The following is a 72089-nucleotide window of genomic DNA, read 5'->3' as shown; positions in this document are numbered from 1 at the left end:
ACGTATATAAATCGAACAGTTGAAGACACTTCGTGCAATTTTAGTTCGTTCGCGACGGTAATCAGTTGCTACGTGACACCTCGGGGCCTGAAAGGCTAAACATGCCAGAGATTGAAGACTTATACGTTTTTTTTGTCTACTATGATGCGGCTGTAGTTACATACAACACGCGCCTCGGCCAGGTGTTGGTGAAAAGTTAGGTTGCTTTTATCGAACGTCGAATAACGTCGCGCACACATCACCAGCCACAGCATGTCGAATCATGCGATGGAGTAGCCTCCCCTGCTGCCATTCCGTTAACAGTGAATGAGCTTACACCGAAATATTTGTTTTGCCGATTGAAAATTTGTTATAGCAACATAGCTCAGAGTAGAAGCAAAGTGATCTTTCTTAAATGTAGTGCTGACTGATACTACGTTGAGGACAATGGACTTTCTTCGAAAACACGGCATCGCTGGTCTGCACAACCGATTGATGCGGATCGGGCGTAGCGCCAAGTTCAGCACGGTTCCAGATGAGATTATATTGGAAGTTGAAGCTCTGGATCCAGAGGTACGGAAACTTCTTATGAACACAGCTGAATTCAATTACGTATATGAAATACCGCTGTTTGAAGCTGTCAAAGCGGCCAAGGAAGAGATCGCAATGCGGTTTCTTCATTGGGGAACAGTACCAACCTTGCAGTTATATGAAGCTCTTTTCGCTTGTTATCCAGGCGAATCTAAGGATATTTATGGACAAATGCTACAAAGAACGCCTCAGGACGTTGTTAAAGATGTGTTCTGGTTGGCGTGCGAGAAAAACGAACCGCACGTAGGTGCTTTGGCCTTATCCATGTTAGCTTGTCCATTTGAGAACTATCTTGAAACGATGACATCGTGCAGTGAGATGATCTCGATCATTCATCAGTACGCACCATTAGTCGAAGGCGTACAAAACGAACGAGTTGCCGGTCTTTTCCTAGTGGCACTCTGCGATCAGGAACCCGTTATACCGGCTCTGCTAGACACGGTTAATGCGACGCTCGGAGAAAAGTCACGAATATTCATCATACTTGGGGCCGCTAACGTTATAGGCGAAAAAATCGAGCAGGGTAGACTTTTATGGAAAATGGCCATCCGATCATTTTGGGGTAAGCAAATACCCGAATACCCAACTTCTACGGAAGTCGGCATGCTAGAGGGCGTAGATGAATTTCGAAACGTCGACGAGCCGGAACAGATGGAAGAGACGGACGCTCTGCTTCAGGCACTGATGGCAATCGAACGTAGTTTCGGCCGTGGCTTGCTTCTCTTGTCCGCTCTACTAGCTCGGCCGTACACAGAAAAACTTTGCGTGTACGCAATGCAATTGATGATACGAACAAACAAGTTAACAAACGAGAATATCAATCGTCTTGACGACAACCTCACCAAATTGGGAGTGTACAGAAATGGCAAACTATCAACTGTGGTCGACCTTCTCGATTGCTGTCTTGACGCCATCCACCACATTACAATGGGCTGCACTGGGGAGACCCAGCGACAGGACGACGTCGTGCAGCACCAGCACCAACTTCCACAACAAAGTCAACATCAGTCTCAGCAGATTCACAGGTTCGACGATCAACTGATGATGGACGCCTGTTTTCAAGCACGCGGACTGTTATATCGGGTGGAACGGCAAAACCCGCTTTTTGGCCTACTGTTGACAGAGTTTATCGCAAAACTGTTGCTATCGTTAGAATGGATTAATATAAACATTAATGACAACCGACTGAAATTTGTGCTACAGAGGATTACACGATCGTGCAGAAAGATTAACGACGGCCCGTATCTTTTTATTCGTTTAGGCGGTCTCCGTAATCAGGAGCCAGGAAGGTTAAATATCATGCAGATACTGAAATTCTTTGAAGCAATTTGAAGTCATTTGATGTCGGCAACTGCGTACTAATTTACACAGACCCACCAGGTCAGGACACAGATTCACTTTACGTCCAAGGTTATAATATCATTAGTACGGGTACAGTGACAGCTGTCCTTTTAGAAAGATGTTCAATGTGTTAGCTTGTACTAAACGTTAAAACAAACCTAGTGAGTTTTTTTAGGCAATAAACAAAACAAACACCACGCATCAGGGTTGAAATTGACGGCGCTGTGCGGAATCGAACAGTTATACATTTCTATGTGAAACAGAGCTTTGTTATTTTTCCATTTGCTATATATATATATATATATGTGAATGAGCGACTAGCAGTAACAGGGTCCTTCTGTGTTTTTTGTAAATGACATTTATTTTGCAACATAAGGCAAATGTTCCTGATGGCGTCGGGCCACTTTCTATGTACCGCCTTTTTATTTGTGCTACCCGAAGGTGCAGAAAGAAATAATTTTATAGTAGCTAAGGTCACAATGAGTAGCGGCAGTCGTGATAGCATTAGATATTAAGCAACAAATTTAAAATCGATTCTTGTCTAAATAGCATATCCTTTGTTGAACTACCCCCATGCATTTGGGGACTAATCGTTCGCAAACTTTGCGATACAAGCAATCATGCCCTTTAGAGACAGCTTCAATGTAAAACGGTGCCTCTGAAGTGACACCATACATGAACAGATATAAGATTCAAGATCCTTCGTATGTATAGAAATTTATCCGTACTTTGGAATCCGTCCATGGAAGGGCCTAAAAATGATCATTATATGCGCTACTTAGGATTGGAAGCTGGTAATGATTACAATGGCATTTAGATAGTTGCTGAAATTACTAAACTAAGATTTAATCGAGTAATGAACGTAAGTATAAGGAACGTGCCATCGCCACAGGACATACGTGCGAATCTGGTATTTAAGGCAGCGAGAAATGGCCGCCTTAATGATTTTCTTCGAATACACGTTTTTACCACGTATCTTTCCTGCGATACATTTTTTCAGAGATCATTCGTCCATTAAACGGACGAGGTGTGATTCGATAATAGAAAGAAAAAGCAATGCGTATGATCACCGATAGACAAATTGTCGCATCTATTGTTTTAAATACATTAGTTATAATTAAAGTATATTTGTAATTGATCTAAAAGGATGAAACAAAAACTTACAGTTTGGCGCAAAGGGCTGCAAGTAACGTTCGCATCGTCCGGAGTGCTTTGCCAAGGTTATTTCGTCAGTCGCAAAGGCTAACTCAAAAAAAAACCCATATAAAATTAACAAGTGTAACGTAGGACACACTGAACGTCTCACTAGAATTCCTCTAGCCGCACCCCAGCGTATACATCTCCCGTGTATTTTGTTGTTGGTGTTTATTTCTCGTTTATTAAGTAAAATAGCGATGATAGTAGCGAGCCAATGTGATACATCGAAGATCGTAATGAGCAGTAGTGAGTTACACAGAACTCCAGGTCAACTAACGTATAGCACAGATCAATGAAAGTATTAGCCATTTTTTTCTGTCAATATATGAAGACAATGCTACATGACACACCTATCTACATAGCTTCGACCGTGTAACTGTACTCATATAGCAATTTCTGCCAATATGTCGGACGTGAAAAACGTTCAGCATTACGTTCAACTTTTGCAACTAAAAGGTAACGAGGATTGATCAAGTAAACGAACTATAAAAGTATAGGATAGATAAACAGAGGATTAAGTCGATATTATTAAGTTATCCTGCTCGTTCGCATCGATACAACTTTCGTCGAGTTGTCGGGAGGTGTCCCACTGAATATTCACGTCTGGCGCCATCGCCGTTAGACATTTTATCAGGCCGGCTTGCATAATACGAAACTGTCTGTGGTATTTCGTTTCTATCAAGATTAGAAATATTACAGTAGCGAGACAATTTGCAAACCGCCTTCACCGCATCGCTGACGGATCAGGTATCTCACCTTGCCGTTTCACATTTCCGTCAAGTAAACGTGTGACCGTCAATAGAACAATCGAAGGTTCCTATACAAACGTACTGCATAAAATTTCTGAGAACAGTCCACCGATTGATTATCTATACCGAAGGGTGCTTCGTGTCCGATAATTTTCGTATTGCTAAACGAAATGCTTGTTTAATCAAACACACTTTCGTAAATTTGCAGGCTTTTCATATAGATGATAATCTCTGTTCATAAAATGCTCGCACAGTAGCTTACCGACACGCACAAAACGGCACAACGGTTCTATCGTTTCCTCCTTCGTGCAGTGAGCTGATTGAGAGAGGTTCTAATATATTTATGATTCATACCAGCGCTAGGATAGCGGTGTACAGAATGTGTTTGTGTGAACGGTAGTGTTCACTTAGCACAAAGCGGAATTTTCCGTAATTCTATAACCTGGCTTTGATCAAACTAAAAACTATACCGGTGCGGACCACAAATATTCCGTGGCGAATAACGCGGTCTTTCTAAAACGGGATCGACTAAATCCGCTGGGTTTAGCGGCGGGCTGCACGAACGACGACAAGGTTTAGGGCTTATTCGAACAGTCGACCACTGAGGGTCCGATCAACAAAGCCGTCTAGTCCACATATTATGACCCTCTGATTCACTGGCAAAAGGTGCTGGCCGCACTCTCACTTATTCCTACCGGTGGTAGCGATTTTCTACTGGGCAGGCACATGCCGCCGGCGGCAGTCGGCTTAAAAAGCAAAAACCTTCGGACGACACAAACATTTGGTGACTCAAACCAATCCTTGTGATAAACACGAAGAGGACTACAAATTTTTTCTAACACGAAGTGCAAGCGTGCTTAGATCGTCCGACAGCATCGATAATTTACCCCGGTCATCTTTGGCATGCAACAACGTATGGGGTCGTTTTCAAAGATGTATAGACGTTTCTAACTATTTTCTTTAGTACAGAAAGCGCCAATGGATAGTTCAACTTTCATTCGCTTCGATGAATTCGTTATTTGCCGTTATAAATAACTGTTTCGCATTTTTCGTGCCGCGTCCTTCAATCGACGATTTTCGGCGCTATCTCTTTCACGCTTAGGTAACATGTTGTTTTACTTTTTAATATTGACAATATAATTAGTCTATAGCTTCTAATTATTACTTCTGCGCCGCGCATTAGATTAGGGTAGTAGTACATTTATGATATGGCGATTGTGGAGTACGTGTTCGATAGGAATGGAAACACTTAGAAGTTGATGGCATCGTCTCACGATTACTGCATTTCATATCATTTTTAGACCGTCGCTAGATACAGCTGTTCATATTCATATTTTTCTAAAGCGATCATTTTTTCTCGAAGTCCAAAAACGAAAACTTTTTTTATCTTATCTAACAGCTTTATTGTCAAGGCTATGCGTACGCCATGTCCAAGGTCGCTGATAACTCGGTCAGTTACGCATTGAAAGTAATGCACAATCCGGGACCATTTAACATAACTCTAGAAAATGACAAGACACGAGAGTTTTAGGAAACACCGACACACTCAGCTGACAAAAATAAACAATTGAACTACAGAAATTTGAGAATGGCTTTGCACATGTTGGTTCCTCTACCTAACACCAAACACCCTTTCCTGTTTGATTTGTACCACAACAAGTACGACTCAGCGCATGTTTTTTTACCGTCAGCTTTAATCTCCATTTCGATGTGCTGATACAGTAAATCTAATGGCTTTGTGACTCCGTACCTGACAGCTGTACTGGCATCCTCGTTTGTTTTTAATCCAACTTTAAGTTTATGATCGTAAAGAACAAGCAAAATAGTGCTTACAATGGAGGACCTCCGTGCTCTTGGACTGGTCAAGTTACACCGAGATCTCATGGACAATTTAAACCATGGCACACAGGATGAGTTATCAAACTCAATACGAGGTCAGATTGACGCTCTTGGATGGCTCACACAGGAACTCGTTGTAAACTGTGCGGCTGAGTTAGACGGTTCCACACCGCTGCTCGCAGCCAGCGCTCGAGGTAAATGGCGGGCTGTTGACCAGCTGCTTCAGCGGCAAGCGGTGCCGTCGATTGTAGAGTTCGTGTCAATTTTGAGGTCGAAACTACCTCATCGCCAAGTTATTGCTGAGCAGCTCCTCAGACATGCGAGACCCGCCATAATTCAACGTGTACTTTGGTTAGCGTGCCAACACAATGAAGTAGCCCTAGCCAAGGCCTGCCTTGAGCTGGGCGCATGTCCGGACTCGCAACTATGGGTTTATAACTGCGATAAGGACACGCCTGACGTCTGGATAGATACCGGGCCCCCCACGCCTCTTCTCTACGCAGCCAGCCAAGGTTACACGGAACTTTTCAAGACGCTAGAGAAATATGGCGCCGACACCGAGCTTAGCGATGATGACGACATCGGATGTCTCACTCTAGCAGCGTTCGGACGCCACATACACCTTGTGGAACACCTAACATCAGTCAAAGCAGGCACTGACCCCGTCGATAAAGCCAACGCCTACGAAATTCTTGGCGCAGCGCACGTTATCGCAGGTGACGTCGCTGCCGGTAAAAACGCCTGGAAAAAAGCGATCTGCATTCTGGAAAAAGAGGCCCATATTCACAAAAGTAGGCACGTCGCACGTATGAACTCACTCAATACCAAACTCGGCTTTCGAGAGCCGGCTGAGCTGGATCGGATGAGAGCGAAGGAGTTCCGTATTCAGGCACTGATTGTTTTTGAGAGGCATCTCTTTGGCAGTCGGCTTTTTATCGAAGGGCTACTAGCAGCACCGTATACGATTGATGTCTCGATTGAAGCTTTGTTCATCATCTTGAAATGCGACAAACTGACAGTCGAAAACTTGAGCAAAATTCAAGTTCACCTTGAAAAGTTAGGCTTCTTCAAGGCCACCGAGATAAACAAGGTAATGCTTTGCCTAGAATGGTGTATAACCGCTGTGGGCCATCTGCGAGATCTTGTACAAATATACCCAGTTAGTTGGCAAGACCTTGTTCGGTACAAGGCACTAGTGAAGTTCACCTGTCAGGTGTTGATTTGTCTCGAAGGTTACAGTAGAGACGAATTAAACCATCCGCATCTTCATCATTTGTTACGTCGTATTGTCGGTGTGTGTCATCCAATGGCGCACGTGTACTCCTTACTTCACTGTTTACTGCGGAACAGGCTTAAACAGGGCGCGTTTGATGAAAACAATATTTTCGATTTGTTAGTAAAAGCCGGCGCTGATATGGTCGTCTTTGATGCGAACCAAAACACACTTCTACACGAAGCTGTCATCGCCCATGGAAATGACCTGCCGTTCCCGAAACATCTAGTTTTAAGTTTAATTCATGCTGAAGTTCCTCTAACTGCGATTAACCGAAAAGGTGTCTCTGTTGAGAAAGCTCTTTACCGTTTTTTGGACTGCACTAGTTAGTTACGTGCATTACCGATTAGTAGCGGTAGTTTAAAGAAAGTGACGAAAAATAAAGTTCGATCTTAATACAATATTACAATGACGATTTTAGTTGACAGTTGTTACGTCTTACAATTACGAAACTTTTGGTGAAATGAATAATTAGAAAACTCGGCCCCTATGAAAAGCTAAGCCAGTACGCAGTTTCGCCATCAAGTATGTTACACATAGTTAAGTATCCCGGTAGAAGGAAGTAGGAACTATGTTTCAACCATACAAATTCGTTTCAGACCGTGCTGCTACTGCAATGCAATGATCATTCTTAAAGATGTAATAAAAATTGTAGGAAAAATAAGTGAATTTTTGTTGTTAATTTTAGTATGAGCATATGTATCGCTGTTAATCGTGTTGTTGACATGCGTCAGTCTACCGCAACAACGCCTTAGTTTTTATTTCATCAAAAAGCTACCACGTACACAGACCTTTATCTCATGGTCTCCAACACAGATAACCTGAGCGCCAAATAAAAGATTCACTGATCTTTTTGTACGAAGCACACGAAACTTCCGACATACTGTATGATGGAACGATGTGATTATAGAAATATCTCCACAGTAAGGGTAATGTTAACTTTCCACGGAAACGGTGTCACATTTACTATTGTAGAAATGTCGACCTAGAAAGGTTTCTACGACCGCATCAACAATGGCGCCATTTGTTCTCTACGCTGCTGCTATAGTATCTGTCCTATCGTCGCCTTACTGTTCACGTCGCCAAATTCGATGCGTGTTTAATCTCCGTTACGCTTTATTACCAACTCAGTTTGTATTAATGTAGGAGTAATCGAACTACTAACGAACTAAGAACATAAAAAAAAAATCTATTGAAATGCTCGGAGTTAGCCGTCTGTAACATTAGAAAGAGGAAATACATATTGCTGCGAGGATTTTCCACCTCGCGGTAGAACGATAGATCATCATCAAGCGCTACCATTGTCAGCAGTATCATGATAAAATGACTCCCACCAAAATGTAATTGGCAGACATTTTTAGCTCAGGGCTCTCGTCGCAGGGTTTGCCCGCAGGATGCCGAGGATATAAGCGGCGATGGTCTAATAGTGCCAATGATTTCAAGTTTAGTACCACCAAATCTTGGTGATTTGGTGCAATCTGCCTGTGCAACGAGTAGAGTATATTTTGATCTTAATCTACAGCCCTTACGAAGACTAAAGCTGTAGGCCACAAATAATGAGAGATATTCCGCATAGCCAACTGGTTCTCGTGGTTCAGTTAACGTCGATTGGTCGCTTGCGTCAAATTTTCTCGCATTAACATATCAGCATTCTGCTGACAGCGGCAGCTTATCCTGTGAAGCCTTAATTCATGGCTGTATTGTTGAAATTTATCCTCAGTATTCATCCTATAGAGCCTGAAATGTCCTGTTCACATCATAACTGGTCATCACTATTATTGCTTAATTATATCGCTACCTACGATTTATATAGTGAGCATCATTAGAAAGACGTAGACAAGCTAAGCAGAACTTCGTTTTTATCTGCATTACACAGCCAGTAATTGTGACAGTGTCAAAAATAACGTCGTTATTAGATGGTCATAGCCGACACTATCTCGTTAATGGATACCACAATAATTACTGTGCCCGCATCATTTTGAAAGGCCAATAATGCCATATTCCATTGAATAAAGCAACCGTTTCCATACGTTATTAATTTTTCTACCAATAAGTGAACAACTCTTGATATAACCCATCGTTGCCTGACATTTCTAAGCAGGCAAATGTTATGTCCATATAAAATCCATTTACTTCGAAATATTTTGATCAGTTGCCAGGAAGGATCCGCTAATTGTGCCACCGAGCTAGCCACAACGACCAGCTCATTCGCTGCTCAGAGAAGGTTCCATCACCCTTCGATCATTCCTCTAGTTCATAGCTAATAGTTTGGACGGTAACGTCCACCTATTTTTCGTGATGGAACGTCGCAGCTGCGCCGCTGTCGATCGTCTGCTGGATCAGCTGCGACAAAGTGGCCGGCTAGAAATTCGGCCTGTGCCGCGTCATGGCCGCCGCCCTGGCCAGGCTCGCCATAATCCGTATGAGGCAGGTGTCAAACGCTACGAAATGTCTGGGATGGGCATCTACAATGACGACAATGCGACGGAACCCCGCGAAGAACCGCCACCGCCGGCAAAACCGTCACAACCGAAGCGGTTACGAAAAACCCGACGACATCAGCTATCCGGCGATGAAGGTCGAGATGGCAGTGAAGACACGTCGGTTGAGTTGCTAGACAATGGAAGCCGTTCGCCGACCGACGATTGCTCTGATCTAGGGCTCATCTTGCCAGATCTTGGGGTCGAGACTGATCTGGGCTTTAGTACGCCAATGACGTCGTTGAATCACGATGAGCCCGAAGCACCTGACGGGTATGGCCAAAAATACATTTGTCCCTTGGAGCTTGGTTATGATACAGAAGAGGTAGCATCGAACCGAGAGCGATCGTAGTAATCATAGAATATGATGATCCCGTTCTGTCCGCCGGCCATCTCGGGCAGAGAGAGACTCACCTTTTGAATCATTAATAATGCGTAGTTATGATAGACACAACAAACGACAAATGCGGCAGACAATAAATTTAGAAGCCTTTTGTATGTTCATAGCATTATAATCGATCATACACGTGTCATTGTGTGTATAGCGATACGTGGTGAACGGGCAGTGGATTGGTGGCGTATTGAAAGACTTCCATTAGAAAACTGCAGCTTTTTTCCTGTAACCACAATAATCAATTATAGCCAAATAGGCGTTAAACTTGTACGCCAAAAGTGCCAGTGCTAATCCTAATTTCACAGGTGCTTTTTTTTTTTCATAATAACTGTTTTAATGAGCCCCAGGATCCTTCTAACTTGTGTTACTATTCTGTGGCATCATGTTGAGGGTATGAGACTCTTATGGGGATCGTTTGGACGGTTTCGCATAACGGCTCTTCGGCGGAGCTTGGTTGTATTGCAGTGTGTATCAGAGCTTGGTGAAGCTTACTCTGATCAAGCGACAATGACAAATATATTGACAGCCGTTTTTGTTTGTTTTTAGCATTTAGAACGTGTATTGTTGTATTATGACCCCCAAAAATCTATCTATCTAACCTTAACTGGATTTACAACAGTTGTTAATCACCCTTTCATTATACGTCCACGCCCTAAGTTTACCATCGAATGGAAGTGTGATCTATATAAACCGACTACACATCAGTACACGCAGTATATAGCCTCGTAATTCCAAGACCGAGTTTTGAGGTCTGGCATTGTGCTTCCAGCTACAGTACTTAGGAAGCGAGTTATTACCTACAGCATATAAACTAAAAATAACGTTTGTATTTTAAGATTAATTCAAAGTGTTCATGATTATTTCAAGCTCGTACGGTGCAGAGTCAACAGTTTTTCTTTCTTTAATCAGAATTCGAATTATTAAAAAACAGTACTTACACCATTTTGCCCTCCGTTTACAACGCGATCCCTGCTGCCTGGTAGTTTCACTCTGACCTGATTCGTCGATCAACTTCTTCAAATCTTTTATATAAAAAAATTCTTGCAAGACTATTAGTATCTCCTAAAGAATGGGTAGGCATTTTATATACAATTAAAATAAAAATTAGTAATCTTGCCGTTTTTTGTTGTTACGCACCTGCAAAGAACTGTAATAGTCTTGTGGGGCTTATATTTCGTTATCAAACAGCACTGCTAGTTTCGCCGCTGATTTTAGCAAATGCCATAAACAGTACCGAAAATAGACCTAGACATTTTACTTAGAACCTCGATAATTTTAGCAGTGAAATAACTAAACTTGATCTTCGTTAGGCCTTGCAATGAACGCCAATATTCTTCGAACCCAGAAGTACATCGTAAGTAGTTTTTCTATTTTCTAATACGTTTAACTATATTTAATGAGCTGTTTCGCTTTGCAACAAGAGGTCATTGTCATGAAGGAAGTTCTCACATAAGCTTGAGGACTTTCTATCTTAAAAAAAATTTATATCAGTGGGTTTATCTATCGCAGTATAAAATACTACAAGGAAAAGGTCAGACCAGGATTACTCGCTTAGGCTTGTTAAAATTTTATTAGATGAGGCATATCAAGTAATACTCTTTAAATTTAATGTAAGCGCTCTTGTTTGGGTTGAAAACTGAATACTTATACTAGGAATGTACTAAAGCTGCGTGCACGGTACGGACCCAGCTAAAACCACGACAGACTAAACTATTAGCAAATTGGTCCTTATTGTACTGGAATCTCACTAAGTTAGATATTAAGAACTTAGTGAGATTCGAATAATGTGTAATAAACAAAACGGCAGGTACTAACCGACTGTATGGTGAAATCGATTCGTGTCTCGTCCGTAAGGCAGCCTTCAGTTACCTTGTTCTCATCTATTTCGTCAAGGGCGGTTCCTTGATTTTGACTTCACGACGAGCGTTAGAGAGGGGGTGCCCTCATTAAAATCGCGCATGTTTGAAGTGATTCCAGTGGAGCTTGGTCTTTGGTCTCTTTAGTTTCCTATGATCCAACAAAAGGTGAATCACATATTATAGGCCAGTGTTTTAAAAACGCGTACAAAAATATCTCACTTTAATTTTTGTCTGCTCTGTTTAAACTGCAGGTCAATGTGAAATCTATCAATGGGAAACTAATGAAGGCTCTGGCAAGGTCAGAGGGAATTCAGGAGTTTAATTGCACCAGCAAATATTTACATAATTTAGTTATATTGAGCTATAAAACCTGTACCTAACAGTGCCCGTGTGAATTTTGGTATCTCAGCATAATAGTACAGTATCATTGCGTTGTCACTAGCCGCTCTGAAGAGGAGAATATTTCACAAGTCGAAATAGACCTCCACCCACCCGAATTTCTCAAAATATTCGGTATGTCCTTCACAGCACCGACTGGAGAGCCAACCCTGACTTTAAGAAGTTACTTATTGTCCCGTATAAAATTGTCAGGAATAATTTGGCTAACGCCGGTACACAAATTTTTGACCTCACCGCCTCCTTGATTTTGCCTTTTCAACCAAAGCCGTTGGAAACAGTACACCCTTAGCGATGAGTGTGTGTGTATGTATATATATATATATATAATGTATAGACTTACAAGTCCATCTGGGCAAAGGTCACGCGTATCCTGTATTGATTCTCCGGCCATTTCGCAAACTATCAAATATTACTGCTTGTCCTAGCACCGTACGATACCCACAAGACGTTCGTTAAAATTATGATGGGCAAGTTCTCTATTCTACTAACCTGTATGTCGAAAGCAGGTTAGGGGCTACAATCAATGAATTACACACAAACACTCTGAGAAATGCATAAATGGTTGTAAAGATCGAACTGCTACGAAAGTGGCGGTACAATGACACGCGCCTTGAACTTCCCTATTAAGTTCAACATCAAACCTAGGGGTTCTCTTAGTGATCTGGCTTAAGATGTACCTTACCGGTCTAGGTGATACGCTGATAAGTGCATGGAACTTTTGCTTCGGGTGAAGTTGATACCGACGAACCGCCATGTAGTGAATAAACAATAACATGTTGCGCTACTTGTTATATGAAGAAATTATTTGGCAATTGGTCGTGAAATATACGGTCCTATACGCAACAAAACCTCAAAACGATGTTCAAGTCTTTGTCCTGCGATTATTTATAGACCTCGTCAACTGCCCGAAAAAAAGTTCGGCCTTGGGCAAACGACCTTCCTGTCGCAGACGGCCACCGGTGGTCCATAGGGCGAAAGAAAGCTCATGTATGTATACATTTCACTGTTACAGTGCTTCAATCCTGAACATCGACGGCCACCTAAGCATGGGCAACCAACGGCTTCAAGATCTTTACCTTTTCTTCTACCTAATCTTCAAAAATTAGCATTTTAGGTAACAAAGAAAATTTGCAACAGGCTATATAGTAATAACATTTAGAGGCGTTCGATAAAGATGCTTCTCTAGCCAAAAAAAACGGTTTGGCATACCTTTACACAATGGACAAGGCTAAATTGAGTCACTGTGTTACCTGTCAAACAATCCAGGTAAGATACGCTCTTTTCTGCTACATACGTGGCAAGCAAAAATTATCGACACACTTGTAAACAGATCCGAGTCTCTTTCCGATCTTTTCTATAATAACTTGTTCGGTCCTTCCTGCGCCGCTTGTTGTTCGTACATGACTCTGAAGTGACCTGCAATAATTACAATCGTTATTGAGCGCTAACGCGAAGAAAATCGATCTAAAATTTCTATATATTAAATTAATTCATTTAAAGAATATTCGCACTTTGATGAATAGTGTACTATACCTGTAGCTTTGGCTTCGCCAAATACAGATGAAGCACTTCTTCAACATGAAAGATCATCCCTTCCGTACCTCCTAAGTAGCAAGAGATGTATGATCCACAGCCGTGAGTAGAGACCAGGTTTTTCGCGGCATCGATGGGCATGCCTCTGCATGAAGGTCCTGAAGCGCTCACCCACTCCTCTGTCGTAATTTTTCAAGCTTGTGTAAAGTTTCTTCGGCATCGAGTGACGAAAAATGCTCGCTCAATAGTGAACTCTTGACTTTCGCGGCGAAGTTCTTAAGTAACAAAGATCAAACGATTTTTAAGTAACAATTCTAACAACATGTTGGTCTTACGCGGTACATTTATCAGCCTATCGACATTGTTTGTTCGGCTAATTTTGTTTCTGAAACTACTAATACAGCAGGTAATTGTTCTAGCCAGGTAGACAAACCGAAAATAATCTTTCAGGTCACACAGTGGTGGCTAACTAAAGAAAACTGAGTTTTCAAAGTGCACGAAGTTTCGAATCGTGAAGAATATTTAGAAGCGCAACTCCTTGACGGGTAATCTGACAGCATCTGCATTTTAAAAAGGAGCTCCGTTCTAGGCGAGAATGAATTCAATGTATTTACTAATTATAAATGCTCAGGTTTAGTGCTCGTGCATTCGAGATCTCTCGTTGGACAGCTTTTCCTAGTAGTGTTTCATAATACAATATGTATTTCTAGCTAGAAAGTAGTATTACTAACCTGAGAGTCAGAAGAAATATTAGCGTTTTCGACATGTAGATTGAGACGTGCCCCCTGCTTCGCGAAGATGCTCATCACCTCGGCATCCGATGCTGAGAGACAACTCGTCGTTTTAGCCATAAAACAAAAAATTTAGGCCATCCTTCATTTTACAATAACGGATAACAAAATGATTTCAGATTGGATGGAAACGGTGTCGTACGCTGCGCGAGCGTTCGTGACGTCTGGTCAGGCTGACACGACGAAGCATGCCGTGGCAAAGGAGAACAAAATATTTATCCATGCGAAATGCTCTATATATAAACCATTTTTTTTACCTGTTCAATCCTTTGACACGGGAACTTCCGCCTCTAAAAGGATTGCTTTCAATAACAGTGCAATCGTCTGGCGCCATTTCTATCATATTATGATACAAGTACTAGCCCATTAATATAACAGTACATGAATTTTTTGAGCCAAGGTTAGGTAAATAACAATAATAACAAAAAGAAAAAAGAATGATAGTCGACACCATACAGCTAAATATCGTATGGAGTCGATATGCTATACGGATGTTGGAAACATAACGACATATGAACTTCTGAGTCAGCTCACGTAACGAATTATCGTAACTTGAGTATTTGGCCAAATAAACACGGCATGTTTACATAACATTGGACGACATGACGTGCCACTAAACAGTCACCAATTACCCAGAACACACTATAGCGGTAGCGCGATTTCAGCTTGTGACACCATACGAATCAAATGCTGCCACTCTTAATCCTATTTAAAAACCCTATAGTCCGAAGTGTATCACCTCTTTCTCAAATAAACGCCACCCTACTATTAAGGCATGAGGACAACCGGGGCCTTTTTGGATAGACTTGACATCATCTCTCTCGATCACTGCCGGACGATTCAGTCCACACCACGCCGCTTCTTTGTGGCTATCGTTATCGCATAGATGTTACGAATAGAAACGAATTCTAGCACAATTACAGTGGAACCTAGATCAGTTGTCATATCTGATATTATGACTGAATCATTCGAGTATGCTTAACCCAGATTATTTGTTTACAGGACGACTGAATATGCTCGTTTTACTAGTGCAGTATTTCATTGAAGTTAAGGTGCCAACTACTATATATATATGCTATCATACTTTATGCAAAATGCTTCAACTTGTGAACTTGTACACAGCTTGAAAATCTATTACAACCAGATAATTGAAAATCTTTCAATAAACCAATTCATGGAAATGCTTCCTTTAACCGGCATAAAATAATAGCTTATTTTGGGATCTGAATGAACAGCTTGGGTCCGTCTTAATGATGCCATGGTAAGATGGGGAAGGACATAACCCATCTCCTGGAGCTGTTCGACGAGTACAATAACAAGCTTTCGAGCACTTCCAGATGCGTGCATTACCACATTAAACTGAAAAAAATATGTAAAATTCGTTCTATTCAATTGAACCGATGGGAAGAAAACGATTTCCTTAATTGCACGGATCAGATAGTATCCTTCACGGATTTAGTTATTCATTTACACTTCCTGCATGAGATATTCAAGCAAAGCGGCAAACAAACAGCTTTTTTAACACGCGAAAAATCTATTATTATACCTCAACGAAGTATCTAGCAGCCTTGTTCTTTGAGGTTCGCGGAGAGACGGAAGAGTGAAGTTCATGAACCTGACGCCGAGTGGCACCAGCACTTGTTCATCCAGAATTTGGCGCTTATATCCAAGGAGGTTTTAGGGGCAAAGTCAAACAAGTTCGATACATAGAATTACTGCTTACGTGTGAAGCAGGCTCTTTGCGCGCCAGGAGTCTTTTATATATGATATAGTCGCTAAGCATGTGCGGCAGTTGGGATGCTGTGACCGTTTCGAGACTCGCTCGGCCTGATGTTAATGAAATTGTTGATCGTAGTCACCTAAACGGTACTATACTCTCGTGTCGGTGGACTCATAAATAGGCGGAACTTGCAGTGTTCCGAAACTACCTTTACGTCAGGGCCTAATGGTTCGGCGTATAATTCTGCCCTATGGTTTTTGAAGGGTACCTATGCCAATCTTTTTAATGTGCTGAAACCCCCGTTTCAAGTGTGCAATTTCTCCAAACAAAAAAAGAGCTGAAGGCCAACCTTGTTACAAATTGGCTTTTGTTTATATTCTTTAGTTTACTTATTTCGGCATGCTTAAAAAAATGTAAAAAATTGTAAGATTTGTCTGATTCGGTCATCAGTCTCCCCTCCTTGTTACACTAGCGAAAAAAAAGCACGGTTATAAGTATTCACAATTTGAACGTTTTTGTACATCTTGTTTTACAAAAAGTTCTTAAGACGTAAAAATGTCAGTCGAAACCTTTACGAGCATGTAAGCGTATCATTCGTGCCACGAATAGGTTTAACTAAACCGCAAGGACATCCAAAGTCATCCGGATCAACGTTGTGTCGATAACCTCACCGAGATAATCGTTCACAAATATGTGCCAAGCACCAGATGTAAAATTTTTAACCTTGATCTAAACGTAAATGTGTAACGTAATGGGTAAACGCGATGGCTTTGAAAGTGATCGTACGCACGTGTTCTTTGTTTTCTCCTACAAGATTGCATTATATTATTTTTTATCACTTATCGCTACTGGGTAGAAAAGTAGTTAATTTAGATTTACCCAACTCAGTATTTTTTAGACGCAAGCCTTCTCGGTTTAGGGGTATGGCCGAGTTCAGAGCGTGAGTAATCTCGATGTCCGATGTTTTGAAAAGGAAGCTAACAGGTCGACTTTCAAAGAGAAAGATTTTCCTGTCACACACAGCATATTTCACGTCCCGTAACATGTCGCGGTATTCCACCTCTTTAGTCCAAAACGTGAATGTTACAAAAATTAAGGTCGCGTGCCGTGTTATCTATCATCGTTTATTGCACTGTGGTCCAATAAATATTACCTAGATAAAATACGTTCACTTCAATGTCTACTAGCCTATTTATTTGAGACCAAAATGTATTTTTAGCACCTCCAGTATCTGCAAGCTCTGGGAGCCTAACGTTTTCCTAACGTTCACATGCTGCCCCGATTCAACTCCTTCTCTTCTGTCTGATGTGGACGAAGCGTAGATAAATATAAATACTAGAACAGAGTCAGACAAAATCAACCGTTACTCTGGCCACTTGATCATTCAATGTCGGAAAACGACCTTTTTGAGATGACCTGCGCCCCATTTCACTTTGAGCCTGAATTATCGGTGGAAAAAAAGCGTTGCATCGATAATTCCATTGCGCTTTCTATACAACCAAAAAGCTCCTTTCACATGTGCATAGCACGTTTGCAGTTCAAATCTATCCCCATAGAGAATATGACTACAGATAGCAGTAATTCATTTCTCTGTACTTATTTGCGCTTTTAAGCTCAGCTTAAATATTCGTAAGCCCTTCCGGAGTAAAAGCTCGCAGTTGTATGAAACTATCCGGATCCGCGATGGGTGATACGATGGACAATTTTATATTGAAGTTAGCCGTAATGATCATGCAGTCGGGTTGGCCCCTAACTGGATCGTAACTAAATATCAACCCAGCAGAACCAGCACAAACCATTCCCTGTACGACAACGGTCTCATCAAACACCGGTGCCAAAGGCTGACGGGTTTAGTGCAGCACGTGATATCAGATATTAAAAAAATTAGTGAAATTAAGGTACGGTAATTTTTCTGCAAGCAGTGAATCGTGGGCGCAGGCCAAGGTAATGTATAATAGAATGAAAGCTAAACTAAAATGGGTAGCTAATAAACAGAAACGTAGGGATAAGCATCCCAATATAATCAGCTGAAAGGTTGCCTAGCTTGAGTATTATGGTGCATGTAGACATGTGCGCAACCGCCAAACACACGGTTTTTGTGTTTAATTGAAGAAAGAATGGGCCTAGCACGAATTTACTGGTATAAGAGGATTGCGAAGTTCAGCAATTTACTCTGATGTTTCATATTCTTTGATCACACATTCGATGAGAAGTTGACATTTCGTTGGAATCTTCGCCGACTGTGGAGGATCGTACGGCAAAGTTTTCCAAGGAGTCGAAACAATTCAGCAGTCTTTGTTACAGCTGTAGATGTGGAAATAGACTGTAAATTAAACATGGCGCACTGTGGAAATTCCGAGTATTTTTAGTCACAAACTTAACCAACAGAGAAATTAGTAACTGCATAGGGTGCGAAGAACTTCCCACTGCTATCGTACAATTTACTAGGGTTCACTTACAACGCCTTTTCGCGGATTGCGGCTCTTCGTATATTTGTATCTGATCGCAATGCCTGTATCCTATTTTATTTAAATTTGAACCTTTTAAGATAAGTTCTATCAATGGCAGTGTATAAGGCGTTTTCAATACCATAGAGTTCAGAAATTCCGTTGGACCATATAAATAAAGATTTGATTCTTAAGGTCTTTTTTTACATATCTTCTATGTCCAGATAGGAACCAACTTTTGAATAATTCTAACCACATATTGGCACGTTGGCTGGCAAATGCTTCAGATGCGACCTTCGTAAAAACCAATGCTTTTGGCACGATGAACTACATCCGGCGATTCATATAATAATTTACTGAAAAAGCTTAACTATGCGCATAATTAACTTTTAGGTGCTTTTTATTAATTGTGTTGAAGGAAACAAAAGCGCTTCACAGCAGCGATCTGTGTGCTACCTATTGTTCCAATGCAGCCGGGACACAGAACCATAATGTCTATCTGATCACCAATCGAACACGTAAGGGTAAGGAATTTAGCGACTCATCACCTATCCGATAAGCGTTAAGGGGTGATATTGAGGTGTTTAATGTTATGAAATGAAAGAAGTAACTATATCAAATAATCGTAGCAAGTGGCTGGTTTTACGGAAACCCAAATGCATCGCCGCTCGACGCGCTGCTTTAAGCGCTACTTTTCAACGTTATTTTTTTATTCCATTATAAATGCTGATAATCCTTGGTTTGCTAAGCAAACGCTACGCGATGGAGATGCGGTTATGTATTCAACCTCTCTCGAAACTGTCGTCAGTTAAACAAGGGAAGAATTTTGTGATAATGAGCATACACATTTGCAGAGTTCGGGTTTTCAGTCGTAGGAAACATTGGCCTCACATCAGAAGGCATAGGGCTCAATCTTGTGAGATTAAGTTGTACACAAGTGCTGCGGCTCTTCGTTGAAGCAGAGGCTCAGTATTCCTGAAAAAAGAAAGCTCTCCTTATGCGAACTCCTTGAAAAGAGCTTGCCCCAAGTAATTTGTGCATACCAACACTGATCTGGCGTCGATGGAAAGTTTAGCCAAGTTCCTTTAAATTCGAGTTTACCGAAATCAAAATCAAGCGTATATTATTAGAAACTGTGACAAAACAATTGTTGTAACGCAAGCTAGGTGCAAATTCAATCTGCAAATGATAAAATTCTATGTAAAATAAATTTCTATTGCAAAAGATCAGATCTGCTGGATTTCGCATATGTATGCGCTTCGACCCTAATACAGAATGGAGCACATCGTATCCTTAATTGGGGCGTTGTGCTGAAGTTAGTGTGTCTTAAATTCAATTCATCTTCTGGAACTAAAGCAAGTTAGCTATAGAATTATTTTTGAAAGGCTCCATGTCGTGCTGATATTAGTGAGTATATGCTAATACTAGATAAATCCAAAGATTATAGGCGTACCAACAATGACGCGATCCTCTGGTCAAACAAAAATGCCTCGCGAGACCCTCCTCATAAAAGCCGATAATGTATAACAAAATTCACAGCGTTCTTTCCAGTTGCTTCGATTATATGAAATATTACATCGTTTTAAAAAGCGAATTATCATTATGTTAAATTACGTACCAGGATATTATCATCGTTTAGAGAAACAACCTAGCTGTATTGTTTAGTTAATTTATTTATTTTATTAATTAAATAAAATACATTTAATTAAACCTGCATGTTGCTTTCTATTTTGCTGAAAGCTAAAACTAGAAGGTTGTGCCGTAATTTCATAAAATTACTGAGAAAAAATCAACAGATTGGCCTATTTTAAAACGATAGTGTCATAAAGTACTCTTATTGATCGTCCTTTCTCTATGACGAACATCGATTTGAGTACAGGGAAAACATTGACTAAAAAGACTCTCTGCGTATCAGAAAATCCCGATCAGGCTCATACAATGCAAAGCGAGCTCAAAAAAAGAAACAATCATATCTACTTAAAAACATCTAAGGACCCTATTGCTACATTGATATACCGTTATTATATTGCTCAGATTAGCCTGCAATACCTGTACGGGAAAGTGTTCGTTCGGCGGCGACTCGAGTTCCCACTACCTGGAAAGATAGGCCCTATTATTTCCGAATCATGCAATCGGCTTTTTAGTTCCAGCACGAGAAGCGTTGGCTACAGGGTGGCCATACAGTTCCGGGCTAACCGTTTAAGTCGATAATGCTGCAGCGTTCTTGGGCTCAGTGCGATATCCAAAAGTAAGCAGCTAAGGGGAAAACACCGATCTTTACTGCCTCTGTAGAGATCGTTACGGTGTTGTCAGCGTAAGCTTCGCAGATAATTTTCTCATTGTTTCTTCACTCTCCGTTTCCGAACTATACCCAACCCCAATCTGCCTGTCGACAGCCTAACGTTCAAGTGTCAGCCCTGCCTACCCGACAGATCGAACTAGCCGTTTTGAGACGGCCTGTCATTTGCGTTCGCAAAATCGAAGACTGTTACTCGTTAAACATTGAGTCAAAAAGACTTCTAATTCAAGAAACAGATGACCTAAGTCAAACCGCCTGCAGTAGAGACTCCCTGCGAGATACTCCTTAGCCGTTGGAAAATCGCTTATCTTTGGCCATAGGGCATTTATGACGCGTATACTGAAGTTGGTGATACAATTTAGCCGAGCGCATAACGCTCCTCAGTGCTTTAGAACGTCGACGTTGCCAGGCGCGTACTGGAGGCTATAGACCAAGATACTTGCCTAATAGGCGATCAGCGCTCCGCCGCACGTTATTTTGTTTTGTAATAAATATATTTATTATATATAAAATAATAACTATATATTTAATAATAAAATAATAAGTGAAAATAAATAAAAACCCAGTGCCTTTCGTTGGCAGTTCAACAACGAACGAGGCAAGCAAACAACGTTGAAAATTAAGCCATGGTCAATCTCGGAGGTCTCGATTGACGCATCGCACCTGCTCGTCTGATAAAAGAGAATAACCTCGTTAAGTTGTACTCCAACTGTAGCAGCGACTGATGTAGCAATTTATTGATTCACTACCATTGCTTGAGCTCAGTGTACCTTTAAAGCTGGAAACCAACAAACAAAAAGTTTTCGTCACTGCAAATTATTGGCTGCCAACTGAAGACATGAGTGGGACTATTCGTAATGGGGGCATTTCGTAATATCAGACACAGGAACAAAATTCACGGTAAGTTAGAAATTTGAGTTAAGGATATGATTATCCTTAACTCCAAATTTATATTTAGACCATCTAGTATAGTGACGGCTCCTGCAACTTACATCGAATGAAAATGAATGGTACTGGAAATAATTTAAATTTTACTGCAACATAGTTAAAAAGAATCTTAATTAGCGTTCCCTAAATTTCCGTCCTGACTGAATCTCACGCCGGTGGAACGTTTTATATACATTTTCGCTTTTTTTTTTGGCAGACCATAGAAAATTATCAAAACAGGATATAGCAGAGCCTATGAGCCAACCAAGAAATCCAAGCTGGCAAGTATAAGACTCGAATTTAGTCCTGGAGGTCCTCCTTTACGTATTCGGCAAACTCAACAAATTTCCATAATATTCTTCCAACTTTATCGCAACGAATGATAAAATCGATTATCCACATCCTTACAATTAGTATCAGCGCCTAGTTATATTATGTGCGTGTAAAAACAAGCCATCCTTGAGACGTTCCTAGCAAAACAGAATAGGTTAGAATGCCGACTGTTCCCTAAAATAGCCTCTTGTAAACGTTCTACTCCCTTTTTTAGTGAAGTCTACCTAAATATTGTTTTACACAATGAGGAAAAGAGATAATTTGTGTATGCGATTATTTAGAAAGCTATCGAAGCTCTGCTTCATACCGACTTATCTGGTAGCAAAAGCCTTTTTATCCCTAGGATGAATTGTCGACTTGATCCAAGATAGTAGTATAGCTATTTTCTACTAGATCGCTATTAAAGTCTATTAGCAATATCCTTATAGTATAAAAAATAACGAAAAAAATACAGAACATATATTAGTTAAACTGTATAGCGGTTATCGTTGTTAGGGCACGAAGGGCCCGATTAGCGCCAATATAATCGATTGTAATAACAAAAGCGTACGCAAAAAAAACAGCGAGCTAGAGGAACGAAGACATATTTATATAGCACATAAGTGTATAAGTATGTTCTGGTAGTCACACCATGTATGATAATAAAGCTATGCGGAGAGATCGTTTTCAAAACCTCCTTGGATACTCCAATTGTAAAACGAAAACGCGTTAAATAAATCATGCATTAATATTTTAATATGGCTGATTGTGCAGTTAATCTCAGATACAAAACTTCCCATTTTTTTTCGTCAGCAAGGAATTGAATATTGCCAGGCGTATTTACGCCTTTTTAGATATTCGACTTATATATTTAATATAAGGTAACTGAAGTCACTTGTGTTCGCCTGCGTATCAACGTCCGCCCCTTGTCACAGACTTGCTCTATGTGCATAAGGCGTGACAGGTCAGCTCTGACACGTATCCCTTCGCTTCTAACGCTAGACATCATCAGCTTAACTTGAAGTCTAGAATAATCAACAAGTAAAGTTTAACTACAAGTTTCTGAATTGGCATTATATTACCAATAATTATGATAGATTATTTTAGACTAGGCTGATGAGAACACAGCACATTATTGGTTTCTTTCAGTGGGTCTTGAGCCAATAGTAAATTTTTACAGATGGATGGTTGCAACTTGTAGTGTTTGTTTTTTCGTTTCAAGGTAGTTGAAAAGTTCTTACAGGACTTATCTGATCCTTCCTGAGTTGTCAATTTAAAATAATTCCTGATACAACGTTTATAGAACGGCGAGCAAACAACGCCGGGACAACTGGAGTAAAAATACTATCGTTTAGGTATACGATTTATTGGAGACAAATATAAAAATGAACAGTAATACGGTATTGGCATCTGCACACCAACCGATCCATCAAAGCGGTTTAATTGTAGCGGTACGTCCTGCAAATTAGCTATCAATAAAAGTAATGCCGCATATAGATGAATAAGAATTTTTCGTTAATCTATCATAAGTGAATAACATCAAAAAACTCAGAGATAATTAAATGATCCCTGGGATGGGATTCAGATGGTTTAAATAAGCCATTTGAATTTTGATTAGATGATGTCCAGTTCGTACTACACTGCGGAAAAGATCGATAAGTAATACTATGTGGTAAGCTTTTTTTATATGTTCTTACAACTCAACAACTTTAGTTTTTTTTTTTTTTTTGAAAATTGTTTAATCATAAGGGGAACATATTCAATAGAGGAGCGTTTTTATAAAGGTTCATAGAGGTATCATATATTGTCAAAAGGTTATTGTCTAGAAAATTAGGCCTTGCCTAAATATCTTCACCAATGTTTTTTTTTTTTACTAATAAGCATACGTTTTTTATTAAACAATATGTTAAAGACCTTTTAAAGTGATACACTCTTGCGTAATGTCAGTCACTGCTAACTTACACGTTATATTATAAATTACCAAATAAAGTTACTAAAAAAACTCAACTCGATTCTGCCAGAAACAATAACACCGAATGTATTTTCGTTACAGCTTCATAAGGCTCTCAGGACCACTATTTTGTTTGTCTTACTATACCATTAGTAAATGGCGAGAAACGAAACGAACCATAATAATAAGTTTATCTTTTACGTGAGTTTTATATTTAAGAAAGCACACGCTCATCGATTTTAAATTAGCATATAAATTCAAAACCATGATGGCTTGCAATGTCACCAAATTTATCGAAACAGGCGTAAAGCACGATATGCAAAGGCAGGGTTACTGTAGCAGCGAAACGCAGGTGGCCCGGCCCTGAGTGTCAATTTATAATTCAAGTTCTGAAAACTGAAGCATTTTTATCATTGTTAATATCTAAGACGATAACCTGCTCTTTCAGCAGACCAGTCATTTTTGTAGCACTCTTTACATTGTTCCTGTGTGCCCCAACAGCCTTATGTAGAAGGGTACTTCCATTCTTGTCCACGGATGTTATATCGGCTCCGGCCTAGATCAAATCTAATTCGCCAGGATACGCCTGCTACGTGCACGTTCCTGACCCGCCGAAGAACTAGGAAACTGGCCGGTCTTGGCGCGCTGAGTCGGACAGCCGCGAGAGCACATATATGAACCACTCGCGCTTATGATCGTAGTCGATGGCAGAACCATCGGAAGGCAACAGGCGAATTCGGCTGAAACGTTGAACGGCGCAGGGCAGACGGGCAGTTTGCGAATTTCCCGAACACGCTTACTAAGCGCCGCTATCTTTTTTCAACCTCGTCAACTTCTTCATTCATGAACGGTATAAGCAGGGTGCTGTGCTCATCCTCCAGATAGCCCTCTGCTGTGATAACCCACTCGATAGAATTTATGATTTGAAGAGCTTCTCTATTTTGATCGAAGTTCAGCTCTTCCAAGTGTCGTCAAATGCGATTAATATTTTTGGTTGATATCTCCTTCGCGTCTATAGTAACGTCCAAAGTCTAATGCTTATCTTCGTCGCATACGGTCTCATCACTAGCGCCTCCTGGAATTCATGCCTGTGAAGAAAGTGCTTTTCCACGATCATTAGCGCTTTTTGATAAGGGTTAAGTTCATTGGCTTTTAAGGGAACCCTGTCACCTTCTAGCAAGCTTCTAATGTTACCGTTGATAGGTGGAACATCTGCATTACGAAGCCCGCGTTCTTGCTCCCAAAGTCTCTTGGCTTCGTTTAGATTTCCCTCTAGCTCTCATTAGCTCAGCGGCACGAGTTCTTGCGTCTGGCGAAGCACCCATTCCGTGCCAATTTCTCATAACCACAGAATGACGTAGTCAAGTAGAGGGTTCCAACGAGCAGACTGCATGAGCTGCTAAAGCGTCGTCAAGAGTCCTTATTAGTCCTTCGTTGCCCACGGTTGCTGCGTGTGTCATTGTATCTTGAACCTCTGACCAATACGGCGACAACTGGTAGTTTCGTTCAAGCTTTCGACGGGCCGCTTCGATTGAGATACCTATATCGAGAAAACGCTTGATCAAATTAGGTTGTCAACTATTATCACCACAAAAACGCGTATCTCGGTACTGATTTCGTTGAGTGCATAACAAGCTCAGCCAAGATTTGTACAGAGGCCGGTATTTTCATCCTGAAGAATCACTCGAGCAGATCCGGCGTTGGAACTTCCGTTGGCTTTCAACGATTTTTATATTATTAAGTACGCACTCAGCAGCAACCAGAGTTCCCTGCGAGCCGTCAGGCTTGTGCACGTTCACAAACGGCTCCTAGGTTACTATTCCCAAATCGGCGACTATTGTCTTGAATTTAATATCTAATTCTCCATGAGGGCCGCGTGGTTTCCGCTGAGGTTGTACTTCGCAAAATCCGCTATCGTAACGGGCACTTCGATAACAAGCTATTCTACGAAGTAGTAACTTAACACCGCTAACTTTTAACCGATATCACTTATCTATCTTTGACATTCACACATACCCAATATGAGTTGAAAGAGTGAATGTATGTCACGTAGCTAAAGATGCAGAAAATGCACACAGTTTCAGAGCATAGAGAAACGTATGACTCTGTAAACTAAGGTTGGGTAGGCACGGCCGAGTCCCGTCACCACGATAAATGCAATGCATAGGATAAGGCCAGTTATGTTTGTCAACGGATGTTGCAACAAATTTTCGACAAATATGACAGGGTAAATAATCACCTGCAGGGAACAACGCAACTATTGAAGGTATAACAATACCACTGCTCGCCAGGTTAAGTAGGCCAGGGTTGTCGACGATGTACAAAAGTAAATAAAATTCGAAGTGAAGAAAGAAGAAAAATACTCTACATCTTGAATACATTGTAACCGCATTCAGCTTAGCCGTACGGCAACAAACCACAGACTTTCCGTCAATACTCAACGGCCCTTCGAAGAATACGCGGAACCATCAGAAAGTGATGACACAAGCAAGCAGGTTTTGTTAAGGGAACGCGTATCTCCTAGTTTTGGCCGTTGCTTCAGGTTGTCAGAGAGAAGACAAAATCTATAGTTGTCTTTTTTTGCGAAGCAGCACCCCGACGACAGCATTTGGAAAAATATTTCGCTCCCGGTTATTTTTATACAGGGCATACATGTGTACGATAATAATATTATCTATCATTTATTTGATTTATAGACGTATGACAAAATTGCATTATGCAAGTTCGCTTTAGGATTAGTTCTGGTGGTTCTATCAATTATCCCTAATAAACTCTCAGTAGGTCGGTTCGATCCAAAAATCACTTTTATGCTTCATTTTCATAGACAACAGATAACGAGGAGGTGACAGAAATCCAAACGCACTTACCAGAAAACTAGAAAAATCGTAAATTAATCGAAGCCAGTAATTGTACAACGATCATATTTACCCAGAAATGATCATTTTAGAACGAAACCGCGTTTCTACTTATTCTACAATGCTGCAATCTGTACTTGTTTCGGGATTTAGAGACGCAGTGGCTCAATTACGACGCTTAAATCTTTGCATTCTGTTCGAAGACGTTTAGTATGGTTACTCTAAAAGGAAAATCGATGGCAGTAGGCACCTGGCCCAGATGTCAATTTGAAAAGAGGAGATCACGGTAGAACACTACTTCCTATTGCGCAAATCGACGAAACTGGACTCGACTGAGTGTGAAACGGCTTTACAGGTGGTATCTATTGTGTTCTCGCTTTTCTGACAAGTAAATCTCTCTGACAGGGTTTTAATGCAGTACCAAGTAGCAATAATGAGAACTGCCGTAGACTGAGAGTCAGTTGCGGAAGAGGGTTTAGAAGAAGACACGCAGGCTTATATCGTATTCAGTTCTCTCTCGTTATCAAGGGTTTCTGCTTATATTAGCAAAGACATCGGCTTATTAAAAAATTATTATGTTTAAAAACGTTGAGAATTCGCTGAATTCCATGATTTTAGCATTTATGTGAGAATTTTACCACTAGAAGACATTCATTAAAGCATAAACCTGTCTGACAAGTGAGTTTTGGCAAAAAGCGCCCCCAAAAGAGCCTATGTCGTAAAGCACGCACCATCAGCTATTATGCTCCAACAGCGTGGAGGTTTATTAATTATTTAATACGAGGGTTCCAATACATGAAGATAAGTGCAATAATACAAATAGATAAACGTGTCTATTCAGGTTGGTACAAACCACTGTAAAACTACCTGAACGTTTAAAACTCCATATTTATATTGGTATTGTGAAACATGGTTTTCCTTTACATATCTTTATAAGCTACTCACTTGTACCGAAGATGGCTTGTTGTCTCTAAGTATATGACAGATTACTTTCCCTTAAAAACATTTCATCTGTAAGAGCAACTCGGTATAACATAAGGGCATCGTCATTTCGCAAGTACTGGGTGTCCCAAAAAATTCATACGCAGTCTGAATAATTATAATTTTATTTTTATTTGCATAGAATCTCTTTCCGTATTTACAAATACTTAAACTATAAAAAATCAATATAAAATGCATACCTATTTTTTTCCCTACCACAGATGTTGAAAATTATTATCATTCCGCCCAAAACGCTACTGATAACGACAGACGCACAAATGTTAACAAACACTTTATTTGATATTGTGGCGCATTGGTGCCTAATGGCGGCTTTTAGCTATTTAAATATTGCAGGTTCTCTTTTTTAAATATCGTAAAATTTATTTTTAAATACCATTAAAGGGAACGACCTACTGGCTTCAGTTCTGAAAAACGTGCAAAGTGTTCTATAGGACCCTTTCGTTCAACCTATTTATCTGGAACATTCGTACAACAGTAGTACATGCTCTTACATCTCGATGACAGTATGCGGGTGTATTTCCTTTTGAAGATATAATTCGCTATCGTTACCAAAATTCTCCCGAGTGCGTGGTAAAATAAATTTTCACGGGAAATTAACTCGTCTAATTAATCTTTTGCTTGAAATGCTGCGCCACGCTGCAACTCCCAATAAATATACGATGCTGTTACGTTTGGTCCGACTCATCTTTATTGATAGGAAGTGCTACTGCTGGAATCTAAGTTTTCTATTTACCACATCTTAAAATGCGATGAACACGTGATTTTCTGATGCCAAGTTCGTAAGTTATTTGTGGTGAACGATTCTGAACTGTTCAGCTCTAACTCTTCAGTGACTGATAAAAATCATTGATGTTTTTGTTTTTTCGGGACGTTGTTTATTAAGATGCTTAACAATTCCATCTGTCTAAAATGTAGCTTTTACCCGATTAATTATAAGTCGTGTAGGTGGAGCTGCCCAAAAATGTTTATATTGTCATACTTCCCATAGCATTTTGCAATTTTTTTTGTTTAAGGTTAATCTTGGCGAGTTCCTTACCTCCAATTAATTAAATATCGAAAGGGAAAGATAACCAGAAAGTTATGACTCATTAAATACTAAACAGGTTTTTTAAACATTCTGTATGTTTGTATTAATAGCCAGTCGTCGGATTCAGTCACGTTTGACTGAACTTAACGAACAGGCTAACGTATCTGTTGATCTGGTGCAGCCTGGCCGATATCAAGTGCTGTATTATTGATTTTGCGTATTTGAAACATATTCTACTAGCTATAGTATTAACTATAGTACTAGTTTCCCTTACAATCCACACTTGTACATTCATATGCAGAGGATGTTTTTTTCTCGTATCTTTTTGACCTAGACTACGCACCCGCTTGATCCTCGTTTGGACTTGCCAGTGGAAGAAGAATGCAAACATTGTTTGTCAGTATATTTAATTATTGCTAGTTGTTGTTATTTACAGTACTGCCTTATGCTCTAATTAAGTATGCAATGCTTGAGGAATTTCAAGATTCTTCATCTAATATCCCCGTAAAATTAGAAGGCTATAGTCACCGTATCCGTAAGCAGCGGTTGTAGTTCGAAGGTAACAGTTTTGCAGACCTTTAAGGATCGAAATGTTGCTGGCGCGCCATTTAAAGCGCAAAAATTGGCAGCACTAAGAATTAACTCACAATATAGATAAAATCACGCATGACTGAAATGGAAATACAGAATCCATAGATTTCGTAACTTAATGTGAGTCAATCACATTTCCGGAATTCAAATTCATCAACCAGTGCGTATTCGTTAGTTTAAATTCGCGTACCCATGATACTCCTGTCAATTCTTTTTTTGCCAAATGGTAGTGCGAGACGCTCAGGAGATACTGATTCGAAACGTTATTAAAAAACACTAGAGTTTTGGAAGAAGCAATAACAGGAGCTAAATGTAAACTACAGGTAATGGTTCAGCCAAGATTCCATAGGATACGCGCCGTTCAGCTTAAATCACACGCATTGGCGGTAGGATAAAACAACCGAAATAAATCTAGTGTATATGATGAGGACTCCATAATTGAGCTTAAGCGTACCACTAAACAATAATTTGCAAAGATAGGATCTCTCAATACAAAAAAACTACTCCATTTGCTTGCTTGAATTCGTAGAACATCGTCCAGAACCAGTTTTGAAACAGGTAAATTGTCGATCACTGTCAGTTAAACCTGCATACTTAGCTAAGCGGTGTTTACCGTATGCAAAACATACACCCAGGAGTAACTCCGCAACTGTTTGACACAAGAAAATATGAATTGAAGTAGGCGTCTAAAATACTGTTTATCGCCCCAGCGCTCCAGCCTTTAGATAAAACGAGTGTACATTTTTTGATCTAAAGGAAAACCTTTATAATGTTATCTGGCTAAACCCACCAATGCAAGTGGTGGTATCCTCATTGTTGTAGGTTGAGTTATTTTAAATAATATCCATTTTTTTTAAATTAGGCTTACAAAATTGTTTTTCCCCAATGTAATCGCTGCCATTCACAGTTTTCTACCATGCAAACTTAATAGCTTCAGCTCATCCTTCGATGAAATTCGTGGTGATATGATCCGTGCTGTTTATCTCAAAATGTCGGCGGATTAGGCAGGACTAAATGATAATACATAGGGTTAGGTATTCCTAACCCCACCAGTTATAAATCTAATAAAAACGCATCTTGTATTCAAGACACTATACGCCAACTGGGTAGATCTCGGTGACATTCTTGGCACACGCACTTGTTCAATGATTTTATCGAAATAAAGTCTTTAAGCTTTTTACCGCTGAATTCGATCACCTCATTTGCCGATACCACTGAGACAAAGCACTCAGCGTAATTCAATGTTTTAAAATTGCATTGATGTGCTGAAAGGTCGAGCACTTATCATTGATTTGTTAGAATCTAGAAAGGCTTCGAGTTCTACGTTCAGAGCTATCTCTGAACATGGCCTTATACGCCAGACTCTTTTCAACGTAAAGCGCACCGTGCGTCTACGCCTGGGCCTTACACCGTCTACCTTACAAAGCTGTCGCTTTAATAGGCAGACACCTAACCTTTATATCTCCGAAGGAATCTACAATTAACAGAAAATCCTCGGTTCGCTAGATCCTTTGATTTTTGAGTACAAACATAAGAAACGTGTTATCACTTGCTTCCAGAAAAAGCAATACCTCCGTCAGCGAACCCTAAAAAACAGTTTGATGTCAAACATTTTAAGTCAAACCCTACCGTTATTGTTTAAGTGGATCAAGATGAAATAGACCTCGATACATGGTTCGTATCATCTTGGAAAATCACTTGACGATTCTCATTGTATTTGGCCTCAAGTAAACAGATCCCTAGGGCTACTGACACGATTGCTCCGATGTCAGTTTTATAAAAAAAAAACTATATATGTATTATCATAAATTCATAAGAGGCTAATAACGTTCAACTACTGCCCCAGTGAAACTTATGATGGGTTGTAACAAATTTCAAAACTTTTTCTGCGCTCCTTTATGTAATTAGTTTTTATTATTAATTAATAGTACGGGTACTTAATACATGTTTAATACACACTCGTCTTCTAAAAGATAGCTAACATTTTTTTTGACTTTGCTCATCGACGAAGTTCGTGCGCTAATCGATGCAAAGATAGTATGGCATATTCTTTCCTAAACAATGAAACTTAACTTCTTAAAACACACCGTAGTTTTCCGCACACCGCAATAGTCAGTGTTAACGTACATGTGTAAGCATGCCATTCTATTCTTGCTAAATACTCATCTCTTTGAGAGATGGCGAAAGAAGCAACAGAAGCAAACAGGAAGCAGACATTAAGAGCTGAATACACTGATTTGTCATACCTTACGCAATTAATTTGCAAGTGTTCACTCGGTAAACATCAGGTAAGGTCGCGTTAGGGAACCTTTATTGAACACTGAACTTTCTTCGCTCGCAACCGTCGTAACTTGTTATCAGCTTTGCTCAGACTGACCGAGCGCATCCTCTGCACACGCCGGCTGTTTGTCCATCACAGCAAGCGTCTTCTTCAAAATGTGCGTCAGTCATGGCATCGAATAGGGGAGGACACAGGGTTTTCTACTAAACTCTGTTCTCGGTGAACCCACAATTCACCTGCTGACGTGCGTTAAAGGCGTGATGTATATTTGAACTCTGCCACAAATACTTTGCCTTACTAATCTGTGACATCCACAAAAACAATCAGTACAAGTTCGTAATGATCCAAATAGACCACTATCCACATACCATTCATTTTACGAAAATCTACGCAGGTTAAATTTTCAAAAATATAAGTTGGAAACTGCAAATGCATGCTATTAATTATTATTGTCGACAATAATGAGAACAAACTGCTCAATTTTTTTTTAATAACAACCAATTCATATTTATTTTAAAGGCGTGTCTCTCGCCAAACATGTTTACATTAGTTGCTGCATATATACAAGTACGACATATTTGTATATTTCGATATTTCCTTATAAATAAATGTGAATTAATATATATATATATATATTTGGAAAGGTTTTCTATATAATGCTAAATTTGTGAAATTGACTTTCCACTGGTGGCCCCATTATACAGCAAGAAAAGTGACTCTGTGTGGATAAGTGCACTCTGTGCCGTAGAAACTGACCTTCATAGCAATCTCTAGGATGTTTTTTGAATCCGCTATTGGCTTTAATGATATTCTACCTGTTCCACTACTTATGATCAAATGTCATCATATATTTTTGTAGTTATTATTATGAAGAAGAAGAACATCTGCGACCGCTAAATATTTGCTTATTTTCTGTTTTCAAAGCTAACATCCAGGACATAGCAAGTCTTATCGGTGTATAATCTTCTATGATTTCCACATCCATGTATTTCTTGTCAATGAACATCTCAGCTACATAATACCTTGAGTTGCTTACTCGTCTAATGCACACCCTACTGTTTATCTGATTCACCCTGTTAACGAATACTATTAAAAGTTCGAATGATTCATAATGGGGTTTAAGTACTTCTAATCAGAATCATCAATTTCAATGACTTCCGGAGGATTGTGTGAGATAAGCTCTCCAACAGGCATAACATTCGTACCCAGGGCGCGCAATCTTCCAATGCTAATGTTATAGGAGGCGGCGTTGTTACCGGACACAACTGTCTCTGGCTTATCGCCTCTGATTTCGTCCTGCGAGTCATCACTCAGTTCAATTACGGCCGTCTTCTTCGAAGGTGGTTTATCATCATCGAAAACGTTCTGCGATGAACGTTTCTTAGACTTCGGGGCCGCCCGATCGTTTTTGATTCGACATGAATGGTGGCCGTTCGATTTGAGACACGGGTTAGAATCATCGTCGACCGATTCGACGAAAATGATCCCCTGCAATGGTAAACTACTTCTTCTCAAAATATGGTACCAAAATTAAGTGTAACCAAAATTTAACTATTGCTGTTTCTTCTAAAAAGTTCTTAATCATGGTCTTATGTAACAGCTAGCTTTTGCGATCGTGATGCTTTATGATACCTGCACCTAGTATTTGCGAATTTTAAGATTTGTGCATATGATCGCATGCTAAAGTAAGGACATACTACTAATTCAGGAACGTGAAAAAGCATGTTACCTACCGTAGATACGTCATCCTCATTTCCAGCAGCACTAGGACCTTTTGTTTCAATCACCGATCCCGTCTTAAGGTCAACCTCGGACAACTCACGGACCTGTGGTAGTCCTTCATTGGAATCGTTCTCTTTCATAGAGTTAACGTCTTTTTCTCGTTTCCTGTTGCCGTCAGCTCGACTGCTAGCACCACTGCTGTTAGTACTGCTATTACGCTCATCGGTTTTACTATCCGCCTTGCTGGCTTCGCTGACGGTTCTAGCTGAGCCATTTGAATACTTCTCTTCTCCCGATTGGCTTCTCTTTGATGCTGAGCGTGCTTCGATATCTTCCTTCTGACAACCCGTAGCCGCGGGCGAGATACCGCTTCTATTACTCGTAGTCGGGGAGTCATCTTTGTGACCGACATCTTCTAACGCCATTTGACCCAGTTCACGCTCATCTTCTTTGCCTTTATCATGATCACTATCTACTATAATCTCGTCCTGAGCTATTTTAGCTCCTCCGAAGTTTTCGATACCAGTCCTGTCTCTGTCGTCCTCAGACTCTTCATCGGAGTTAAGATAGGACTCGTCGACTTCGGACGAAAGGTCGTCATTCTCCTCAGCTTCATCATGCTCAGACTCATCTTGTCTAGCTCTATCGAATGACTGGAGGCTAGAAGATGGTTTTGCAGCGCCCTTTGAAAGCGATTTCCTACCCGCATTGGGCTCTCCGCTACCATAATACCATTTTGGTGAGTCTGAGCCTGCAACTATTTACCATAGGAAGAAATTGTTAGTATAAGTAGGCGTCCATAGTGTTTTAGTTAACTATTGATGTTTTTTTAGAAAACACATGGCTCGACATAATTTCTTATTTTTGGTTATTACAGGTAAATTACAATTGGAGGTGTAGATTTCCTTTTCTCGGTCGTAATCTGTTATAAAATATTGTATATGCTACAATTATTTAGGAAGCAATGTACGTTAGCTTGTTTATTAAACACTGCGAGCGGACTAACTTCAAGCCTATTAACTATGCTATCCCTCCAGTTTTTATCCATTGCCAAATCTGCCCGGAACATTGATTATTCATCTCTACGTAGCCCGAATGTAAAACACCACCACAAACGACCAAAATAGGAAGTTATTCAAACGTCAAGCAGATTTTATAGCACTCGAAAAAAATTCAAATGCTCCCCGAAAAACTCGAAGCACTTCGTGCAATACCCCTTCTTCATATTTACGACTAAAGAATTACTACCTATCACAGAAAAGATTTGACAAAAGTGCCACATCTAAGAAAGTGTCACATATATATACACATACGTTATTGAGTATTAGTTGAGTATTGAATAAGTATAATACACTAGTCAGTGAATTACTTCTTCTCAATTGCTACAGTTGGAAAATACCTTTTGGTGTTTTCGACCTTGCAGTGACACTGTCAGATGATGGTGGTAGGTCGTTCCTGCCGTCAGCGCCACTGGCCTGCCTGTCCGCGAACTCATTAATAACAGCCGCTATTCGCTCGCGACCTTCAACTTCACTTGCCCTTAGGCGCGCATTAAGTTCAGGATCATTTTCAGCCGGATCGCTTTCATCCTGAAACACCAAGATCGCGCTTAGTTAGCTATTAGAACATACACAGAAACACAAAATTATATTTGTTATAAAAGCAAAAAATGTCGATACGTTACAACAACACAGATTCATTATACTTACTATGTAGTATAAGCCCTGTTTTATGAATAAGAGAGCATTCATTATGTTTACAATCGAACAACAAATGAATGTACAACCATATAAACACCCTACAATAGGGTACAGTTGAGGTGAATGAAGTAGCTATTATACTTCTGATAAATAGAATAAAATTGAAAAACTCACCTGTTGTCCGAACTCTATTTCTAGCGATTCCATATTCAAGCGTGTTTCTATGATTCGGCGTCTCTTTATCTCTTCGACAATCTCCTTGAATACCTCCTGAGCAACTGACCTGTTGATTAACAAAATATCGTGTGATACAACAAAATTATATGATTGGATTATGTAGAATAATAGGTGATTTTTGGCTCGAACATGAAGTGAATTGGCAAAAGATACCATTCTGACAGGCACAGCATGCTATGGTGTATCAAAACCGCGCCAAGAGAAAGAAAAATGGTTTCTTATTTACATTTTTTTAATGCCATTCATTATTTTTTTTCTATATAAATAATATGGCTATCCTCAGGATATCTTCATAGCACATACAGCACACAGAACGAAGCGGATAATTCCATCCTCTATTGTTTTTACTGTCTTTTTGCTTGCATCCCTTTCGTCTTTCTACTTGCGCTACTTCATAAAGTTGATTTTTATAGTATCGCTTGACTTGTCATTCATGAAATAATATCATATAAATTTTTTTTATCACCAACGCTGTAGAAAAAGTACTTCAATGTTCACAGCCAAGTGCATTGTAGAAGTCAGCGCTTGTGTGTAATCACTAACTGACTAAGGTTCCGCTCACTATAAACTGACATCTACCTGTTATTATAAATAATACGGATTTTGTACAATCCTTTGCATTATTACATACAATATATCCTTCATAATTTTTCCACGCTCCTAAGTCCCAGAACACTGACAGAGTATCAAGCACACCCTCGTTAAATACACATGTTTATAACTTAAGGCTTTTATACAAATATATCCTGTATACAACATGATATAATATCAAAACATTGATTAAACACGGCATCATTCTCACCTTTGACGATCGTCACTCATACCAAGATTCGCTTTTTCGTTGACACGGCGAACGATAGCAAGAACATCAGTAAAATCCGGCGTGAGTTCCCTGCGGATGCACCGAGTTGCCATCTTTCCGGCGGCTCGATTCACCTCAGGACAGGTACTACAACGAACAGTGATTGGTCGTTGGCTTTCTCGCATTGTTGTCGTTGGGTTACATTCAAGCTGAAAATGAGGATTGAAACAGATACTACTTCTTAAGCTTGAATTCTTTAGGTTTTATCCAATGTGCTAGTTCGCCGGATGGGCCAGAGATGGGCCAAGAAACCCGTTCGGGTTTTCAACATACAAAGAGAGACATCGTTGTCTAAGACCGCGTGGGGGTTTCTAGTCTTAGCGTACTTACTTACAACACATATGTTATCATTTTAGGCTGACAACTGTTTATTTGTTTATCCATTGCGTATCTATTATACATACCTCTTGGATTTTGTTGTACAGAATTATAGCACGCCGTTTCAGTCTATCGAGATAGACATAATTACATTCCATTTCAACGTCCGCATCTTCCTCGTCCTCTTCGAATCCGTTTTCTTGCTCGACGTTGTTGATCTTTGCTATGATTTCAGTCAGTTTCTCGCTCAGCTTCTCAACTAGCTTTTCAGATGACTTGGCTACCTTGCGGTTTCGGTTGATCTGAATCAGTTTACGTTGTTCCTGCAATCAAACAATCAGATAGAAAAACAGATAGTAAAAAACCTGATTTAAAAATATTTTCATCAATATCATATGCACCAGAACTAGCATATAGACGCAATCTAATCACACATAATCTACCGACATACATCTAGTATGTTTGATGTTAGGCTTTGTGTATGTGCAATACTCATATCGAATAAGCGATTGCACCCAATAAATATAAGTGATGGAATTTTCTCACTAGTTAGTACATCGCGTACCTCGCTCTTTGGCGGGTTAACGACCATACTGTCAACCAATTCCTTAAAATGGAATTTTTTCTTTTTTGGATGCTTCACACAGCCTTGCTCTACGAGACGGATCTTGTTGCGAAACGCGGCGGATTCAAGATAATCGATATCTGTTTTTTCTGCGGAGAACAGCTCCCAGATTTGATCTCGCAGTTTGGTCAGATCGGTACTACTTTTCAGGCCACCGCTTGACGGTCCGGCAGAATTGCTGTAGTCTGTTAGGTCGACGTGTTTTTTGCAAAGATTCTCTAGTAGCTCGCGGGCCTGTGACAAATGATCGACTTTAGAATGTCTTCTTGCTTCATTAGCTACTACTTCTGCTTTGCGGTTATCATCGGCTGAAGACACGCCGGACCCAGGGTCTTTGAAAGCTGTATGTGAATCCGTTTGACTAGCAGAAGTGGACCCAATAGCAAGTATTTCGGATGACGACATGACGAAGTGTTTTTGAATAAATAATGGGTCTCCTGCAAATCAAAGAAAATGTTAAGACCTTTTATTAGTATTGTCCACGTTAGAACAATATAATATGATAATGAATATGAAAATATATCGTTTAGTTGAACGAGTTTCATGATTTCAGTTACATTGCAAAAAGCCCATTACTCTAACCTACGACAAGGGGTGCAATTTATTTGTAATTACTTTCTACTTCAAGTTTTAACTTATTTCATATATATGAGTGCATAAGAAAACACGTATTTTTTGTTTGTTCCTTAGTTTTATATTTAAGCTGTAAAAGCCTAATTGAATCAGTTTCTTTATCAACTACCTGGGGTGTATTGCGCATAAAGATGCACAATATATTATCAACGATTTCAATTTAGCTTAGTACGTTGCTATAGATACTCATCGCGTATAATTGTCTTATTGTCAATATGCAGCTCTTAACTAGATCGTGTGGGCGTAATGACTTGTACCCATCTAACGGCCCAAAGATAGGTCTGCTTCTGCACAAACATAAAATCTGTGATAAGATAATGTTAACTTAAATAATTTTCGCGTGTCCTGCACCTATTGTTTGAATAAATTTTTTTTCAATATATCTAACCATAAATTGATTTTGAAAACATCGAACCCAAATCCGGGCCGATCAATCGTGTTCTCGTTGATAACATTATTTAGAAATATACATATAATACATATACATACTAAAATACCCAATTCTATTATATTGTCATAAAACATAGCCATATCATTTTAATGGTATGGTTTACTGTGGTATATAATTTTATTACATTACATACTTTCAAATTTATACGTTGTAGATACATAGATAACATTGTGTAAAAAATTATATGTATAAATAAATGCTCATCTGTGGTTCACTTCTTGTCATGTTCTTTTTTATATCTTTGTAGGCAAAATGAGTAAGCCATCGATATCAATACTGGCAAACACTAAATAGGCAAACACGAATTAGATTTGAATTTTATCTTAGCAAGATTCACAGAGTTCAAACGAATCGTTTATGAATATTTGCTTTTTTATGAACTCTAAGAATAAGTGACGATACATAATATGATGTTATAAAATAATAATAACAACCCCCAACTTTGGAGAGATTAAAAAGGTATCATAGATACTAACAGCAGAAAAAAAATGATGTTACTATTTTGGATAGAATTTAAGAAAATGCCAATACTAAAACGTTTCATTTCCTTGCAGTAACGCCTCTCCGAATCAGCGAAAATTTGAAACGAAGGTTTTATAGTTTGGCTAAGAGCTCAATACCATTTTGAACACTTCCAAAACACTCAAGTTGTTCGGTTCTCGTTGTCTCTGCTAAAACTCGACTAGATGTACATACTTCGTGGAGAATCACGGGATATATATTAATAACTAATCTATTTTTGCTTATAAATAGGTAGGAATTCATTGACATAGATTACAGATATCCGACCTTGCAAGCTATCGAACTCATATTCGGATCGTGTATTATCGATTTAGCAGTGCAATTTTTGCTTTACTGTTAAAATTTCGATATTTTCATATCTGAGACAGCTTGTATATTCAGGAATTCCAGTCGCGTTGGTATACATTTATACGCTGTGTACAGATAAGATCTTTCGATATTACCATATCGCGTAATCTGGTTACCACAATCACAATAAATACATGTCGACCAATGCCATTACTGCCGACGAAGTAGAATCTTTAGATGCGATACCCTAATATAAATATACTACTATGCGTATACACACCCGCTACGTGGAATTTCCCCGTCGCTTTGATGATGATGACAATTAGGATCGAACAATAGGACTAGTACACCGCGGTAGACACCTCAGTCTATTCTCCAGTCAGACACTTTAGACATATAGTAACGTGGCACCAAAAACTTGATATGATCGTAAATCGAAATCTACAGAGTGTTAAAAAAAAACTTACGAAACAGAAACGATCACTGTAAGCTATGATAAATTCGACGAGTCAACAATGAAACCAAAACATTGCCACAGAAACTGAGCCCGTCCACTGTCTTTTTAGCGGTCAAGTGAGTCCTGCCCTCACAATCCTAATGCCGAATCGAACGTGGTCACAAGAGTATGTTGTTTATTTGGTTCAGCGAGACTGCGCATACAGCTCTGATATAGCAGACGATTTTTGCGCTGGGCGTCTCACTCGACAAGAGTTGTGTTTTGTGGCACGCTAAGCGTTACAGCCTTGTAACGTGTAACGAAAGACAAAATTGACGATTTACTTGTCTGAGAGCTCTCGAGTGCAGTACCGAACGTAAAACTTGAAACATTTACTATGTGGCTGTTTGCTCATAAGAAACTCTGCTTTTCGTAATTGACTGCACAGTTTAGCGAATTCTAATAAATAAAACACAACGAAATCGCCTATCCTCGAAGTAGTTTATCTGGAAGCGTGCGTTCTGGCTGATTCACAAAAAACCTAAATTCGTTACCTTATTAAATTTGCTATTAAGTAGCACATTAACTGGTATTTATGGTGACAGTCTTTACTCAATAGCTCCAAGTGTCGACTGGCAACTTAATACCACTTACTAATATCGCAGTTATAGCATGTAAGCAAAATTACACAAAACAGCTTAAAAACTCGCCAGTCTGTTCATATTTGTACACAGTTTATACTTGAAATTAAACGTAGCAGACCACTTTGTTTATACTGGCTGTTTATTTATCGGGATTAATTTATGGGAAGCGTTATTATGAGATCTGAACCTCTAAAACATCGGTAGCATTATACTAAGCCTTGTAAATGTTTGGATTAATTTTACGTTCCATTGCTTTATCATACCGCTTCAGATAATATCTCAGCTAAACACTAGTATTAGGTAAGATCAGATCTTATTCCTTCTTATTCAACATATTATCTATCCAGTTAATATCAAGGCATTTAAGAGATTACTGAACATCTGAACTGATATCAAGCTTTGATAAATCTTGCAAAGTTACCACTAATAACGCTTGTAATTAGTAACACGCTAAATCACATCGTGAGAATATGATTATGACAGAATCCCTAAATTGCGCCAGTACAGTTAAATGACAAACAAACGACTATAGTAACATTGTCACCGAACGAGTGAAATGTATTTTGTTTTTCCTACTGACGTGCCGATTCTCTCCTTTCATCCATTTATAACAATGAACTTATTGACACATAACAACAGATTGTCCCGATTGGCTTGCTCCTGACACAAGTGAATAGATTTTATTTTAATTGTTCTAATACGTGTCTAGTACGTTGTTTTCGTGACGAAAGTACTTAAACATATGTTCTAGTCTATGTTTACATGCCGTCATAGCTAAATCATAGGTAGTGGGATTAGACAAATATCACTACATAAAACAGCACTACAATATAATTGTACATATATGTATATACCTATCCTGTAACGCGGATATATTGATAAGGCTGACTTTTGTACATTCGATTAGGTTAACGATTGCATAACGACTAACACCTGTTGGCTGCCGGGCCCCGCACTGATTTCGACATCTAAATAATGGCGTATAATGCTACCTGATTGTTTTACTCGTAGCTGTAATATAGGTAACAGTTCCTTTCGATTACAGCCAAACCGAGTTAACGTGAGAGGCCAAATATTTCGCTACTTTTATGATGACCAGAGAACGTGTTCGTTCTTAAACTAAATCTCTTCAATTTTTCTTTGCTATTATTCTTATTTATATTTTACCTTTTTTATAACATAACCTAGATCCAAGCCTAGACATTATTTTCGCACGTTGCTGTTTAATGCTTCACAAGAATACGAGTGCCTACTCTAACAATGTACTAAGCCTGTGCTCAATTAATAGTTAATAATAGAACTACTTGATATATATTTTCTTTGAGAAAAAATTGACAATTATACACTTGAAAAGGATCACCTCACCAAAATATTATCATATTATGTACAAGCACAAGGTAACAATCATTCTACGTGCAATCAGTGCAATTGTTGAATTTAGCAAAACGAGAAAAATACATATTATTTATCAAAGGCCTTTCACAAATCTGTAATCTGCCCACAACCATAGATTGTGCCGTGAGCTTCTGTCCGAGTAACACCAGCCCGCGGTCCAGTTGCCGGTTACTTGCAAGTTCGTAATCGGTTGTTTGAAGGACCTGCGTCTCTAGTTTATCAATAGTGGCGCTCTGTTCTGGCGTCAGTGTTGGCATATTGAGATCTCCTACTAATCGAGGCCGAAGTTCTTCAAGTGTCCGTCGACATGACTCTGCGATGACAAGCGTATCATAGAATGTATTTAGTTCACCTTTTTCAAATGGTTGTTCATCAATGTTTCCGTCTATTGAGTCCTGATCTTGAGAGTTGTCCAAGGCAGGTATTCTGTCATCATCTACTGAGGCGAGCTCGACAAGGAATTGGCCAAATGCCTGAGGATTAGCTGTTGTCTTTGAACATATAGCTAGTACAGCTTCTAGGGGGGTTAGCCGACATAATAAATCCGCATTGATCGTCGCCACACCATCGATGATACGGTCTCTTATGTAGACGTCGTTGTCCAATACGAGGTTAACAAGAGCCTGGGTTAAGCATATGTGACTCGCGGCGTTTCTCACGAACACTTCCTCACCATGAGCTTTAAGCAGGTTGTAAGCGAGATCCGCGGCAACCCGTCTCATGTCCGGATCTTGATTAGGGGCTGAGTACTTGCGTAACGCGTCTATGACCCCACGCAAAAAATTACCTTTGAGACGAGGCACAAATGCGCTTACAAGCCCAAACAAGGCCACAGCTACGGAAGGGTGAGTCAATACAGAAAGTCGATCAAGCAATATGAGCACACGAGTTTCCAACCTATCAAGCTTACCCGCATTCAATGTAGCCAGCTCGTATGCCTGTCGAAAGGAAAAACATAAGTACATGGACTTCGCTTGCATTGAACTACGGATATTAGATTTTTTATTTGATCCACTAATATTAAATCAAATGATTCAAAAGGTAATTATACACGGGAGAAACCAGCTTAACGTACCATTCGCTGAACATCGGGATGTTCTTTGTCAGGGGACTGAATAACTTGATTCATAAGTTCGATGGCGGACGATACAGAACCATGTTCCAAACAAAATTCAAAGGCGGCCGCTTTTTCGCTGTCAGTACGAGCGTCAACCGGCACTCTATTCAGCCATATGAAAAATTGCAGTTGTGTCACAGAAGATGGCAATTGAGTCACTTGCGAGAAGGGTTTCTACTGGTCCTTAGAGTTATGCATTTTATGATGAGTGTGTGTGCCATGTAAATTTCTCTATTTTCATCCAAGTTACCAAAGTTTACGTTCCCGCACAACGATATGTCGATATCGTACCCTTATCGTGTCAGTAAGCATCATACTAGAAATATATAATGGTGTTTCGCAACTACTTTGCGCTAATTTGTCAAATGCGTTCTTAAAGATTTATATTAGCTTTGAACACTATATAAGACATTTTTGTACCCTGCATGATTTTACTTTAACCAAGTGACTTGGCACATTACTTACCCGCATGTTAGCTTGTACTTTATGAGGGCGGCTTGAAACTGGTCACCGCCCGGAATGATGAGGTCCGCCTTAGGAACAATTTCTAATACCTGAAAGACCATGTTGCGTAATCGTGTGTATCTTAAAAGCCAATTCAAGTCGTGTGTGCTATATGATTCTTTAAAGTGTACGCTGACGTGCGTGTCAGATCCTAACTGTGCTTGGATTCCTAAATGACATGCATTGTTTTGCACGTCAAAACTGTGGCGTTGCGCAAGGGAAAGAAAATTATACTGCCTGCAGACCAGTGACAGAAGACTGAATGCATTTCGTGCGCGTTGGATCAAACGTGTTTTGTAAAAAACGTATGTGAACAACAACATATTATAGCGAAATAAAAAAATGTATAAAATATATACCTTATCGACATTTGAGCTGCAAGATGTCAGTAAACGTATGTATTCGGCAGCTGCAAGGCCATAATGAGGGGCCGCGATCCATGCACCTTCCATCAGTGGGCCGCTCAAGGCCTGCGTCAGTTCGCTCGACATTTCCGACATTGTAAGCACCGCGCGAATCTAGCCAGTGCATACAAATTACGGAATAATCAACGAGAAATCTCAAACATCGCAAACAAATAAGTATAAATCACAAAAAATTGAGCCAGGATGTATTTGATGAATTTAATCAAAGTGCGTTAGTGTTACTTCCAGATAAGCACAAGGCCTTTTTATTATTGCAAAAATAAATTTAAAGTTTCGCCTAAAATTTACGAAAAACTTTATGAAATCTAGAAAAAATCAAATTGTACCAACCTGCAGCAGGGTTCCGTGAAGCCGGTTTTCACCAATTTTTCCTTCGCCGGCTGCCAGCATCCGCATTTTTTGTATCAGAACCTGCAGACGGGACTCAGCCGGAAGCAACGAGGCATAAGCCTTCGAGCTGGCGACACGGATGCCATGAAGCGAAGAACCCGCGCAGACATCTAGAAGAGGCATAAAGGCGCCTAACTTGGAGTCTGTTAGCGACGGTATAAGCCTTTCTAACAGGAGTAGAATGGGATACAGACCCGTGTGGCCCTCGCTAAAACATAAAGCGAACAAATGGCAATAAATATAGCAATATCAACAATGGAAACAAGGTTCTTTAATTTAATACTGTGCAGTTCTATCGGGGTTGGTTTTAACATGCATCTAAAACTTTTTACTCTACCACTGGTGCTCTGAACATTTTATTTACAGAAAAATAAAAAGCCTACTTACATATGCTTTAGAAGTTCAGCAATTCTTTCAAGAAGAAACGGTAAAAGCTCTGGGAAACGCTGAAAAAAAACATTTCCGGTAAGGCAATTTTTACGCTCGATATCTTGGCGTGATCTGTTTACTCCAAAGATTCTCGTCATTAACGACGAGAAAAGCAGAGTGCTCGCGTTGCGAACATGCCACGCGGGATGAGAGAAACCTCGCAAAGCTGAACATAGTCCGGAGCTCACGTAACCCATGACGCTTTCTCCCAACTGGGTATCTCTGGAAATCAAACAGCGAATATTCCAATATATTAACGATAACTCAGCTGCATGTAATTAGTGTCATACGTAGCTATATCTTCTTCTAAATGGATCCAATCTTATGTATGGATATCGGAAATTGCGATTTCGTTTATATGAACAATGGTAGCAGCTAAACCCAATTTAAATTAACTAATCTACAATGTAAATAATGTTTTTTGAGATGGCCACTTCTATATCTTTCAATTATAGGTTATGAGAGGTTAGCTCAGCGTTATTTCAACTGCTACAATCAATGTTACCTGTAGAGCGCCCGAAGAACGTTGAGTGCGTGGACCCGAGCTTTCTCGTCTTCGCCAGCTGCCAAGGGTAGCAGTCCTGTCATAGCACGTCTCAATCCGCCATTGGCGTTAACTTCAGGCTCCGTGACCACAATAGACTGGAATCGCAAAAACAGCTAGCTAGAAAATGATGCACACAAATAATTGACAGTAGCGACGTACTATATGAACCGGTTTGCTTTATTGATACGTGATTGTGTAAAGGCTGATGCTCAATGGCAATGAAGATTTGGTTAGCGAAGTTGGATGTTTAAAAAAGATGCGGGTAGTCTCGCATGCCCGTCTGCAACTGAACCGAGTGAAGAATTGGAAGAGTAACGACGGCCAACATTACGTTGCTTTGCGAAACGACTACTGATTATAAATATTCTGCTGCGCATTATCAGTTTGGAATACTCTACTGTAAATACGTTAAAACTTACCTGCACGATGAAGGGCAATCCTGCGCTACGTCTCGTAGCTGAAACTTCTCCACTGGCTACACGGGACATTAGCTCATCAAGCCATTCTTCAGGAAGACGCCGAAGCCGTTCGTCTGGATGTCGCCATAAAGAGTAACATAATCGCGAAAAACCCATCGATGCCTGCTCAAAAGCACCGCGATGTCGTACACGACACAACTCTAGAAAGGATACGACAAATAAATTATTACATGAATGAAGTAAACAATGCTTTTTCCCCTAAACCCTTCAAAATTATGCTTAAGGAGAGCTTTTCGATTAGTGAACATAATGGTTCAGAGCTCGGTTCAAATGTCTCACACCTTCTGTTATACCTCGTTCGGATCCAAATCTGTATTGTGAGTCATCTTTATATGTTATTTCGTTCATATTCCGTTGATATGTGCGTAAGTAGAAACATACTCTTGACACTTTTCTTACAAATATCGCTGATTTAATTCGAAACTAAGACGGTTCCAAGACCTCCCTACGGACTCCAGCTAGTGTGGAAGTATCCCTCGACGGATCAATGAAAGAAACTCGACCGAAACAAACGTTTCCAAAACGCGCTGATGGTTGAAAAGATATGTGGAAGATACACACCGCTATTTCTAAATGAGCTGAGATGCCGATTCAAATTTCCCGCTACCTTTGCCTATTTGAAGTTCATTTGCGCATTCACGTGGGGGGTAGTGAAGACGAATCGGAACTTTTTTTAATAAAGTTGCTCTGACAACCAAGAGACTCTACAAGGGCGAATAGGACTAACCAACACATAGTTACGAGTTCTACAAACATCACTTCCACTACGCCCTATATAAAATTCGTAATCTTGATTTGTCAGGTGCTACGTGTACTTATAGTGGAACGTGATTCAGTTACCATGCGTCGTCATCGGTTGCAGTGCCTTCGCAAAAAATTCTCCCTTAACGCTAAAATTTTTTTAATATTAAGTTCATACTTTCATTCATTAAGTTCATACAATCCAATTGTATGTTTGTAAAACATTATAAATATGACTTATTTCGCTGATATCTAATCACTGAAGAAAAAACTGACCGTTCATAAAATAGACTCCCATCTTTACGAATTCCTCTTCGGGTAGAATTTTTAAAGCGGTAACTTTTTCCAGGTGTGAGGCAATATCGCCAAAGCAAAGAGAGATTTCACGATGCGACCTCCAACTGCAAAGCAGCATCATCTGTGCAGCCACTGCCCATGTCTTCACCGCATCCGCATTATCTGTGGCACAAGGAAAAAAACAAATAAGGTAAGCCGGAGACAGCCTACGCTATATAAGGTAAACAAAAAATCTAATTTCTAAACTGCAGCCTACTATATCAATTACTGTTTCACTTTGTATCATTATTTTTTTTCAGTTTATTAATCTTCTACTACTTACATAATTATTTTGTGAAAAGTCACTGGTTACTAGGGCATGATAAAACAAACAATTTCCCTGCGTTGCGAGGAAAACGAAATGATATTAGATGTAATTGGTTCCACTGGAAACGCCCCGCCTTGTAGTCTTAAGTATAGCCTTTCACATGAAAAAAATAACTATTTACAGTATTTTATAGCTTTTCTTTATAAATGAGTTTGTGCACTCACGAAGTCGTTTTCCAAATCCTCTATTGAGAGCAGCCTTAAATTGCTCGACGATCTCGGGGTGTTCGTTGAAATCAACACGACCCTCAGGGCTTGGATGGGTGACCAGCGGTGATGCCACAGAAGTTATTTTATACGAAAGATCTAGAATTTCCTGGAGGATCACTCGATACTCCTCAATGTGCGCTAGATTCAGAGAACAAGAAAATGCCTCATTGAACAAAGTGCGCACACAGAGTAGAGCACTGTACATCGGAGCAGACGATGATGCCTCCAAAAGCCCTGAAAATATACCATGAATATAGCGGAACTTATGAAAGAATCATTGAAAAGTCATCTAAACCAAGTATATATGAAGTGAGTTAAACTGGTGACCAAAATGATGCCGAGGGAAGGCACTGAATAAGCTGCGTGACTATTTATGGCATCCAGCGGTTTCCATCAATCGCAATAATTAGTTTAGTCGCCTCACTTGTTTTTTATGCAGCAATTTATATACATGTATGTATCTAAATATATATGTAAATATATGAATAAACGTATCTAAATAAATCTGTGTGTGTGGGTGTGTGTGTGTGTGTGTATAATGTGTGTGATTTTTCTTATTCAATACATAATAATAATAATAATAGTGGATTTCATCAATTCATTGATATGCAAATCGTGCAAGTACAACGTTAAGAGCTCACCTTGATTCAGTGCTACTTGAACTTGATTGCGAAGTTCGGGTAGAATTGCCGCAAATAACCGCAAGAATACTTGATCTTCAGGGGAAGCAGTACTTCCTTGTATTATCTGTTCCCTACTTGTCTTGGCAAGTACGCGAAGTATGTATGAAGCTGTAACTCCGTCCGGGGGCCTTGCGGACCGCGTTAACATAACGCTATGTTCAAGCCACTCGTTAAGTACCTTTTCAGAATTCGCGAAAGGCAAAAGGTGCCGTGGTCCCGTAAGGAGAATGTGTACCACAGCTGTCTTATTTCTCTCATAAGTGTCCTGGTAAGTTAATAAAGCAAATTAATTAAATGACAATGATTAGACTTCGCAGTAGAAAACAGAACACAACAAGAGCTTTCTGATAGCCTATTGATTTAACTTAGCTTAATTATGTACATCAATTTATTAAATTTCAAGTGGCGGTGTGAGATGGACCTGACCGAGTTGTTTTTCAATTGTTTTACGTAAAAAGATTCAAAAGCTTGTGTCCGTAACCTATCACAACTAAGTATTACATTTTTTATTGGCAATCGAATTTTGGTGAAAATATGGCATAAATGATGAGTTCCAGCGGCTTTAGCAAGTCGTCAAAAGTTATGCTATATTTCAGCATATAACATTTTTTGGAACTTATATATATATATATATATAGGTCGCCGATAGTGAATAACATCTGAGTTAAGGCTATACTCAACAGCAGTGAGAGTACAATTGCACATCACTTTAAAATGGAACATCTTGTTGCCTTTGAATTAGTCGACTTTACTATAAAGCTGTGCTCAAATATGCACCATAGAGTCATAAAGTTATTTATAAATTATATATTTCCAAGGAGTCCTAAGCATAGTATTTTTTGTATATTAATGATTTTAACTCGTCCGAATTTCAAGCAAGATTAGGATTGTTTTTACGGCCTTACCTTAAGCCAGTAGAGTAGCGTATGTGCCTTCGTCTGAGTCCATTGATCGTTCCGTGCAAGTGGGGCCATTAATTCCAGCAGCATCAGGGCCGTCGAACGAGTGAAAAAGCTACAACCAGGATGAAGTTGAGAGAGGCAGAAAAGCCAAAAATGGGTGACCAGCTCCTCTCCTTGCCTATACGTAGAATAAAACGTAAAAGGGCCAAAGTTAAATGTTTATCTTGGTCTCTATATATAATCTCTAGATATATGAAATTGCGGTTGATCCAACCCTCTTGCCTCAGTACATCTTCGATGCCTTTTTCTCCATAAACTTCGTGTTTCTTTCCAGGTTTTCGCCAATATATATTACTGTCCGCGGCACGTTGTAAAAGCTTCTTAAAAGACGAAAACATTGCTTGACGGAGAGCTTGACTCTGAGTTGATATATTCAACTCAAGGAAGGTTTTGAGATGTGGGATTGCCCTCGGATCGATGGGTTCACAAGACTTAGGGCATTCCGTCAACAGTCGAAGAAGGCTATGGCGCACGCTGTAAATGTGAAATTGAATAAGACTTGTTGATTGATGAAAACCGAGCAATAAACGATAGTAAATTTTAACAGAGAAATCTGAAATTTAGCTTAAAGAGGTGGATGCATTCAGTAGAGCAATCGACTTTACTAGGACATTATAGGGCATATCTCTAAGATACATACGCGTGCGTTAACAAAAGCCCGAACAAATGTACTAGAAAACGACATTTTCACACAACATATTATCAATATAATTTTACTCCTATTCGTTAACTAAATCACTGTGTTCTTCTGAGCGACGGCCTAGTGATAAAATATATCTATAGAGAATGCGCGACATAATGAGACCTTTCATCCGTTGGCCACTGCGCATTCTCGAGGTTCCGTGGACATTCGAACAGTTTATCTGGAGAAAGTGCCTCGAGGGCCAATAGCAGGTAGCGCTGATTATTGCTACGAGAAAGAATCTCGTCAGCTAGAGCCGGTTGAAGTCGAAGAAGTCCCGGTAAAAGGTTCTTGACCGTTGCGGAACATTGGTTACTGTCGAAAATGGTGAAAAACGGTTCCACCCAAACAGCATTCCAGCTGTATGAAGGTATATATACATTAGAAAGTAGCGACGGCATTGAGGCTATTTACAGGGGCCGGGTCAAATACTTCTAAAACTATTAACTACAAGTATGGTGGTCATATCAATAGCTTTTATTCGAAAAGTGATTTGAAAAACAATTTGCATACAGCAGCTACATATAGGAGCTGCATTGGAAGTGTCTTCGTATCATCGTTTGCAATGATTGTGCCGCTGCCCATTTGCTCCTGTTTGAGCCTAGTTCCAGATATAAGGCGACCTGAATCTAACCACTTGTTCAGAAAGGTAAGACTCACCTTTGAGGATCTTCTAACAAACATTTACCGCCCACATCCCGAATAAAGTCTTCCACGTAAGGTAGCATATTTTTCTCCTGCAGGGTCTGGTACACTTCTAGTACGGCTGTTGCATTGATTATATTGTGAACCTAAAACAAATTATTTTGTAGGGTAACTACTTTAATAGCTATGTTCTTAGCTAATAGGTAAGTTTTTTCAGCAGGACAACTAAATCAACACCAAATGTATCATTTGAAGCTCGAGCTGTTTTTTTTTTTTAACGCACAATGATTCCATCGTCTATACGTAGCCATAAAGCAAGCAAGCAATAATAGCATATTCAGTAATTAAGTTGTGGGTATCGCAGTAAGTCCGAAGTAGAGTGTACTATGTTACAGTTAGTGCCTTTTGGTAATACGTAGCTAAATCTAACTCATACATGCAGAATTCAAAAAGGTTCAGTGTTGTCCGCCCGAAGAGTTGCAGTAGGATGTTTTTATTATGAACAAGTACATACCTTGATATGCTTTGCGATTATTTGTAAGGGAGCATATTTCGCTTTTCTGTAATGCGGTTCACTGAGGAGTTGAATGAATGTTCTTTTTAGCGACTCTATATGCTTCGGATCAGGATTTTTCACCATATTCTCTACGGTTACTTTGAATAACGCTTTTCCCTGATGCTGCACGGCCTGCAAGTTGCACAGTAGGACTTAGGACTTTTGAATGTGAATCAGGAAATGTAGACGTGCACGATGATGAAATGGTAAGTCGTAGTTGGTGCTTAAAATCATCCGCCCAATTTGGCCAATATAAATAATCCATTCTGCTGTATTCCACTATTGAGGTAACCGAGGTTCAGACTTACGAATCTAAGTTATAATTATGAATATGGAAATGAAGTAATCCACATTATTTAAGAGATTTGTATTGCGCCTATGAATATTTCACTGCTATTTTTATTATTTCTTAGAAATACCATAATTTTCAGCTTTGTGCAAATCAAGAGGCAGACTCTAAAGTAAACCATTCTTATGAATGATATTTGTGCCCTTTTTGAGCCTGTTGAAAATTATATGGTATAATAATTAAGAAGGTCTTAACCTCGCCTAACAACGCCTTTTTTTCAAAACGACTAAAGATATAGCTTACGTCCACGAAGTGCTCAATATTTGAAAAAGCAATTCTCAGTAAGTCCTCGAATCGCCGCTCGAACACTTCCCGTGAAGAACCCCTGCCATCTTTACAGAGCTTCTCAGTCCACTGTAAAACTGTGCGTACACAAGTCAGCGCAAATGGAGCCTCTTGTTGTAACTCTGTGTGATACAGCAAATACAGGCAAAGATGCAGCCGTTTAGGTTCAATGAAATTAAAATAGCTTATAGCGTGACTATCTATTACCGCTATTTATACACCTAATTATAAGTCATGGGATATGTTCCATATACTTGATCAACTAGATATTTCCAGCCGTTTGACACTTCAACGCGTTACAAAAATCCGCACGGTAAATGTTGGTTGACTTAGCTATTATCTACTTTGGAAATGTTGTGCAGCTGAAAAAATATTTCTTTTTTAAGCTAGACGCAGTTTGGTAGCATAAACAAGGAGCACGTTCGTCAGCATCTGTTCAGCTTTGAGCAGAAGTGTTACCTTGGCGGTTTCCAAGGCGATCCAGGTCGGAAAGCAGCTCTTCGTAAATTCTCAAGTCATTTACGTTATCAATTGGCGTAATATTGATCATTCCAGAGATGAAACACACATGTGCTAAGGGAACTGCCAGTAGCTCATCACTATGAGCAACATACACCTCACGAGGTTCGCCACTGGAATCTTCTGAAGAACTGGTGGCTCTAATCAATTCAGGAAGGCTAACTCCACAAGCTAGGCGACAGGACAACATAGTAGATTCTGTTTAAAATTCCAACACAAGCGCACATACTAGGTCACCAAATGAAAATATAGTTGCCTTTAAACGTTTGAAACGTGTTTGGGTAGGCGAGTGCTTCTGACGTTTACTAATATCTATGTTCAGAAGTACCGTAAATTATCTAGACATTCAACAGTACGCATTGTGAGAAGTTATGGTCTCATCCCAGTGTTTAGCAAAGATAATGGGTAATATTGAGCTATTTGTGTGTGAAAAATGACTTAGTAAGGAAAAATGAAATGACAATAGGGGAGAATGCAAAAACGCTCACCGTCAATAAGAAGCTCCTTAATTCCTGTACAAATCTGACGCAAGACATCTCTATCTTTCTCGTTTGAAACACCCCCTTTGGACAGGGCCGCTGCGCATCGAGCTACTTTAGAGGCATAATTAAATCCGCGCTCGCGCTCTTGGCTTCCACGTCGCGATAGACTAAACGACGACAGACAAAAGATCATGCATTAATTAATGCTGTCATTGGAGCAGGCCGTTTCTCACTTGATTTTGAATTCAGAGTTCAGTTTGAGTAAAAACTGACGTATCGGTTCCCGTTAAGTGTAGTATGGAGCAGATAAACTATAAGAAACCGAGAATGTAGAAGCATTCACGACCGCTTCTTAGAAACACTACATAAACATTTCGGATACTATTTACGCTTTTTTCAGTAACTGTACGCAATATGCAATGTCGTATTTGATTATTTTGTATCCGCGATTAAGCACATACTTAGCAATAGGACGCATAATTTGAGCAAATATTGTAATAGCGAAGAAATTTTTCATACATTTTTATATATTTCAAAGCGGCGGCCAGATAAATGAGCACGCGGGATAGGTCAATACGCAGCGTCTGCAGTCCATGGGGATGCCATACAGCTAAGAGCGATAACTCGTCGAGCTGACTGCAGGGATTCACGTCTTGGGCTGTACCGGCACGTTCCATGAGCACCATTAGCCGATTGTGAAGTGCTGAGGAGACGTCGATGAGCGGAAATTCGCGAAGCGCTCTAAAATCGCAACCAACAAATATGAACAGACCGCGGAAACGGAAAAAGGCGGAAAACGCAAAAAAGGATTATTGTAACGCTTAAATTTAAAGCGAATTACTCCAGCCCGATTCGAAACTATCAAAATGATATTTGGCCAAAATACGCTTTAGCTTTATGCAACTAAATGTAATCAGTTTATGTTATAAGTAACGATCAGGAACAATAGAGATAGGCATAGAAACATACGTAAACGCTCGTATAAATGTTACGTACAGATTTTCTTGCTTAATCTCCGGAGTTGCCACTTGGCCTCTACGTAACAAAGGCTGTTGTTTTTTGCATCGCTAATTATAATAATATATGATATAATGAAATTATTGTGGATAGTTACGAGCCTTGCACGAGTGTGCATTAGTGTGTAGAAGTACGTATAGGCTTACTCCCTTGGGGCCAAGCCAGTAGAAGAAACCAATGTGTAATAAGCATTGAGGGAAGACGTTTTACCCGTAACAAATTCTCCGTAGTGCAGCGGCTTGCGGCGGGTCGGCGGCCAAGTAGACTGTGCTCAGAAATGGCAAAAGAACATTGCTAGGCAGTTCGGACTTGTTCCTCAATATCTAAAAAAAATTTGTCAATGTGTCAACACGAATTATTTAATGAGATCAATTGATACTTTCAGCGCCGCTTGCGAAAATATATTTTAAAACTCACAGTTAGCGTGTGTGACTATTTTCAAGCATACTTTGACTACACATTCATTGACTTCTCTAAAAGAATCCATATACTTGATGAAAAGTTATTCTATTATCGGCACTCATTAACAAGTAGACATTAATGCTAATTTTTTTTCAATATAAAACTCTAACTGAACTAGGTAAATTAATAAACGTGCAAAAAATGTGACTTTTAAAAGATCAACGACAAAATAAAATATAAACTTGAAAGCCTTTGCGAAACTGGAGATAAGCGAAAAACTGGCAAGGGTGATCAAACCTGATAGACTGATCAGGCAGCTGATGGAGAAGACCTCCGATTCAAATGGTCAACATCAATGAATATGTTACCCATACAATAGCGTACACTTACGTTCTGCAAAGTTGCCACCTGTTGTGAAATTCTTTCGCACGAAAAAAAAGCTTCATGTTGAACACCTGAAATATAGACAGAGGTAAAAATTACAAAAAAAAACAACTACATCGACCGTGCAATATATTCCCATGTTAATATGGCTATATGATTTGGCACACATATATCTCTCACAAAATAACCCGGTAATATAACTTCTAAGCGTCGTTTGTTTCTAAATACAGTTAAGGATGTTGAACACTGTAATGGACTCTAATAATATTCGAGTTCCTCCAACGTAAATTGACTTGGATTATTTGTTACTAAAGCTGTGCATTGTGGCTGTCGCATACATTTAAGTTAATCAACAATCTAACGAAATATTAACACAAACTTGCGACGAAAATAAAGACAGTGTGAAATGGAATGATTGACAACTATTTAATTATGATTATTGGAAAGGGATATCTTTTTATGGAGTTTTGGACATCTATTTCTGTACTGTTCTAAACTATCTCCAATGTGGAGAAATAATAGTAATGTGCTGCAGTAAAATACTATTATTTATTAAGAAATCTCTGAAATAGTTTCATTTCTCTTTAACTAGAGGTGCGACTATAGATACATAGTATTTATTAATTTAATTAACAAAATTAATCGTTAAACAAATCAAAACATAAATACTCACCAATACTTGCATTATATGGATCATCTGCAGGCAACCTCAAAGCGGAAGCGATGACTTTTTTTCGTTCTTTCATTGTTAACACAAAAATATAATTACCTGATAACCCGTGCTATAGTAAACACTTGTGTTCAGGTAAAGCTTGTTCAATCGGCCATATGCTATGCGTACAGTTTATTAAGTTAATATCTATATCGATCTATTGCCCGAAATTGCATTATATTTTTTTCAACAACGACCTGACAATTAATCACTTGTCAGACGAACAATTTTTGGCGTAACCGAAAAGAGAAAATTGTGAACACGCACCGGCTGATGGATCCGCACGTGGATCTTATTTACATGACAAAGTGAGGTGCAAAACGTTCATAAACATTATATTAATTTAATACAATATTGTCACTATTCTGCAAAGACTTTCTATGATGGGCAACAGAGTTGTAAACATGTAAAAGTAACCTTATTCCTAAACACTGTTTAGGCGAAGTGCAAAAAACGTTTTTTTTTTTAATAGTTAGACAAGTGGCTCCACACCTTCCAAACGTTCGGAATCTCCTGAAAACTGTGCGACTGTGTTGTGCGGGTTCCCCGATGGAAAGGGAACATCATGATCGAAGCCCATTTCGCAGAAACTGTGGAAGGATATAACTTTGGAGTTTGGTACGGATGTCTGTTGATACAAAAATAGAGTGAAATAGTGTGATTTATCCTTCGCAATTATTTTCCACAATGTTCCCGGAGCTCCTTCCTTTTCAAGTTTTGTCGACTGTGCATACTTTTGTGCTGTGTTCATTACATATTCATACAACTGTGTTCATTACACAATACGTTAAACAGTAGAACGGTTTTCAAGGTAACAGTTATCAACTGTTCTTCTTCATAATATTGGAGTATACTTTACTATTTACATACGTTTATAATACTGCTTATTTAAGAAACGAGATTTTTTAATTGGCAAGGTTTCTGAGTCATAGTACTACACCGTACATTATGATAACATATTAATTAAAAAAAATTGTGGAACGTAGCCAATACAGTTTAATTCGTCGTGACACTATTTATCTAGATACTGAGCTTGTTGCATCGTTGTTTTTCTATTAATTTAAAAATATTTTAGACACCTTTTTTGATTACGTTTTTTTAATTATAACTTACAAATTGAACAAGCATTTCAGGTTATACAAGTGGAATATTCGTCGGCCTCTACCAATCTCATTTTCAAGCAATATGATTACTTAGGTTATTAACTAAAAGATTTCCAACCACGACTAACTAAGCGTCATTTCATTCCTACTGTCGTTAAAATCACATACAATCAGCGCATTTTTAATGGCTCAAGAATCTACTCTCGCCATAGTTTGGTCTGTTGTTGATTCTATATAAAAATAAACATTTTTTTCAAAGACTGTAACTCGTGTTTGATTGTTGTTTTCTTAGAGCTATCCACTATGATAATAATTCTGGGCGCAAGGACAGGGTTATAATTTGGACACGATTACTCATGATCAAAGTCAAGTATATTACTCAAATCAAGTCCTAATTGTATATATTAAACGATGCTCTTTATTCGGATAATTGAAGAGAACGTTAAGGATATGCCACAGAATTTGAGCAACAGATGTTGAACTGAATTAAATCGAATGTTTTAAGCTGCGTTCCTAAGACGTTCTCGCACGTGAGCGCCGAGTGTAGTTGTGATTCTGTGGCTAAAGGTGAGCGTTCAAATACACTAAAGTGTATAGATAAATAAAGCAAATGTGCTTACCGTCACGATCACGTCACACATCAAGTAAACAAACTAGGTTTACCAAAACCCTGAAATCAACGTACAAGACCTAAATTGGAGAACTAGATGACTATGACGTAAGAAATATTTTTTACTCGTGTTGATTACAAAACAAGCAAACACTAAATGCACGTATGGTATCTGGAACAGTGAACAATTCTTAATAAGACGCAGAGAACTCAGAGTTGTGGGACGAACACGAATGATCATACTGCCCAGAAGGGACATTAAAGTAGTGTTCCTTAGAGGAAAAACTGTGTGAGCGCTTCCAAATCCAATGGATAGGGACTTTCTTGATGTATTTCTTGAAGATAAGGCGACATCATAAAAGAGGGAGATCTTTCTTTCCTATATAGAGGAATAACCTCAGCGTTGAGTACCGCAGGTTAACCTAAACAGCTAGGTTACTGGATACTGAAAAATCCTAAGTAATTGATTTGATTTGGGCCATACGATGCGTACGTAGAGATACTGGGAAAATAAGAAGAAGTTTCAAAAATTCCCGTTAACGAACGTATCACTTTCTATATTTGTTTTTAGTTCAAGATACTTATGCATATATATGGTTAGAACTAATATGATTTTGTAATGTTTTTCTTAATGTTAAGAGTTACATTTATCCTAAGCCGTAAGTTCTTCTTGCGTACTTCCTTTTAGGCGTACCGTCAATACTAACGAGACCAATATCGCGACCATGTTTCACTAAAATACTTTATTAATACCGCTCACATGCAATATAACCTACATAACATTACAAAACAAACATATATTATACTTTTTCAATTGAAAATCAACCATGTGTTTATTCAAGTACCACATATATATATATATATATATTTACAAATATTTATACATATCCCCATACATGACACACTCGATTCGAGCAGGTAAGTTTTAATAACCATTAAGTAAAATAGATAACCATTAAGAAACAAATGGTTTGTTTGTAAAATATCAGCTTGTACTTCTCATCATTCCCATTGCAATACGAGCTTCCTCTAAAGTACTTTGGGCTTCTGGGCGCAAAGCCTCAGAGTTAGTCTTAAGAAGTTGCCAAAGATATGATCGATTTTGTAGCAATTCGTTCATACGGGCTCGTATTGGAGTTAGACGTTCTATAACAGCTATGGCCACAGCTTCTTTATACTGGCCGGTGTCGATTCCCTTTGCTGAAGCAACGATTTCCGCCGTCGATTTGCCTGAACAGAGAGAATGAATTAAGACGAGGTTAGATACACCAGGTCGCGTTTCCGGCTCGAAGGTTATCTCCGACTGGCAGTCTGTCATTGATTTTTTTATTTTAGAACGAATGTTGTCGGGTGACTCGTTTAAGTCAATCTTTCCTTTCGGATCCGCGCTCTTCGACATTTTCTTATCAGGATACCGCAAATCTCGTAGACGAGAACTCTTGATGTCGAGGATTGGTTTGCATTTAGGAAATATGTTTTTTCCAAAGCGTTTGTTGAACGTGTGGGCAATATCATTAATGAGATGTATGTGCGGCAGTTGATCTTGACCAACTGGTACATGGGTGCCTTTGTATAATAATACATCGGCCGATTGAAGTATTGGATAGAGATAGAGACCAAGGGGGGTTTCTCGCATTCCCTGTGATTTCTCTTTGAATTGTGGAAAATGGTACATTTTGTTCATTGTCGAAATGCAGTTGAACAGCCAGCAGAGCTGGCCGTGTTCGGGCACCATGCTTTGCAAGAATAATGTGTCGGATCGTACTCCACAAGCCAACAAAGAAGCCGTCGTAACTTCTATTTTTTCTTGTAAAGCTTTCGGATCGTAATGAGGTACTGTAACCGAATGCAGATCCACAACTGAATAAAGACACTTTGTTTCTACTTCTTCTTGTAATGCCGTCCATTGAGTGATAGCACCAAAATAGTTTCCTAAATGAGGAACTCCAGTGGGCTGGATACCAGAGAACACTTTACGGCTGAACCGCGCAATCGTTGCCATAATACTCACGGTAAAGCCACACACAAGCTGAAATGACGCCTAAACCGAGTGAAATACAAATTTGACCAAATGTATTTTTGTTTCACAGCATTATGACTTGATTAAATTTACAAACAGGTATTGACAGGCACGTACTATATGATGAAGTACTTAATTTCGTTAAAAAATTTCTAGTGCATCTAATTTTTATGGACACTTATAGTCAGTGCTCCTTATGAGAGACCGGGTAGTTTGATCAGCGGTGTTTCTAGGAAGATACCATGTGCTCTGTGCTTCGCATCCGTCGATTAAGACGAGCGGAAAGGGTCGAATCGAGCGTTTTGGCGGCAGACCTCTCTGCAGGCTCCCGTAATGGTGAAAATGGTAAAAATTTTAGGCACATGGCAGCCGATTTGGTTTAGAATCGCGCGTAGATACATTCCGTTTTGTGCTGAGAGGAGCCAACGATGCGAAGCTATACTTAACGCTAGTAGCAGACGTGACACTCGAAACATTTATTTAGATTTATCTACGGCAGGATGAATGCGAAAGAAAATAATACAATTATGCTATGGACAGAAGAGTAGCGTGTCTAGATAAAATAGGGCAAAAACATTGCTTTTTTCTATCCCTTTTGTTAAAATTTATAATAAATTTCTGTTTTGGGTAAACATTGCGTCTCTTCTCTCAAATGTAGACGTATAATTAGCACATACATTGTTTTGGAGGACATCTGCCGATAACAGTCTGCCGCCGAGTAGCTGAGTGCATCAGTAAGCCATTAGCCATAATAATTAGTATCTATACTACGTACGTGTGTGCGACCCTACTTTTCGTCATGGTTAGATGTGTGCGTTTTATAATCAATACCTGTCACTGACAGGAAATCTCTGCCCTTGTTCTTGAATCTATTATAATTTTTTATAAAAAATGTATTCTTTCACAATGGTAGTTTATCGCATTTTTGTATCCGTATTTAATTTGGCTATTTGCGATTCGTCAACGCGGCGAACCTTTTGTGTGTTCCCGAGCTATCAAGACGTTAGGTTGATGTTTACAAACTTTCTAGCGGTTGTACCCGAACCAATATTAAATATAGCGTGCAATCCTCGATCAATACAGAGTCGCGGTCCAATGCGACCTCCGTAGCTATGACCAACGATCGCCATCCGCGTGGACAGTACCAGCTCCAATGTTGTCGCTTAAAATGCAAATACAATAGTTAGTAAATAAAGAGAAATTATTCGTCGATTGAGAACCTACCGATGATAGCAGATTGTCTTGTTTTCGATTTAAATTTTCCTGTGATAGCAAAAGAGGAAGGTCTGGACTCTTCGTTTTCGAAACAGTGTGTTGGTGGCATAGTTGCCTATTAGGCTTTCGGACAAGCGAAACAGCCGATCTGCACTGGGAACCAGCGTTTGAAGCACAGCCTAACGGCAGTGCTGGGGTTAAAATATGGAATAACTATTAAAATCTGATTCCATTGAGTTCAAGTCCTGTCAAGAACGAACATTTGCAGCTAAAATTTGAAGGCTATCAAACGGTTTTGCTTTTATGGAATAACAAGAGTTCTCTAATGAATTACCTGAATACTCATTTTAATGGGTGTTTTACATAGATACTTTTGCTTTTCTTTAAACTGTCTACATTTAAATTTTTTCCTTGTACTTTAGAACTGCAATAGAGCGCATTGATGTATCCTATCAGCAGGACAGATGTACATCTGTCCTGTTATCAGCACATATAGATGTTGACAGGTCAATATAAGTCCAGCAATAACTCATTTGAGTGTTATTAAGGATGGTTCCCCTGCTTTTTGATCATAAAACCTTTAGCGATGGAGTTCGTTCAAAAGTAACGCTTTGACAGTCGTAACTGATAGCATACACAGAACTATGGTAATCGCTATAATACCTTGAATAGAACATCCAAACGAGCAGGTTTTCGACTTCGAATAATTGAACCTAGTTCTAGGTAGATTCAATTCTGAAAACTTTTTGAACCTCCAGCTTCAAAATACTTACAAACGGACAGGAAAATGGCAATATAGTTGCTGACTACTATTCGCACCGAATTTCCGCAAAACTAGCGGTTAAGCAGTGCTTCTGCCTATAGTGTCTCGTCGGATAGAAGCTGAGGTGCATTGGTTCTTCGCTGGCATTGTCTTCAATCATTGGAAAAAATCTTTGCGGTCTAGAAACGTCCTGCTGCCAAGTAATGAAAAATTATTTGAGACTGAGGCTATCTCCTCAGTTTCGACTTACTACTTACATACTGCTTGCTAATATGTATATATATTGAGGTGTAGCAAGTGGAGTAAAGGCAAATCTGAAAATGGTGGAAAGCTTACGGACTACTGTCAGCATACGAACAGTATGATAAAAAAAAGCCACGCTAGGCTTAGTTAACTTATCAGACATTTAGTATGTATGCTGATTTACCAACCTGTGAACACAAATCTAAATGACTTACTGTTACTTTTTTTTCTATGGTGATTAAACACTTCTAACGTTTAGAAATCTTGTGGCTCATTTTATGATTAATAAACTTTTTCTCTACACAGCCAAAGACTCTCAATGAATGTTACAATATCTCACTTTAGCAAGAGACATTTGAAAATAGGAACTTCGTCGCCCGATTCTGAAGCGGCAAAGCACCACAGACTTGAATAGTACAGGAAAGCTTCATAGTGTATTTAAACATAAGGTAGCTGTTTAAAGTCGACCGTGGGTTAGTGTCGTCGTGTCAGTCTTCTGATAGCTATGTGTGAAAAACATTTGCTTTTTTATGCTATCTCTGGAATCTGTTCATCACCAGGTCACATGAGATACAGTCCTTGAGTAGGATTCGAAGTGCTTATTTATCACTGACGTTTTTCTGTCTAGAACGCCGACGACGCACGTTCTGCTGCAGGTGTACTTGATTGCAAACGATGCAGTCTACTTTAAGGCCGATTCATGCGGCTGGCCAAGTTTTCATTTAAGCGTTCGTGTCTCATTCGGTTCATTCAGCCTCTCTATGTTTTTACGTCCGGTAGGCATCGCCGTTGGCATTCTATCCATGGATGCAGCCAGTAAAGTTTCAACAAACTATATTCACACATTGAATCTATCAGTTCGCCATTATGTACCTCAGTAACTTTATGTCTAGATATGCGTGTTCCCTCATGTACACTGTACGTACACAGATACACTAATATGCAATATACTCGGTTCGAGGAATAGAACGTGCGAAGTCACTTTTACAGATAGATTAAAACCGACTGAGACGACACAATAAATATAGTTATAGGCGCCTCCCCTCTATAGTTCAAAGTAACGAAGTAGAAACCATATCAGGCCGATGAAAGAAACGATAGACGGTGATGATACAGGTTTCTACTGCGAGTAAGGGAAATTTTCGACAGATCGTTCGCGTTAACTTAATATATTCAATATTTTGTAACATACAAATAGACCATATTTTATCATTCCATACCTAAGATCACAACTGCAAGAAATAAACATTGTGAGGCTCAAGGTCCGTCGAACCCTCACTCTGTTGTGCCGACAAACAAGGCAGGCTCGCTTCTTTGTGCAGCTTCAATAGGAGCCATTTGCTCTTAAAGGTGGCATAACCATTATGACGATCTCCAAAGATGCCCTTGACAAAATCCCACACAAATGTCTGTCCCTCTAAAAATACAGGATGATCCGACTCCATATATCAGTGTGTTTGCATTTCTAGTCAAGGTCTTGGCACTATCCGTTACTAACCACCCGCCGCTCCGTAATTATGATGCGGCCGTTCTACGTAACATTCACGAGCGAAGTATTTCCCGTGAGAATAGACGACGTTTGTAGAAAGGTCGTGAGGCCTGTTATCAGAAGAGCTAAGCGTTGTGAGTTTAAAGGCAGTGTACATTCCATTGTTCCTGAATGCTCTTTTCATGGTTGTTTCGCTTGTATCCAGTGAGTAATACTCCTTGTGGAGTTACAACTGTAATAACTTCTGAGCCTTAGCCAGGATTGCGGCGTATCGTAAAACAAGGGTACCCGACGCCTTTACTCGGGTGACCTTACTGGCGCTGTTCGTTTCAAATTTCCTAGAAATTTTCTCGAATCTATTAAACATAACGAAGGCTTCAGCTCAACTTAGAGATACGTTCCGTCGCTTTTTCCAAGGAACTTAAGTGTATAATAAATAAAACTTAGTTTAAAAAAAAAGTTAAGTTCATTCTCTGGCACGAATATTTCCTGATTTAAGCTCCTCCCCAACTATGCACAGACCCTACGTATGAGAAAGTAGTACAACTGACTACACGAATATAGGAAAAATAAGTCAGCGAAATGCTGGAATGAAGGAAATACCATTGTTAATATTAATGCGTATCCAGACCAAGCTAAGAGCACCACGATGTCATGCTTTGCTCATCAAGCATAATAATGAACGTACAAAGGGTTTATCAAGTTATATACTTTTGTAAGCGAAACGTTAACGGAAGCTTCTGTCATCGCTAAATAAGGTGCAGGTAATCTATTTGTTCCTAATTTTCCATAGGCGGAGGTCAAACATCGCTAAAAGGCTGACGCGTCATAAACCCATAATACGCAAGTTATATCAAGGCCAAGCCCTAAAAAGTAAACCGTTACAACGAGAATGCTATCTATAAAACAAGCAATAGGATAATTGTTCACTTGACTTCTGATTTCGAAAACGTCCAACTCTGGGCGTTGCTGTTTGAAGTACAGGCGCTACCGTACCAAGATCATCGGCATCATCAAGTGGTAATCTCTAGAGTGAGCATCTGTGACGATGATGCGCTCGTTGTCTGCGGAAATCGTGACGTCGACTTGCGGAGCCTACGAAAAACAATCCGGAAACAAATTTCCCAAAGTCGATAGCTGGGTAGTCATCAGTAGTGTATGATCCTTATCGTCTTTACGAAGAAAAACAATATTCATCTAACCGAGAAGCTGAACTATTCTGAACGAAATGAAAGAATCAAAAGTACGTCAGGCATTTGGAAAGATGGATGTGCTCTTACAAATTGGTACCGAAACGGAAAGTGAAACGTAGTTACATATTTGCATTTTTCGATTACTGCAGCTCCGTAGATTGTCTTAGTACCAGCGGACACAAAACTAGTAAATATTCATAAGAGCTTTATCATGTTTACTATCCTATGTGCCTTTTGCGCAGGCTCAAACAAAATTGATGAGGCATAACTCTTAAGCGAATTTAAATTCGTGCAATGAAGGTCTATCAAAACTAAATTGCACGATCAGCAGTCTCTACCGTAACATCAGCTTTCGTCCAAATAGTATACGTACAAGGTTAGAGCCATTTCAGATTATTCTTATTTCGCAAGTGTACTTAGTCATAATTTCAACTCGTTAGACCGCGCGCAAAAAATTGCGCGACTTGCGCGCCCCCATCTGGTATTGCTGAAAAAGGCGCGTAAAGCGCAAAAAAAGCTGCAGATTATCCTAAAAACTTGTATAGCGCTTTTAGCATACGTCTAATATTTGCTCCGGGTTAGAGCAGGCTACCATTACGACACAAGTAATCTCATTCATCACAACGTATTCCTCGCTGAATTTTATGCGGTGTCAGCCTTTACAGCTTTTGCAAAAACCGTCACCAAAGTTTACAGTACAAAGATATGCTAAGTTAATGGGCGTCATCCGCTCAAGTAATCCGCTAATACAGAATGGCTTGTTAGACCGTACGTTCCGCGGACCGTTAGCCGTATAGCTAAACACCACTTTAAAGGCCAGAAGCAAGACAGACGAAATCAATAGGCGAAAACATGTCGCTGCTCGTTCCGGACAACTCGAAAGATACGAGTTTTACGTCCGGTATCACCGTTCAGGATTCTACTGGACGGCTATGCCCGGGTTTAAAGCTACAACACAGCGTCCGTGTCCCGATGATTAGAAGACAAATACGTTATCCACTAATCTATTATGAGAATCGCCAAACATCCTGCCGAACTGGTAAACCATCATTGGACTCCACGAAGGAGACGCTGGTTTAGTATCGAAATATAACTGAGTTATAACGGTCCGTGTATACAAACGTAGGGGAGTGAATCTGCACTGATAAATGAATTCAACGAATTAGTATAAGTAAACAATGTGGTTGTCTGAGCTGATCGATACCTAGGTACAGGATCAAATTAGATTTAAGAAAAAAAACAGAGGTCTACACGGTTTATTGGTTACTGCACTTGCTAAAAGCAATTGATTGTTCTCCATCCGAAAGTAAATTGTTATTATTCCTAATTAACTCACTATGTATAACCACATCTACTATACACCAATGTCATTTTTTCCTTCTGAGTGCTTGAATCGGGTCGTCAAGGTCTCAGACATTCAACTTACAAGATTATGTAGACTAGGCCATTTTAGATGCAGTTAAGGGTAACAGGATTGATTCGTACTATGAATCTAGGATATGTTAGTTGACATTAGCCAGGGCCAGAGTAGCGACCTAAAGCCAACAATGGCCCGCGTGGCACGTGTAACAGTTAATTAATAAGGTGTTAGTTATGCAGCGTAAGGCGGAAATGGTTCGCTCTTCGTTGTGGCGCAGGATTGAATGCACTACGAAACCAATCCTTGACTAGCTGAAATGTCTCCTTTACATGAAGTTCGTGGCAGCGGAAGCCAGCTGATGCCATCAGCGTCACTATTCGATTAGAGACGCTATTACGAGACAAACTTCACGAACTAATAACCACGCAGCAAGCGATTACCCTTTAATACTACTAGATTCGAAATCCGTTTAATATTCCTCAGCTAATTGATTTGTCAATATGCATGGATGTCAATGTTAGTTTAACACCGATATTTAAAATTATATTCTTTTTTAGAATTAGAAAAAATTCAATGTCGAGGTCACGAGCATTGAATATTTCTAGGAGTATCTATCCGACATTTCGGTTGACCGCTAAGCTTGCGGTTTTAACCGAGATAGAGAAAAAAAAAACACTGTTTGTATCCGTTAATTTTTCTTCTTTCTACATCAAGTGCAAGAAGTAAGAGGACTGGTTTTATAGAAGGCTGTCGTCGCAATAGGAATTATATTATGTGTCTCATCCATAGGGGTAGTCTCATGGCATTTTTCCTTCATATTTTCGGTAATCGTCACTTAGCAGTGAAGCTTCATTGTGAAAGCGTCGATGAAAGTCACTGCTCGACAACTTAATAGTTTCCACTAGCGAATGCGTGTTAACAGTAAGCTGTAAGGGTATGATAGCTTGCTGTGGGGCAAGACCGGGTGCTTTCGAGAGGTCAATTTCTTTGGCAATTTTAGTCGGGAAGAGGTTATCAAGTAAATTGTTGGCTTCAGCTTAGGTGGATGTGGGAATCAAAAACTTAACGAAAACGTTAATTCCCGCTTAAATCATAAAGCAAGAACGTCACAGAATTAGATGCAAGGTCTTTGTAGAATGTCTTTGTTTCCGTTCTAGTAGAGACATTCTACATTTATCGACAGTAATTAATGTCGTATACTATTATGGATCGTACTTAAAAGGAGCAAAAATAAAATATGCTAGAATGTATAGCGGAAAAAAACAAAGTTCTAGGTTCTAGAATACAGCACGGTATATGGGATCAGAGCCAAAGTTCAACGTTGTTAATATATTGCAAGTAACTAAGATTTCATTATAAGCGACCGCTTGCGCAAACTTCGGATAAACAATTGCACACAACGATTTGCAAGAATTAGACAAAAATTCACTCATACTGCTTTTTAAAACATCATTAAAAGCACTTTCTCCCCAGTTCTCATGTAAAATCTGTTCTACTCCTCGTGACCCTGATCAGGGAAACGGGCAAGCCAAAGCTGCTATTGTAGTCCCCGCCATCGACCCATAGAGCTGTTGGTGTGATTGGTCAATGCAGCACTATCAAAATGGATAGATTATTCCATTATTGCGCACCTGCTCCTCATTTCAGCTTCTTTTTGTGTGCTCAACCTGCTGAAAAGGAAGGTCCGAAGAAGCTGAAAAAGGGCATCTAATCATTTAAGACGCAATCTTAAGGGAAAGAGGGGGGTGGGGTGTACTTTCTACTCCAACAATCTTACGTACATTTTGAATGTGGCGCGCTTACTATCCGTCCGCAGCCTTAGTAAACTACAATCAGCGCCATAAGCAATCTTAATATAAAACCATTGAAATATCAAACATTACCAACCGAGTAGTCTGCTACACTATACAGCGCAGCTGATTTGTGCGAAATAGGACATTCGAAGGGACCACCCTCTGAAAATTTCGTTGTGCTTGGCGGCTAAAGCCTGTTCGCTTGTCAATAATTTTACGATTTTTTTCCAATTCAATGTCAACACATACATTAACGGTATGAGTACATGTGTGACGCTTATGCACGCTTCAACATGAAAACACATCCGGGTAATCCAGAGTAGAGGATACAAATGTATATCCTATTTTTACATTTTTGTTGTAAACAGCTAGTGGTATTTGTGAAAGCAAGTTGTCATTTTAAACAATGCTTTCCGTTACGTGCTGGGAACCAGCCGGCTGGTTAAAAGCTTCAACACGACACCGGATGTAATATTCAAAACTTTAGATAATACTCGTATATACATCTTTCATCCAAACTTAATTCAGAAAGCACTGACGAAGACTTATGTGATGTAAGTCGCGTGATGTCTCCTGAGGTTCGATCTCAATGGATACAACTAGTGCCAGTCAGGATAAGAGTAGTGTTGCAGCAAAAATCGACGCTAGATTAGGAACACGAAAGTGTCACTTTACTAAGCTATCCCTTTTACTTAGACTGTAAATTAATTATATTCACTTGCATCGATTGATACCAAAGATAACTTACGATAAATTCGTATGATAGTATTCTAGTCATGAACCCCGGCACACTCATAGTTTAGGTGGACGTAGTGAAACCAAGGGTACTAGCTTCCCCTGTCGTTTGATTCAGCCTGCGAAGTGTCCTATTGTATTACGGTCATCGCATCCGTATCACATCGCTAAACCGCATTTCCTCTCGCATGCACTCGTCTAGATGCAGTTAGCCAACAAGACGTTTGGCAAATTAATAACAATGATTCATGATGTTTAGCCGACTAAGCGGAAAGCCTTGCGAGCTCACGGTGGCGGCAAGCCACCCACGAACCACAAGGGCCACTGTCGACTAGCAAAAAGTGTCCAGTGGGCGAGTGTGCTTAGTCAGTAGCGACACCCAGGCCCAGTCTGACAGACGTAAAACGGTATTTCGGTTAATTTACGGCCAATAATATTGAAAATCGCTCGCTGTATGACTATATCCTATTTTTACAAGAAGGCTATCTTTGAAAAACTTTCCGATTTTGAGATGTTTGGCTCCTTTCTGAATTTCTGTATCTTTGTGCTATATTTTTAGCTGTTTCATAAGGGTCGAGTAATTTTTTTCGTGGAATTTCTGATTTTTATTTTATTTTTGTGGTGGCTTTTTAGTACTCTTTTGGAAACCCGAAAAATTCGAAATTCTGTTTGTAGATTTGGTGAACTGTTTCCGTTACAGAGGTTCGCCGCAGTGCCGTAGACAATTTTCAATAAATATTGCCTTTCTCCTTTTCTCCGATTTTTGATCGTGCTCAAAACAAGATCTCCTCCTAAAGCCTGTAAAGTCGACTCGGCTGAATTTTTTGTCCTATGGAATACGGGAGATTATAATACGGTAAGGACGGCCTCACAAGAACTCGGCCAAAGTGTTTTTGCTAAGGGCTTACATATATGTACGTGATTGCTGGCGTGGCAGAGAGAGATTTCTGCATTCTGCTTTCCGCATAAAAGCGATTTTAAAGACTAAATGAATTATGTTTTACAACACAATTTACCATGAAAAAAAGTGGTTGACTTCTGAGCAGTTCTCCACGGCCACGATCTATGGAGTTCCACTGAAACTTTTGAGCCATAGCCACGGCCTTTAATCAAAGCTTTTATTCGGGTGGAGAAGAATTTAGCTCTATGAGATTAAAGCTGTGCTGATCCTACGCAGCGAAGTCTGAACGTAAGCCGTTCAAAAGAGAGGCAGACGTTTCAAAATGGTCTATATATGGGTCGCATTCTTTGTTCGCCTGTTGCTAGATTCTCGCACTTGAAGGGAGCTTAGTTATCTTCAAAAGGTCACAACTCGAAAAGCTAAGAGCTGGAAAAAGGAAACGACTGTTCGACCAGTCTAGTATTTTCAACTACTCTGTCCAGCGAGCCATCAGTAACGTTCTATATTTTAAAAGTTTTCCAAATTATATCAAAGCAAAGTCCATGTGTGTTGATTCTGACTCGAGTTCTCGTTTGTTGAATACCTTTTCTTGCGTTAGCACTGGAGTTCGGCGTTAGTTCTTATGGTCTTTTCTTGCAGGAATACGTCAAATCATAAATTCCTGAATTTAGCTAGTGGTTGATTTTCTAGAGCGTCTTCCAATGAGTTCAATCCGTTGCAATTAAATCCCTGTCTAATGCCGTTTTCATGTCTTGCTTAGTCTACTTGGCTACAACTGCTTCCACTTAGAAAGAAGAAGAAGGACTGCTTCCACCTTGTCCTCTTTTCCACAAAGTCCCCTTTTAATCCTCTTAAGAACGCTAATAGTCGACCTTCTACAAAACACCCACTGTACTATCGTAGAATCAGTGATTTGAATTTGATGGCGATGCTGCAGCCCCTCCCAGAGCCTAAGTTTGCCCAGCGTATGTGGTGGAAGGCGGCAGTTGAAGGACGGTCTAATACATGGGAGGGGCGGCCCGCTCACTCTACTCCGTATAACACAGCGGTGAACTAATTTTAAAATAGAAAAGGTTGTCTCTCGCGTCTTAGACACCTGCCTTTACCACAACCATTACCAGGAACAGCAGTTAGGTATATTCAGACGTAGCAGCTGTCCTGTAGCGTCCTTTGCGGGGTCGTGTGGCATTGGGCGATGCGCGATGTTTGAGTGTATTCTAGTTCTTGGTCGTGTCCCACATGAATTTTAATCTGGATGCTTAGCTGTATGTCACAGCTGCTATCAGGGGATGTTCTAATCGTTCTTCTGGTTGGTATCTGCTCCTTTCGTCGGCCTCTTCGCGTCAGGAATGAAAGGCGAATTGAGGGAGATTGAGGGCTTAACCCGGTTGGGTACGAGGTAGAGCTGGCCGGATAAGGTGGAATGGGAAAAACTGGTCTGTAAAACGAGCATTAAAAAGTGGCAAACGGAGTCCGAAATTTTCGATCTGTTCTCAGCTATCTTCAATGGGATGTGACAACCAGCACACCAAGCACAGCAGTAAGAGCAGGCAGCGGCTATAGCAGGGGATAATAAAAGATAAAGAAAAAGTAAGTCGCTGCTACTGCTGCTGCTACTGGATCAACGTTGGCTCCTTCTTAGAAAAAAAGCAAGCGGCTGCTAAGGAGGTAACAAGATTGGCAAACACCCCACAGCAGAAGTAGACGTCAGTGTCTTGGTGGACAAGCAGGCTACTTGAATAATAACCAGCTGTAAGCTCGCAGACAGAACAAACAAAATAAGCGGAAATGTGGATGATGCACGGTGCGCCGGTAGCACAGGCGGCAGGGCTGTCGCTAATCAAAACTTTGGAAAATCAGAGAGAGACAGAGCTTACATGGTACAGTACTCGTACCGTTTATAACTAGGCACTCGATTTTTATTTGTGTAAGTCATTTAAAATCTCCTTGTTTACAGCTTTGGCCACAACAGCCTCCGTTTTGGACGAACTAGTTTTGCAAGTGTTTAGACAAAAATGTTATTCGCACGAAGTCAAGTTCTGCTGAATAATATAGGGGAGTTAACTTGCATTTATTCTGCAATTATCTAGTTATGGTCATTATGTTTAACCCATTGCATTCTTCTGGTTTGCTTCCATCTAAATTCAACTTTTCTGTATTGAATAGTTGATGCTATTTCGTTACGCCAATGTGCTGATAGCACGGTTCGTTATTTCTGTTATGGCATCGTTTACTCGCAGTTGTTTCATCTGGTGCCCAGTACAGAACAAAGTGTGTCTATTCTCGAGTTTGAATCTAGATTATAACATGTTCTTAAGATTAGCAGGCGAGTACGTTACCCACTAAGTTACCACGAAAGTGCGGCTTTTAGACCTAAAGCTTTTTTAGAGACTGGAGACATGGGGTGCGCAAATACGGCCACATAACGTCCATATGAAATGTACAGTCATCCAAATGCAATTACTCGCGATAGGGCTATATAGTTATAAAATAGATAACTTGAGATCTATATCATCAGGCGGGACCATACAAAAATGTATGATTCATTTGCATCAAAGACTTCCATAAATTTTCGATGACTGCTAAAATTGGAGCGAAGAACATCGCTGCGGAACTAGATTGCGGTGTGTGATACGTTGTCATAAACTTTTGAAAGCTACTTCAACGACTAGTTTCAGACCAGTGATTTTTCATGCGTACAATTGATGCAATCTCTAGTAAGATCCTTTTCGGGATGAATATGTAGCAGTCTGATTGAGTGCCTCACGGCGATGCTGGACGAAAAACTCAGAGGCTTAAATTGCATCACTTATCGCTGCCTTGGGTGGGACAAAAACAAATGGCTTGATCATTAGATCAACACGGAAAACAGCAAAGTTGTTCTAGGTTTACCTTAATCGCGTTACAGTCGTTGCTTTGCATCAAACCCGAAGAACGAACCCTTAATACAGCTCGTAAGCTAAGTAAAAACTTTCAGTATAGTGCGGCCTTGTTGATTAAAAACAAGAAAAGCTGGCGGTAAATAATTTATTTGATGTTGTACAGTTGATATGATGACAGAAGCTTGGTCTATTAGGTATGATTATACCCAAGCAGATAAAAAAGTATTGCTCTGACTGTATTGTTTTAACAGAATCCATATAATATTATAACCGAGTTCAGACCGTGTATATTCTGAAGCCCTGCGAGTAGTGGGTATTATTATAATGTAAACACTTCTGTTGTTATTCCACAACTTTGATTGTCATTGGCAGATTATCTGAAAGCAGTTGTTCTTTCCACACTGCCTTGCTGCCACGGGCTCTGGCAGTTCCTGTTCACGTGAAAGCCCAACTGGAATTCGAATCTCCCGGCCCCACAATATGAGAGGTCCACACGGTAAACGCTCAAGTCCTTTCTTTGGAGTGGAGTTTTCGTCGAGACTCTCTTTGTAGGCAGAGATTATCATCCGTACGTAGCCTAGCTTAGTTATTCAGGAATAGATCATAGGACGATGACCTCTTTTTCTAGTGTAGCTTCGAGTCTGTGCTCCTAGTCCTTAGAGCTTCTTTTTTACGAACCTTCGTAGCGGAGTAGTTTTTTCCCTCTTTCCGCGTCAAGCAATAGTCAGACAATTTCTGCGGGAAACTAAGCAGTAGGTAAAAGAACATCGCCAGCTGTTTTTGCTGCTCCTATTACCTTTGCCGCCTTCATCGCTACTGCAAAGGAGATTTCCGGCCCTGCGCTTTGCAGTATCCTTCTTTGGTATCGCACCGGAAAATTTCAGCTCAAAAATGTAGTAGCCCACCCACAGCTTTTGCCAGCCTCGACA

At 39.7% G+C, this 72089-nt stretch overlaps 4 protein-coding genes and 3 long non-coding RNA genes across 9 annotated transcripts in view; 1 reads left to right on the top strand and 6 right to left on the bottom strand.

Annotated features, from left to right (window-relative positions):
* The window catches only part of LOC111262814 (uncharacterized), a 5532-nt gene extending 1216 nt beyond the window's left edge, over positions 1-4316 (bottom strand). The window contains exons 1-2 of one of the 2 annotated variants that reach the window (XR_002681869.2): positions 3865-4316; positions 3076-3153 (exon numbers count right to left, since the gene is read on the bottom strand). This is a non-coding gene — a long non-coding RNA (uncharacterized LOC111262814). The remainder of the gene's footprint in view (positions 1-3075; positions 3154-3864) is intronic. The other variant, XR_015312052.1, reaches the window with a different exon arrangement.
* Positions 4317-32313: 27997 nt separating this feature from the next.
* On the bottom strand, positions 32314-39795 carry LOC111262805 (uncharacterized). 2 transcript variants are annotated; one of them, XM_022837371.2, is made up of 8 exons: positions 39663-39795; positions 37242-37738; positions 36763-36999; positions 36299-36507; positions 35434-35542; positions 34959-35148; positions 33571-34316; positions 32314-33325 (listed from the first exon to the last, which is right to left on the bottom strand). In XM_022837371.2, the coding sequence occupies exons 2-8, from the start codon at positions 37704-37706 to the stop codon at positions 32966-32968; spliced, it is 2316 nt and encodes a 771-aa protein (XP_022693106.1). In that variant the 5' UTR covers positions 37707-37738; positions 39663-39795; the 3' UTR covers positions 32314-32965. The 2 variants fall into 2 exon arrangements, with proteins under 2 accessions (XP_022693106.1, XP_022693105.1); XM_022837370.2 differs by having other exon boundaries at positions 39476-39775.
* Positions 39796-40484: 689 nt separating this feature from the next.
* Positions 40485-48031, top strand: LOC111262806 (uncharacterized). Its single transcript, XR_002681860.2, has 3 exons — positions 40485-40575; positions 46652-46789; positions 47898-48031. It is a non-coding gene; the product is annotated as an uncharacterized LOC111262806 (long non-coding RNA).
* On the bottom strand, positions 40925-49080 carry THADA (Thyroid adenoma-associated protein homolog). The gene is made up of 12 exons (XM_086969329.1): positions 48764-49080; positions 47817-48123; positions 47131-47409; positions 46579-46761; positions 45502-45701; positions 45041-45177; positions 44494-44757; positions 44047-44314; positions 43651-43809; positions 43253-43341; positions 42746-42890; positions 40925-42608 (listed from the first exon to the last, which is right to left on the bottom strand). Exons 1-12 carry the CDS (start codon positions 48845-48847, stop codon positions 41685-41687), a joined length of 3039 nt encoding a protein of 1012 aa, XP_086825455.1. The 5' UTR covers positions 48848-49080; the 3' UTR covers positions 40925-41684.
* LOC147753151 (tRNA (32-2'-O)-methyltransferase regulator THADA-like) lies at positions 48847-56203 on the bottom strand. Its single transcript, XM_086969328.1, has 12 exons — positions 54815-56203; positions 54148-54212; positions 53566-53678; positions 52858-53079; positions 52345-52505; positions 51797-52054; positions 51296-51459; positions 50662-50835; positions 50163-50293; positions 49626-49862; positions 49035-49294; positions 48847-48938 (listed from the first exon to the last, which is right to left on the bottom strand). Exons 1-12 carry the CDS (start codon positions 54885-54887, stop codon positions 48847-48849), a joined length of 1950 nt encoding a protein of 649 aa, XP_086825454.1. The 5' UTR covers positions 54888-56203.
* Positions 56204-57366: 1163 nt separating this feature from the next.
* TrpRS-m (Tryptophanyl-tRNA synthetase, mitochondrial) lies at positions 57367-58989 on the bottom strand. The gene has a single exon (XM_022837373.2). The coding sequence runs from the start codon at positions 58566-58568 to the stop codon at positions 57552-57554; it is 1017 nt and encodes a 338-aa protein (XP_022693108.1). The 5' UTR covers positions 58569-58989; the 3' UTR covers positions 57367-57551.
* Positions 58990-71291: 12302 nt separating this feature from the next.
* LOC111262809 (uncharacterized) overlaps positions 71292-72089 on the bottom strand; it is a 4088-nt gene continuing 3290 nt past the window's right edge. The window contains exon 2 of the long non-coding RNA XR_002681867.1: positions 71292-72089. This exon is cut by the window's right edge and continues 786 nt beyond it. This is a non-coding gene — a long non-coding RNA (uncharacterized LOC111262809).

Source organism: Varroa jacobsoni, unplaced genomic scaffold, assembly GCF_002532875.2.
Source record: "Varroa jacobsoni isolate VJ856 unplaced genomic scaffold, vjacob_1.0 scaffold_702, whole genome shotgun sequence".
In the NCBI taxonomy this organism is placed as follows: domain Eukaryota; kingdom Metazoa; phylum Arthropoda; class Arachnida; order Mesostigmata; family Varroidae; genus Varroa; species Varroa jacobsoni.
This window is presented reverse-complemented; position numbering and strand designations above follow the sequence as displayed.

Bases quoted from the DNA above. Each gene is read 5' to 3' on its own strand.
- LOC111262805 (XM_022837371.2), bottom strand. From the start codon at position 37,706: ATGTCGTCATCCGAAATACTTGCTATTGGGTCCACTTCTGCTAGTCAA. The intron at 34,317-34,958 runs GTATTTTCCAAC...TATGGTAAATAG, and splicing joins AAGGTCGAAAACACCAAAAG to TTGCAGGCTCAGACTCACCA. The intron at 33,326-33,570 runs GTAGGTAACATG...TTACCATTGCAG, and splicing joins ATGAGGATGACGTATCTACG to GGGATCATTTTCGTCGAATC.
- THADA (XM_086969329.1), bottom strand. From the start codon at position 48,847: ATGCTGCTGGAATTAATGGCCCCACTTGCACGGAACGATCAATGGACT. The intron at 44,758-45,040 runs GTAACATTGATT...TTTGATTTCCAG, and splicing joins GTTCTTCGGGCGCTCTACAG to AGATACCCAGTTGGGAGAAA. The intron at 44,315-44,493 runs GTAAGTAGGCTT...TTTATGTTTTAG, and splicing joins GCTGAACTTCTAAAGCATAT to CGAGGGCCACACGGGTCTGT.
- LOC147753151 (XM_086969328.1), bottom strand. From the start codon at position 54,887: ATGAAAGAACGAAAAAAAGTCATCGCTTCCGCTTTGAGGTTGCCTGCA. The intron at 53,080-53,565 runs GTAAAACGTCTT...TTGCGATTTTAG, and splicing joins CTACGGAGAATTTGTTACGG to AGCGCTTCGCGAATTTCCGC. The intron at 51,460-51,796 runs GTAACACTTCTG...TGTATCACACAG, and splicing joins TCGCCTTGGAAACCGCCAAG to AGTTACAACAAGAGGCTCCA.
- TrpRS-m (XM_022837373.2), bottom strand. From the start codon at position 58,568: ATGGCAACGATTGCGCGGTTCAGCCGTAAAGTGTTCTCTGGTATCCAG.